Source organism: Peromyscus eremicus, chromosome X (assembly GCF_949786415.1).
Source record: "Peromyscus eremicus chromosome X, PerEre_H2_v1, whole genome shotgun sequence".
NCBI lineage: Eukaryota > Metazoa > Chordata > Mammalia > Rodentia > Cricetidae > Peromyscus > Peromyscus eremicus.
This window is the reverse complement of record NC_081439.1, coordinates 15953898-16025986: the sequence shown is the minus strand read 5'-3', so window position 1 is coordinate 16025986 and position 72089 is coordinate 15953898. Positions and strand designations below refer to the sequence as shown.

Here is a 72089-nt window from a genome sequence, read left to right as displayed (position 1 = left end):
AGTATGTTGAATGAATAGAAGATTACCAAATCTTCACCTCCAGATACTCTCACTAAATCTAGTCCATTTTGCCTATTTAAGAGCTTGCAAACTGTACCCCTTTTATTTTTCCTCATATCCTAACCACCTTGGGATTTATTCTTCATCTGTGACTTAGAGAGCCAGCCTGCATTTCATAGTAGCTGATGTGGGGTGGTTCTAACATCCTAGACATGACAGAATCCCCCCCTATGCTCAGAATTCTGTAATTCCCTGTTGCCTCTGAGACAGCTTCTATGGCTGGAATTTGAAGTCTGTTTTGACCGGTATCTGTGACCTCCTGACTCATTTCTCACATCTTGTCTACCTCTGCCTTAACCTCAAGGGCATTCAGCTACGTGCTGCTTGACTTAAAAACATTACAAAAACAATTACTCTCATCTCTCACCACATTCTTTTTTTTATAACAATTTTTTTTAAAGATTCATTTATTTATTATCTATACACAGTGTTCTGCTTGCTTGCATGTACCTGAACACCAGAAGAGGGCACCAGATCTCATTATAGATGATTGTGAGCCACCATGTGGTTGCTGGGAATTGAACTCATGACCTCTGGAAGAGCAGCCAGTGCTCTTAACCTCTAAGTCATCTCTCCAGCCCCTCTCACCACATTCTTAACTATTGCATTGGCCAAAGCCCCATCCTTTTTCGGTTGAATTTCTGTAGTAGCCTTAGGATCTTCTGTGTTTTCTACCACTCAAAGTCTGCTCTTGATCACGGAGTTCAAACTCTGTTAAAACTGGAATCAAATACTGTCTTCCTTCTCAAATACTTTTGTGACTCCCAACTCATTCAATTAAAAAGTTGCAGCCCTCCCACAGACAACAAACTTGTGCGTGGTTTGACCTCTACTGCCTCAATGACCTTTCTCCCTGCTCACCATCCCTCTGGAAACAGGCCAAGTCCATTCCCACCTCCCTCCTTTGCTGCCTCTACCTACAGGGCCCTTTCCCTATTAGGGTAGTTAATTCAGATTGCTATGCTCAAAGCGCTCATCCTTAAGATGATTTCACTGAATGTGATCTGTAATAATACTATGTTGAAGGAATTGTAATAGCTTATATGAATCTGGAGATCTCTTGGGGTAAGGTTGGCATCTTAAGAATAGTAAGTTTGAGGCTGGAGAGATGGTTCAGTGGTTAAGAGCGTGGACTGCTCTTCCAGAGGACCTGGGTTCAATTCCCAGCACCCACATGGCAGCTCAGAACTGTCTATAACTCCAATTTCAGGTGATCCAACACCTTCACACAGACATACATATAGGTGAAACACAAACGCACATAAAATAAAAATAAAAAATAAACTTAAAAAAAAGAATAACAAGTTTTCCGGGTGATGGTGGTGCATGCCTTTAATCCCAGCACTCGGGAAGCAGAGCCAGGTGGATCTCTGTGAGTTCGAGGCCAGCCTGGTCTACAGATCAAGTTCCAGGACAGCCAGGGATGCACAGAGAAACACTGTCTTGAAAAACCAAACAAAACAACAACAAGAACAAGAACAAGAATAGTAAGTTTGCTGGGTGTGGTATCAGATGCCTTCAATTCCAGCATTTGAGACGTTGGGGCAGAAGAATTGCTCTGAGTTCATAGTGAATACCATATCAGCCATGGCTTCATAGCAAGACCTTGTCTCAAAACAAAGAAACCAACACCTGGAAGAACAGTAAGTCTTCCTCAACACAGGATGTTATTTCATTTCTTTGAGTAATGCTTTGTAGTTTCTACCATACAAGTCTTTCATATCCTTGATTAAATTCATTCCTGAGTATTTAGGTCTTTTTATTTTATGAGTGTTTTGCTTGTGTGCGTAAGTGTGCACTGTATGAATGCCTGGTGCCTACAATGGCCAGAAGAGGAACAGATAGATGCCCTGGAACTGGAGTTACATACAGATGGTTGTGGGCTGCCATGTGGGTGCTGGGAATCAAACCTCGGTCCTCTGGAAGAGCAGCCAGTACTTGTTAACTGCCGAGCCATTTCTCCAGCCCCAACTATTTTATTCTTTAGATGTGGTTGTGAATGAAATTGTTTTCTTCAATTCCATGCATTATAGGCATGGAGAAACAGCACATGTGTATGCAGGCCTGTGTGTGTGTGTGTGTGTGTGTGTGTGTGTGTGTGTGTGTGTGTATTTGAACTTAGTAATTTTATTGAATTTGTTCACTCCAATAGGTTTCTTAAGAATTCTTTATAGAAAATAATGCCATTTATAAATAGAGATAATTTATTTCCTCCTTTCTGCCTTGGTTTCCCAAAAAGCCACAGGATAGGGCTCTTGAAGAGCAGACATTGATTTTCTCACAATTCAGGAGGCTGAGATCCAAGATCATGGTGCCAGAAGAGATCATTCCATCTGAAGCTTCTGTCCTTCAGCATTTTCTTCCTACATCTTCTGTAGTCTTGCCTCTCTTGTGTATCTGGATTGTCTTTACGATAAGGCTATCAGTCTATTAGATGGAAGCAACTCAAGGGGTTAAATTTGCTTCATATTTTCTGAGATTTCAGTCCATCATGGGGGAGGTATGGTGGAGTTCATGTTGCCTAGCATGTACAGCCCATGGCTCCATAGATGACGCCCAGAAGGGGGCTCTGCTGGAAGAAGTACGTCACTGGATACAGGCCTTGAAGCTGATATCGGCCTCTGGTCCAGTCTGCATTCTGTGCTTTACTGTTCTGGATACCATTCCTTTCTTGGAGCGATGGGCTGGGATTCCTGAAGTCATGAGGTAACACAAGCCCTTTCTCCCTTAAATGGCTTCTCTCAGGTCTTTTGTCATAGCAACGAGAAAAACTCCTAAATATAGAGAAATTGGTCCTGAGGTCCTTTGCTGTGATTGAGCCTGACCATGAGATTCACAGGCCTTTGACACGTTAATACGTGTCCTAATGCAGGAGGAATGTGGAAGAGTTTGGAGCTGGAGGCTAGAGAAGCCCTGGAGAGTATTAGCAGAGATTAACAGGCCATCTTGGTTAGGACAAAAGACCAGAATGCTTAAACAAATGGTGATAGCAAACGTTATGCTCCTGAGGATTCCGATGGGAATGAGAACTCTATCAGGAACTGGACCCGAGGCCATTGGGCTTACATTCTGGCAAAGAATTTGGCTACATTCTGCCCATGCTCTCAAAACTGGTGTGAAGTTGAATTAACTGCATGCATATGTCACACAGACATACATGAGTTGAAACACTTACATACATAAAATTTAAAAAAAAAAACAAATAGAATATCAAAACAGACAGTTTCAAAAAGTAATGGACTGATATATTTGGGAGAGGGCATTTGACCACATTATACCGCTCAAGCGGGGGCATTGCGCTTGCTTGCTGAACACACTCAGCTTCACAGTGAGAAAAGGCAGGGTTGATTTTGGCTCACGCTTTCAGAAGTTTCAGTCCACTTTAGCCAAAAAGGCATGGGACACAGCAGGAAACAGAAGCACAGATCAGAACCAGAGCTGTATAGAACCTTCAAGGCCTGTTCCCAGTGACCCACTTCTGGCAGGCTGCAATCCTAGCCCTAACCCCTCTAACCCTAACCCCTAACCTGGCCCCATGTCCTGAAGCCGCTCCGAAGAGACTACCAGCTGAGAACCACGTGTTCAAACACATGAGTCTGTGGGGGGCATTTCACATTCAAACCATAACATTCCATCCTTGTGTGGCTAAGGAGCACTTACAATTTAGTCAACGTCTTTAGCCATTAGGGAAATGCAGACTAAAATTCGTTTGAGATTCCATCTCACATAGTCAGAATGGCCGTTGTCAGGAATGCAAATGACAGCGAATGCTGGCAGGGATGTGGGGAAAAGGAAAGCCTTATCCATTGTTTGTGAGAGTCAAGGCTGGAGGAGCCACTTAGGACTGCCATATGACCAGCGATACCACTCTTGAACGACATATACCCAAAGGACTCGACATCCTGCTACAGAGGAACTTGCACATCCATGTTCACTGCTGTTTTATTCACAATACCTAGGAAATGGACTCAATCTTCATGTCCATCATCAACTCATGAATGAATAAGGAAAAATAAATGCAATGGAATTTTATTCATCTCTAAAGAAAACTAAAATTACTAAGTTTTTAGGGAAATGGATGAAATAAAATAGTATATTGGATGAGGTAACCCAGGCTCAGATAGACAAATGCTACATGTTCTCTCATACGTGTAAATACTAGTTTTGAGTTGTTAATTTTTTGTATTTAACTCAAAGTACACATAGAAGCCAAAAAACTAGAAAGGAAACAAACAAACAAACAAACAAAAAACTAGAAAGGGGCCTTTGGGAGGGGTGCATTAAGGTAAAATGAAAGAAGAGGGGGGGAATACTGGAGAAAGAACGCTTTAAACAGCAGAGGGGTGAAGGCACCCAGAAACAAGGAAGTGGGAAGCAGGGAGGGTTAACCAAAATGAATGGTTTATGAAAAAGCCATTGGAACCTGCTATACCACAACTCAATTAAAAAATATAGTTGGGCACATGTTCTATGAAAGAAGATGGAAAACTACTGGGGGTTTAAGATTTAAATGAGGATGGCGAAGAGAGGATGAGGGAGAGGAGAAAGCAGGGGTGATTTATCCAAAACTAAGGATGTACGAAAAAGCATTATGGAGGGTCTGGAGAGGTGGTTAAGAGCACACTGGCTGTTCTTCCAAAGGACCCAGGTTTAATTCCCAGGACATTTGATGACTAATAACCATCTGTAACTCAAGTTCTGGGAGATCAGACATCCTTTCCAGTCTCTGTGAGCACATGGTGCACAGATAGGCATTCATACAAAATACCCATACACATGAAATAATAATTAAAAAAATAAAAGAAGAAAAAGCCTTATGAAAATGCATCACTTTTCAAACTAATTTAAAAAAATTAAATATAATTAAAGGAGGTCGTGAAGGGGGCTGGAACAATGGCTCAGTGGTTAAGAGCACTGACTACTTTTCCAGAGGACCCAGGTTCAATTCCCAGCACTCACATGGCAGCTCACAACTATCTGTAGCTCCCATTCCAGGGGACCCGACACCCATGGTGAAAAACACCAATGCACATGAAATAAAAATAAAAAAGAAGGTAGTGAGATTGTTCAGTGGGTAAAAGCGCCTGCTGTCAAGTCTGATGTATGACCTGAGTTTGATGCCTGCAACTCACACAGTGGAAGGGGAGAAATGACTCCAGCCGCTTGTCCTCTGATCGCTCCACATACGCCATGGCATGTGCGTGCACACACACACACACACACACACACACACACACACACGCATGCATAAATGTGTACAAAACAAATCAAACATCATTTAAATTATTAAAAATATCATTAAAAATAGTTTGTACAGAGGTACTGTGCATGGATGGATGGTAATGCTCCCAGAACACATAGGCTATTAAATGAAAATCCCAGTGCCAGGCATTGTAGTAATGTATTGTGTCCCCCAATATACTATGTCCCCCAATAAAACTTGCCTGGAGATCAGAGGAAAAAGCCAGTCACTATATAGAAGTCAGGCAATGATAGCACATGCCTTTAATCCTATCACTTGGCAGGCAGGGATCTGTCTGGATCTCTGTGAGTTCAAAGCCACACTGGGAACAGAGCCAGGTGTGGTGGCACACACCTTAAATTTCAACACTAGTTAACCATGGAGGTCTGGAGGTCTGTACAGACAGACAGGCAGTGACAGAGCTGGGCAGGAAGAGGAAGTGATGTAGCTGGGCTGAGAGAGCAAATGAGAGAACAGAACAGAAAGGCATGTAGGCGTGGGTAGACAGGAAGTAGATCGCCTTTGGAAGCTGTGGAGTTGGTGAGGTTAGCTGTGGCTTTTTGTATTCTTCTGATCTCTCTCAGGTTGCTCAATTTCTGGCTCCAAGTTTTTTTTATTTAATAAGACCGCTTAGAAATTCGTCTACAAGGCATGTGATATCTCCCTATGAGTTCTTGTTCAGGGAGATCTCAAAGGCTACTCCCCAAACAACTTAGGCTATTGCCATTGCTCTTGGCTGCCTACCATAGCAAGATGGTAAGACCCCGTAGCTGAAGACACCACACACTTTTGTTTTAGGACATAGAGAACTCAATCTTGAACTGACCAGGTAGCTCCTTTCCTGTTGGCTAGCTTTTAGAGTGCCAGAAGGTACTGTGCAGGCAGCCAGGGGAGAAAAACATCATTGTTCTTACCCAAGGCTGGACCCTGCATGCTACAATACCCATATTCCAGGCAAGATGTGGCCACTGGTGAAATTGTAACATGACTGTTGTATTGTTGTGTGAAAGACTTGTCTCGGGGTGATGCAACGTGTGCGTGCACACACACACACACAAAAGGGAGCCCACAACAGGCCAAAATAACAATTGCATCATGTCCAATTTGGTGAACCAATGTATTTTTTTTTTTTAAAATCAGGGTTACTAACAGGGGTATGAGTGAGGGGTTTACATACAAGGATCAGGGGGTAACTCAAAAGCAGCTGCATCACCAGAATGCCAACCCCAACGTGGGTGAGTACTCCCCAAAACAGCAACTCTGGAGCTCTCTATGCAGTTTACAGGCAGCTCCATGTTTTTTTTTTAATGATTTATTTATTTTTATTTGATGTACATTGATTGATGTTTTGCCTGCATTCATGTCTATGTGAGGGTGTCGAATCCCCTGGAACAGCTGTGAGTTGTCATGTGGGTGCTGGGAATTGAACCTGGGTCCTCTAGAAGAGCAGCCAGTGCTCTTAACCACCGAGCTATCTCTCCAGCCCCAAGCACCATGGTTTTTTATTTGTTCTCCTGTGTATGTGACCTTTCGTTTACCTCCCAAAGCTCCTTAGCCTCAACTGCCCCACTGTGCCACGTGTTTCAGTTTGGAAAGAATGTTGAAGTTGGAGGAACAGGCCAGAACAGGTTGCTAGGGGGGTAACCAACCACTTTCAGGTGGGATTTGAGACCTGCTCCACAGGAGGGCATAAAGGTGTAGTACTGTAAACCTGGTCAAAAGCCCACGGCTGGGGAGAACGTAGGACCTACCATAGGACCTAGGGTGGAGCCTATTATTATTACTTTGCTAAATGGCCATGATGTCAAATTGCCTTCTAAATGCTTATATTTATATCCATAGATCTTTGCTGCTCTCGACCTTGGTCAGAGGAGCTTGTTTTTACAGTGGGCTGTGGTTAACTTAGAGACCCAGAACTGGTTAAAAGGCTGTTAATGCGTGACTGTGAGTGCTTAGCTCTGATTGGCTCTCTCTCTCTCTTTTGAGACAGATTCTCTATGTAGTCCTGGCTGTCCTGAAGCTCTCTACGTAGCCCAGGCTGGCCTTGAACTCACAGAGATCCAGCTGCCTCTGCCTCCGAGTACTGTGATAAAAGGCGTGCGCCACCACTGCCTGGCTTCTTTCTTTTGTTGTTTTTATTATTATTAATTATTATCATTCATTATTTTACATCCTGATTGTAGCTTCTCTTCTTTCCTCTCCTCCCAGTCCCCCCGCCCCCAGCTTCTTTCTTTTTTTAAAGAATTGTATTTATTTTATGTGTATGGGTGTTTTGCCTGCATGTATGACTGTGTATCATGTGCAGGCCTGGTGCCCAAGGAGGCTAGAAGAGGGTGTTGGATTCTCTGGGATTGGAGATACAGAAGGTTGTGAGCTGCATGTCGTCGGTGCTGGGCACTGCATCTGGGTCCTATGGAAGAGCTGCCAGTGCTCTTAAATGCCGAGTCCTCCCTCCAGCTCCTGGATACATGTTTCAACTTCCTCCCTGAGGCTCAGGGAACACTGTGGAAGGGGGGATGCAATGAACGTAAGAGCCAGAGGCTGGGAGGAGAGCCATGAAATGCTGTCTTCTGAATGTGACAGGGCCCTTGCACTCAGGAGCCCACAGCTGCTGTGGTAACCTGCCCATGACCTGCCCCACATCAGGCTAGTAAAATCCCAGCCGGGATGAAATGCGGCCATGAAGCTGAGGAGCTATTGGTGGTTAACGGCTGCTAGAAGATATCAAGTCATTTTTCTTCGGAAATGTGGCCACAGGTAAGTTGCCTACACTCCTTTGGATGGCCTTTCACCCATGCACAGACAGGCAGCACTAATTTGACTCAGTGGGTTATTTATACAACAATGAAATAAAAAGAAAAAGAATAGGACTTGAGGGCTGGAGAGATGGCTCAGAGGATAAGAACACTGGCTGCTCTTCCAGAGGTCCTGAGTTCAATTCCCAGCAACCACATGATGGCTCACAACCATCTGTAATGAGATCTGGTGCCCTCTTCTGGTGTGCAGGCACACATGCAGGCAGAACACTATACATAATAAATAAATCTTTAAAAAAAAGAATAGGACTTGAAGTAGGGTGGAGGATGTGTTTGGAGATCTTGGAGATGTTGGAGGGGGGAGTAAAGGATGGATATGTATACATGTATAAATTATTATTAAAATTATACCCCCCCCCAGTAAACCTGAATATACAATAGGAATTACCATAGGTTACAAAGAGCTATGGAGTGGAGTGTGGATAAAGGCAAGGTTGCATTGTAACAGGGCCCCAGACCTTAGCACAACTGACTCCATGATGGAAGTGCCATTCAGGCTGTAAAACTCAGCAGGTAGACAGCTGCCAAAACTAAAAAGACTTGTCATGATAGAACTCTCATCCAGTGACTGATGGAAGCAGATGCAGAGATCCATGGCCAAGCCCCAGGTGGAGCTCCAGGAGTCCAATCGGCGAGAGAGAGGAGGGATTGTATGAGCAAGAGATATTGAGACCATGATTGGAAAAAATACAGAGACAAATAGCCAAACTAGTGGAAACACATGAACTGTGTGAACCAATAGCTGAGGAGCCCCTAACTGGATCAGGCCCTCTGGATAAGTGAGACAGTTGATGAGCTTAAACTGTTTAGGAGGCCCCCGGGCAGTGGAACCGGGACCTGTCCTTGGTGCATGAGCTGGTTTTTTGGAGCCTGGGGCCCTATGCTGGGACACTTTGCTCAGCCTCAGTGTAGGGAGGAGGGGACTGGACCTGCCTCAACTGAATCTACCAGGCTGGCCTGACTCCCCAGGGGAGACCTTGCCTCAGAGGAGGTGGGAATGGGGTGGATTGGGGGTGGGGGGAAGGCTGGGGAGTGGGAGGAGGGAGGACAGGAGAATCAGTGGCTGATATGTAAAATTAAATTAATTATAAAATAAAAATATTTAAAAAAGAATGTATCTGGATAGTGACTTTTCCAAATTAATTTTATGAACACTCTATTCCGTATGAGTACCCACTGAAGTCTCTGTTTCTTAGTTGGCATTTTAATAGAGATTTCCTATACATACATCCAAAACACACATCCATTCCCCCCAAAACCCTCCCTCAAACAAAAAACAAATTTATAAAAAACGTCAAAAGTAAAAGAGAAAATTTATCTTCTTAGTTTTGCAAAAACTGTTGTATTTAGGAAACTGTTGGCCTAAGAATCAGTTGTGGTGATAGATTAGGATCTGCTCAGTTTTTTTTTTCTGAGCACATTTTCAGAATTCTACCATTAATGCTTTTTCTTTTTTTTTTCTTTCTTTCTTTTTTTTTTTTTTTGGTTTTTCGAGACAGGGTTTCTCTGTAGCTTTGGAGCCTGTCCTGGACTAGCTCTGTAGACCAGGCTGGCCTCAAACTCAGAGATCCACCTGCCTCTGCCTCCCAAGTGCTGGGATTAAAGGCCGTGCGCCACCACCGCCCGGCATGCTTTTTCTTTTGAATATTCTTTTTTTGTTGTTTTTTTTTTTTTTTTTTTTGAGATAGGGTTTCTCTATGTAGCCCTGACTGTCCTGGAACTCAAGCTGTAGACCAAGCTGGCCTCGAACTCACAGAGATTCGGGTGCTGGGATCAAGGAGTATGCCACCACTACCCAGCTTCTTTGGAATATTCCATTCTCCCAAAGAAACCCTCCTCAGCTTTCAGTGGTTTAGTTTACATTTTGACCCCAGAAAAACTATACATTAATTTTGGGTAATCCAATTCTTTTTTTCCCCCAGAGCTGAGGACCGAACTCAGGGCCTTGTGCTTGCTAGGCAAGCGCTCTACCACTGAGCTAAATCCCCAAGCCCCAATTCTTTTTTTAAATAAAAATTTTATTCATTATTTGAAAATTTCATATACGTATATAATGGTGATGGGCTTTTTACTGTTCTTCTTTTGCAGTACTTTATCTATCCTCATTATTAGAATATTTTACCAATTCTGATAATTTTATGAAAGCATACAATGTATTTTGATCACATTCACCCTCAACTCTTCCCCTTAATTCCTTCCAGATACACTCCTACCCCCTCGCAACGTCATGCCTTTTTTTAGTCTAATTTGTACTTTTCATACTTACAGATGTGGGCCATCTACTGGAGCAGCTCACAGTTTTTATTTTTTGTTTTGAAATAGGGTCTCTTTATATAGTCTTTGCTGTCCTGGAACTCACTATATAGACCAGGCTGGCCCCGAACTCACAGAGATCTGCCTGGCTCTGCCTCCTGAATGCTGGGGTCAAAGGCGTGCGCCACCACACCTGGCTTACACAATTTTAAAACATGTTCTTTGGTCTGTAAAGTCCTCGAGTCTGGAAGTGACGTGTTCTGTCGTTCACTCAGTTTGCTTGAAATGGCCTTTTTTTCATGTTCTGCAAATGCTTACTTGCCTTCCCGGTCTCACTTCTGCCCAAAAGCCTGCCCAGCCGCTATTTTTGAGCTTCTACAACCTTCTTTTATATTTATTTGTTTAGGTTAAGAATATGTTTGTGGGGTCTGGAGAGATGGCTCAGAGGTTAAGAGCACTGGCTACTCTTCCAGAGGTCCTGAGTTCAATTCCCAGCAACTACATGGTGGCTCACAACCATCCATAATGAGATCTGGTGTCCTCTTCTGGCCTGCAGGCATACATGCACGCAGAACACTGTATACATAATAAATAAATGAATCTTAAAAAAATATGTTTGTGTATCCAGAAAACCTTGGCCTAAGTCTTGATATGTAGATGAGGCTGGCCTCAAATTTGCAGCAATTCTCCTGCCTGTCTCTCAAGTGCTGGGATTATAGGCATGTACTATCTGGCCTCGCTTGCCTGAAATTTTGTTTGCTTCACCAAATTGGGAGTAGTTCTGATAAAAACAAAACAAAACAAAACAAAACAAAACAAAACAAAACAACAAAAAACCTACATAAACCAGTCATGGTGGTGCATGGCTGTAATCCTATGCCTCAGGAGATGAAGGCAGGAGGGAGGTAGGAGTCAGGAGGATCACAAGGTCAAAGCCAGCCTGGGCTACATAATGGCACCGACAAAATAACCAACAGAAACCCAAAATGAATGAAAGAACGAATCAATAAAATAAACGAAACAACTGAAGCGACAAACACTTACTGACAAGATCCTGGATGCCACATCCTGTTACGGACTAGAATATGGCTAGGTCTGACCCATACTCCTGAATGTTACCAGAGAGAATGCCTAGCAAAGCAAAGTGCTCTCCGCAATGCCTGACACAGTGAGGTGTTCATTATTACTGAGTATCTTTTCATATCAATTTGTAAGTGTGTAGCATATTTTAAATTCATAAACCAACGTTGTTTTACCCCCCCCCCCCAGTGATGTTTTCAGTTTCTTATTAATGAAAGTTAGCAAGGTTTATACTTGTTCGTAGATTTTTTGACACAGCATCCACACTGGCCTCAAACCCGTGATCCTCCTGCCCAGATACCGCTTTTTTTTTTAAACCACTTGATTTTTTTTAAACAAAAACCAAAAAAAAAAAAACAAAAAAAAACCAAAACACCAAAAAAACAAAAAACCGAAAAACAAACCCCCCCCCCAAAAAAAAACAAAAAAACTTCTGCATCAGAGGTTTTTATAGTGTAGTCCATGAACCAGGCCTTGGAACTATTAGAAATACAGTTTCTCAGGTCTCAATCTATGGACAAGAATCCCTGACACTTCATGACTCCCAACAGTCTTTGTTTTGACAAACCCTCTGGGTGATGCTGATGCATTCCCTTAGGTAGGCGTCTGGAGTTTGTATGCATCTATAGAAATGGGGCTACTGATGGGAGAACTACCGCAGGAACCCTTTTCCTTCCCAGCATCCCCTTCACCACATGTTGCCCACTAGCTTCCAGATTGCATCAGCCTCGCCTTAGGCCCTCCCTGGAGTGTTAGCACTTGCCAGCCGCTTGGCCAGCTAGCTGCAAGGAAGGCGGGGCCTCATCTGGATGTCGGGCGGAGGGGGGCGGTGGGCTCAGCCAAGAGTGGGCGTTCTGTGCTGCAGAGCTGCGGGTACAATGGCCAGACGAGTAGTTTTGGGGATTGTAGCTTTTCATGTATGTCACTGTCTTTTAGAACCGAGAGTTTGGAGGCATCACCTTCTTAGTACTAGCTTTTCTCCATTTTTTTTTTTTCCAATCACGGGAAAAATCAGAGGGGGACCCTTGGGGCCTGTGGCAGTGACGCTCCATCATTGGTCGATGGCGAGGGCGCATGCGAACCAGTGACAAAGACGTCATTGCAGCTGGGGGAGGCTTTGGGGAGGGGAGGTGTGAGAGCGCAACCTGGTGGGGAGTTTGGGCCAAGGCTGCAGAATGCTGAGAGTTAGGGGAGCCAGAAAGACAGAAAGGGAGGAGTCTTGGACACCAGGAAGAAGAGCAGGGGTTGGGCCCCCGAAGAGATGAACTGGTTGTCCAGGCGGCCATAGAGCCACTCGAGGGTGGCCAGGCGAGTGGCCGCCAGGGGGTGACCGTGCCTGCAAAAGACTGCAAATGGGCTCCATGGCGTCTGCAACATATGTTTTGAAAGCGTTTGTTTTTGTATCTGTTACCTTTCCTGCCTTGACACACGAGAGAAAATGGATACTGGGTGACTCGCCTTTATCAGAGCAGCACGGAGTGAAGAACTAATTGATAGAAAACTGACATATGATAAGACCCTTGACTGAAAGATGAGACATAAATCAACAGCTGGAGGATAATTCACAAGTGACACCGTTTGCATCTTTATATTTTAACTGCATAGAGAAGAAATTTTAAATGTCCTCTAGCTAATCCTAAGCCCCCACACTTTTTACATTGTTGCAATCATAGTATACACATAACCCTGTATCCTTAGTTACAGCATAATAAATTTTCCCTGTTGCTATACAATCCCCACAGCCTTCGTCCCTAGGTAATAGTTGTAGAATGTTCCATCAGACAGCTGTGCTTAACTCGTTTACTTTTGTTGGATGTCAAGACGACTTCCCAGCACTTGATCAGGAAAAAAAAGACACTGCAAGGGATAATCTTGTGTTTAGAATTTTTGCTTCTTGGGAATGTACACAGATATATGGGCATTGATTTTGAAGCAGAATCTCTGGGAAAATACCATGAACATTTTTTAAGGCTTTTGTCAAGTCGCTTTCCCAAAAGGGATCATACTGGTTGACATCAGAGGTCAAATCAGGAATCGACTCTGGTGACGCTGGGTCTGGTCTGTCTCCAAGCTGGGTTTAATTTTCCTACCCTGCAGCCGCGCTCAACTTTATTATTAGTCTTGACCTTTGGGGCGAGGCAAACACACACCAAAGGTTCAGGGACAACTTTAGCAACTGTGACAGCTGACATGGTGAGCCACTGCAGCTCGTGTTTCAGGCTTGAGCAAGTGGCTAGGATGAATTTGCCCTGTTGAGAGGGAATCTGAGATGAGGAACAGGTTTGGGAGGGAGTAGATGAGATCAGTTTTAAATATGTTTAGTTCTAAGTGCCTTTGGGACATCTAAGGGGAGGTAGCTAGGAGACAGGCATACATATGGATAAACAACAGCCTGCCCTTCTCTGAACTCCTGGGGCCCCCTGTCTGGATCTCTGTGGCTTATGTTGCCTTTTACCTTGCAGTGAGTGCCCCTGGAGTTCCTTCAGGCCTGCTGTGTGTGTGTGTGTGTGTGTGTGTGTGTGTGTGTGTGTGTGTGTACGTGTGTGTTTGTGTGTGTGTCTTTCCTTCTCAGGACTCAGCACAGTATTTTCTATCTCGAAAGCTTTGGATGACTCCTGTCTTTAGGGCTCTGACCTGAGGAGGAAAGTTTAGAAAGATTGACAGAATTCTGGGAAGGCTTCCTGTAAGAGGTGGCATGATGTTACTGTTAATAATCATGACCATATGTTGCATAGTTACCACATACCAGTCACTCTGTTACCTACATACACCAGAGATGCCACTTCTTGCCTGCCATTCTTACATCTCTTTGTGTGTGGAGTCTGGAAGTTCTACTTACAGATAGCTCTTGCTAAATGGTCCAGCAAGGAGTAACTAGGTACTACATCTTCCACTTTAGGGCACAAGCACCTGATCCAAGTCCAGTCCCACCATCTGTGAGTGAATGGCCCAGCTTTAGTAGATGAGGTGGGCCAATCCGATCTGCTCTCCTTGGGAATGTGAAATAAGAGATGCAGAGTGATGTTGCCAGTTAGTTGTGGGGAGCTAAGCTGAGAGGTCCAGTACACCAAGATGCTGGTTGAGTTGGGAGTGCTATGGACTAGGTCAAGTGCCTGTTGAACAGCTAAATGTGGTTGGCTAAGCAAGGAGCATGGGGCAGTTGTGCAGAGAGAAGCAGACATGTAACATGGATGAGTCATATTAACGACAAACCTCTAGAGCAGAGAGAGGTTCATGCAACGTCTAGACATTTCCCGAAGCTCCAGGCACAATGAGCTGTATTTGTACTTGAATTCCTACCCTTGGATTTCTGCTTCCTGATCTTGCTTCATTTGGTGTCTGTTTCTTGCATCCAAAAGAGGCCCAACCCAAGCAACCCTTTACATAGATTCCATTTAATTTGTGCTTCATCCCCTCCGAGGTGAGTGCTCTTTTCCTCGTTTTACAAATGAAGAAACTGAGGCTTAATGAGATTAACTTGACTAAGTGATTTACCCAGTCTATCTGATTCTCTGAATTTACTTTTTTAAGCATCAATGTAGCATTGTTATTTAAAATTGCTACCAGTATTTTATTTATAAAAAAAAAAACTGAAAGAAAATACAGGCTTAATCGCATCTGATCTTACCCAATCAGACTGTCAGTCAATAGCTCCTCCACTCTCCCTTCATCGTCTACTTAGGGTGCTTTTCCTCTTGATTTTCTGGTGGTTGGCTCCTTCATGTCACTTAAGTCTCAAATTGTTTGTCAACTCCTCAGAGAGGCCTTTGGTCAACCTCGAAACATGAAATCACCACCCAAATTGTTTCCCCACTGCTCTCTGTCATATTGTTGTTGTTGTTTTTTTTTTTTCTTTTCCACATAGACCTTTCACTGCCTGAAATTTTCTTTCTCTTTTGTATAATTTGCTTATGGTCTAGCTCCCCTTCAAAAATAGCAACCAAAGCATCACCTGTATCCTGAGGACCTAATAGATCCTCCATAGAACAACTTAAATTGCTATTTGGTGAACGAATAGATATATAAACTAAAAAGAAAATCCTAATCAACCCTTCTCTCCCAATGTCAATCCCCAGAGGGGATTTCTTCCATATCTTCCAAGACATTTTCTATGACTCTACAATCATGCATATATCTCTATATAAAGTTAAGTATGATCATATACTTTTTCAAACCAATGGAAATTCTGCAACTTGGTTTTTCTTTTTATACACAATATATAATAGTTTATTGGTAACAACTTTATGTATCAGAACCTTATTAAGATGATAACACCATATAGTATGGCGGTATTTGCGTATACCAGAAATTATGTAACCAGATTTTTCTTAGTGGGTGTTATTTTCTCTTGTTATTGTAAGAAGTGATGTTGCATAAATATTCTTATCAAATACATATTTTCCCAAATGCTGCCCATACCCATTTGTCTTTTGACTTTGTCATATATGTGACGGCCAACTTTATTTCAAGTTATATATGGTCATGTTTGTTGGTCATTTCTTTTATGGAATTTGGGTTTCATTTTATGCCTTACAAAGGTGTTACTAGTTTCAAATATTAATGGTAAAAATGATGTATCCAACCTTTCTGGTAGTATTTTCATGGTTTCAGTTTTACAGTTAAGACTTTGATCTGTGTGGAATTTATTTGGGATAGAGTTGGAAGAGGGGTACGGTTTCTTTGTCCTTCAGATGCTATGTCTACTGTTTTCGTGTCGTCTATTGAATAATTTCTTGGACCCAGAGAATAGAAATATTGTTCTTATCATTGAGTTTTCACATGTGCTGTGTTTATTTCTGTCCTTTGTCTTCTACTCCATCACTGAGTGTCTATGTCTGACAAGTGCCATCCTGTTTTTTAATTAATTAACTAATTAGTTAATTAATTTGGTTTTTCGAGACAGAGTTTCTCTGTGTAGCTTTGCGCCTTTCCTGGAACTCACTTGGTAGCCCAGGCTGGCCTCGAACTCACAGAGATCCGCCTGCCTCTGCCTCCCGAGTGCTGGGATTAAAGGTGTGCGCTGCTGCCGCCGCCGCCACCCCCCCCCGCCCGCCATCCTGTTTTAATCAATGTAACTTTATAATACATTTTCATATTTTGTAGGGTAACAGTCCTTTGATTCCAGATTTTTTTGTGTATTTCCACATATTTTTCATGTGAACTTTATCACTCCCAAATACTGTTTTAATCAATGTAACTTTATAATACATTTTCATATTTTGTAGGGTAACAGTCCTTTGATTCCAGATTTTTTTGTGTATTTCCACATATTTTTCATGTGAACTTTATCACTCCCAAATACTGTTTTAATCAATGTAACTTTATAATACATTTTCATATTTTGTAGGGTAACAGTCCTTTGATTCCAGATTTTTTTGTGTATTTCCACATATTTTTCATGTGAACTTTATCACTCCCAAATACTGTTTTAATCAATGTAACTTTATAATACATTTTCATATTTTGTAGGGTAACAGTCCTTTGATTCCAGATTTTTTTGTGTATTTCCACATATTTTTCATGTGAACTTTATCACTCCCAAATACCTGTTGAGATTATGATAGAGATTATATTGAGTTTGTCCATCAATTTGGAGAAGACTGTCATCTGGAGAGTGATCCATTGAGTCTTCCTGGCCCAAACGAAGGGCCGGTTTTCTAATTACTCAGGTGCTGCTTTCTGTTTTCTCAGCCCCATCTTCAAGCTTTCTAGACCTTCTGAATATTTCCGCGTTTTGGTTGCTGCTGTGTAGGAATTCTCCCTCATTATAGTCAGTACTTGTTATGGAATAATGATTACTAGCACATTACTAAACTCTGTTAGTGCTTTGAATAGGTTTTCTACAGATGCCATCATGCTTTCAAATTATACAGCCATGCCATTAACAAATAAGATTGTTGTCTATTTAGAATTTTCTGTCTCCTTCAATTCTTTTGTCTGTTGTATTATGTAGTGTTTTCAGAATAGTCTTAGTGGTGATGATGCAGATTTATCCCCTTTCCTGGCTTCATTAGAAATTCTCACATTTCATTATTTATCATGATACTGGTGTTCAGTTAGAAATACATTCTTTAAAAATCAGGTTTTTGTTTGGGAATATGTACTTTGTCCAAGGCTCTTTGATGTTTTGAGAAGCCACTTTTGAAATTATTGAATGGCATTTGTGCTCAAATCTGCTCATTAAAGGGAATTTTGATTTCTTTCAAGATGTAACACTTATGAGTAAAGCCTCTCTAAGTGTTTATGTGCAGACGACTTTTGCACAAATACACATTTCATCTCACTGGAGTAAGCACCAGGGGTCTAATTATGGGATCAGAAGGTAAACACATGCTTAGTTTTGTTAGAAATAGCTAAAGGTCTTCTGAGGGGACTGGGCCACTTTGTGTTCCTCCCGGCTGAGAGTTCTGTTGTTGTTCTGAATTCACACTGCCACTTGGTGCTTTGGGAACTTTGGATTTGGACAATTCTAACAGTGTAGTGGCGTTTCATTATTGTTTGAACTTTTGGTGCTCTAACGAAATAAGCAGACTAAGCTCGGCAAACTAGCACGGCATGTTGTCTCTCATATGTGACAGCGAATCTGAATCTAGAGTATTGTTAGGAACATAGAATAGTCAGAGACTGGGAGACAGGCAAGGGGATAAAAGGAAGATGGCTAGCATGCACCAAAGGGGACAGAAACTTGCTACTTGAATATCTTCTTTGATAATGTGTTTTTCAGGCATTCTGCCAGTTACAATTTTATGTATTTAGCTAGTTTATGTGTTTGGAGGGTGTTCATGCATGTCCAGGTGCTCATAACGGCAAAGACAGAGGAAGTCACTGGAAAGCCTCCACTATTCTCCATCTATTCCTTTTAAGCATGGTCTCCTTTTGAACCTGTGGCTCATGTGTTTTCAGCAAGGTAGAAACTAGCAAAGCACTAGCCATTCTCCTGTCTCTGCCTTGCTAGAAGCTGGGGATACAGGCATGCTTGGGACTTCCACGTTATGTGAGTGTTGGAATCCAAACTCCAGTCCTCACGATTGTCCAGCAGCTACTCAACCACTGAGCCATCTCTCAAGCTCCATTTTTTACATTTATTATTTATTAGTGTATATGAGCGTGTGTGTGTGTGTGTGTGTGTGTGTGTGTGTGTGTGTGTGTGTGTGTGTGAGTGAATGTAGGTGGGTGTACGTGTGTGGTCAAGCATGTAGAGGTCAGAGGACAATTTGCAGGAATCAGTTCTCTCCTTCCACTGTGTGGAATTTGGAGATCAGACTCAGGTTGTCAGGCTTGGAGGCAAGTACCTTTATCCAATGAGCCATTTTGCCTGCCCAACATTTTGTCAGTTTTAAAAGACTGAGTCATTATTATTGGGGATTTGGCTTGGTGTAGAGCACTTGCAAGTAATCACATTGTCCAAGAGAAAAAAAAAGTTTATTTTCTCATAATTGCGTAAAATGAGATCTTTTTCCTTATTTTCAATAGCTGTTCTTTATCATATTTTGTGAGTATTTTTTTCTCATCCTAGGACTTCTCTTTCATTCCCTGGACAATGTCTTCCACAGAACAGAGCAGAGGGTTTTTTGCTGTTGTTTGTTTGTTTATTCCTTTCTGTTTTTTTTTTTTTTTTTGAGACAGGGATCTGCCCATGTAGCCTGACTTAGATTGTAGTTTGTGATCCTCCTGCCTCAGTCTCCTGAGTGCTGGGATTACAGGCATGTGCCACGTTCCTGCATTTCTGTGTACTTACACTCATATTTGTTATTTGAAGATTTTAAAAAAGATTTATTTATTTTTATGTGCATTAACGTTTTGCCTGTGTGAGGGTGTCAGATCCTCTGGAACTGGAGTTACACACAGCTGTGAGCCACCATGTGGTTGCTGAGAATTGAACCCGGGTCCTCTGGAAGAGCAGCCAATGCTCTTAACCATTGAACCATCTCTCCAGCCCCCTATTTGAAGATTTTTTTAAAGAACACCATTTTTGATGCATCTATAGTTTAAAAACTTTGTATGGTGGCACAGGCTTCTAATGCCAACACATGGGAGGCAGAGGCAGGAAAGTTGGCACAAGTTCAATGCTAGCCTGTTCTGCATAGCCAGAACTGTATAGGGAGACCCTGTCTCAACCAAACCAAACCAAATGAAACAAGTTAAAAAAGTTTTAGTTATATAGGGGCTGGAGGGATGGCTCAGTGGTTAAGAGTACTTGCTACTTTTAACAGAGGACCTGGATTTGCTTCTCAGCTCCAACACAGTGGCTCACAAGCTTGCATAACTCCAGTTTCAGCAGATCCAATGCTTTCTTCTGGCCTCTATGGACACTGGGCACACACAGTGCACAGACAAACATGTAGGCAAATCACCCATACACATACTACATAAAAATCGAAAAATTCAATTATACATAACAGGATATAATGTGATGTTTTGCTGTTAAATCAAAGCAGTTAACATTTTCTTCCTTAACCATCATTTCTTTGTAGAAAGAGCATTAAAACTCCTTTCTTCTAGCTGTTTTGAAATATACAATTATTATTGAACAATAGACAATCAGTTGTGCAATAGAGCACTAGAATTTGTTCTCTCTCATTATTATTATTATTTTTTCTTTTTTTAAAAATATATTTTATTTTATTTTTGTGTGCATTTGTGTTTTTGCCATGGGTGTCGGGGTTCCCTGAAACTGGAGTTTCAGACAGGTATGAGCTGCCATGTGGGTGCTGGGAATTGAACTCAGGTCCTCTGGAGGAAGAGTCAGCACTCTTAACCCCTGAGCCATCTCTTCAACCCTTTTTAAAATATTTTTTTTTTATTTTATGTGCATTGGTGTTTTACCTACATGTAGGTCTGTGTGAGGGTGCCAGATCCCCTGGAACTGGAGCCACAGACAGTTGTGAGCTGCCATGAGGGTGCTGGGAATTGAACCCCAGGTCCTCTGGAAGAGCAACCAGTGCTCTTACCCTCTGAGCCATCTCCCCAGCCCCTGTTTTTGGTTTTTCGAGTCAGGGTTTCTCTGTGTAGTTTTGCACCTTTCCTGGAACTCACTTGGTAGCCCAGGCTGGCCTCGAACTCACAGAGATCCGCCTGCCTCTGCCTCCCGAGTGCTGGGATTAAAGGCGGGCGCCACCATACACGGCTCCAGAATTTATCCAGCTGTGGCATTGTACCTGCTATTGCTCTTTTGCCACCGACTTCAACCTGTTAAGCACTGTTCTAGAAAACCAATCTTTAAAGTGGTCTCTGGTGTGCATGTGGTATTTTCCCCCAGTGCCTGTTTGATTTCACTTGGCCGAATGTTCTCTTCTTATTCGCGTGATTGCAAATGGTGGGATTCCATTATTTTCATGGGCAAATGGTACTCCACTATGTATATACAGCATATTTTTGATGCATTCATCTGTTTAGAAAATTTAGACTAATTGTATATTTTGGGTATTATGAACAGTGTGACAATAGACACAAGGCTGGTAGGATTGTTGTATTATACATTAATAGTAGTTTTAATTTTTCATAAATTGCCATTCTCATTTCCACATGACTATGCTAATTTATGTTCACACCAAAAATGTGAAAAAATTCCTTTCACCATATCCTTTCTAGCAATTACTAATTTTTGTCTTTTTATTATTATTAATTTTTCCATACAATATATATTTTGATCATATTCTCTCCCCCCTCCCCAACTCCTTCCAGGTCTTCCCCGTCTTCCTACCCAGCCAGTTTCACCAAGTTTTCCTCCTCTCTGTGAATCTAAAAAAAAAAAGACTCTCTAAACAGCAGCAAAAAAACCCCAAAATGCAAACAAACAAAAAGCCGATAAGACAAAAAAAAAATACCCAAAACAAAAAGCACAGGAAAGTCACAGAGTGGAAGAGGAAGGAGGCAGAAAGACCGTAAGGGTCAGAGGTGGTGGATGACTCCAAGGAAAGTCTACAGACATAAGTCTGGTACATAGATGAGCTCACAGAGACTGTGGCAGCATGTGTGCGCAAGACCTGCACAGGGTTAAACCAAAGAAAATCCCAGCACTGGGAAGAGGTGGACATAAAGAAACTCTTTTTGCCCTTCTGATAACAGCCATTGCAGCTGAGATGTGATGGTATCGCACTATGGTTTTGATTTGTATTTCTCTGGTGGTTAGTATTGAGCATTTTCTTATATGCTTGGCCATTCGTTTCAGAAATGTTTGATCATGCCTTTCACCTATTGTAGAATTAGATATCAATCCTTATATTAGTCATTTGTCACATGTATAGTTTGAAAATATTTTTTTCATATTCTATTGACTGTGTCTTTACTGTTGATGAAGGTCCTTTACTCTCCAGGAAATTTTAGTTTGCAATACTTCATCTGTTTGTGCTTTTATCGACTGTACTTTTGGGGTTTTCTTTCAAAATCATCCTTGACCAGGTCAATAACATATAGCATTTCCTGTGTGTTTTCTTGTAGTTGTTTGAAGGGTTTAGGACTTCCATTCCAAGTTGATTTTTAGGCATGGTGAGAGACAATGCCTAATTTTACTCCTTTGTCTGTGGATATTCAGTTCCCCATTTGAAAATATACTTTTCTGATGGTGTGTTATTGACACATATTTATAAAAACCAGTTAGCTAGAAATGTGCGGGTTCGCTTCTGGGTGGTCTATACTGTTCTACACTTCTGCCTGACTGTTTTCAAAGCTGTTACCACACTAGTGTGCTTGTGTATGTATACAGTTGTAAAGAAGTTTCTTTGAGCCAGGTGTGGTGGCACACACCTTTAATCTCAGCACCCTGGAGGCAGAAGGCAGATGGATCTCTGAGTTCAAGTCCAGCCTGTTCTACAGAGTGAGTTCCAGGACAGCCAGGGCTGTTACACAGAGAAACCCTGTCTCAAAAAGTAAAAAGTAAAAACAAAAAGTTGTTGTGAAAAGAGCAACACAGACACACACATAGAGAAAGAGACAGAGAGACAGACAGACACAGACACAGACTGACTGTGGGTGTCAAAATACCTTATTCAAGATCTACTATTAAGTTTTAGTACCAAAATAGCACAATCTTGGCATGAAACAGAAACAAAGCAAAGTAACAGAATAAAGAATGCAGGAAAAAGGGAACTAGTTTACAACCAGGTGATTCTGGACAAACTTTGGTAAAAACAGACATTGCAGAAGAACATCCTCTTTCAGAAATGGGGCTGGGAAAGCTGAAAACCATCATGCATACAACAGGCACACTGAGTTTTAATTCTCTAGATAAAGTAGCCTCTAGAGGTATCCTAGGCTTTAATATAAGACCTGAAATTCTGAAACTATTAGAAGAAATCCTAAACAAAATACTTCAATATATAGATACAGGCAATGTTTTTTCTAGATAGGACTATCTAGATAGTTTTCTAGATAGGTATCCTAGGCTTTAATATAAGATCTGAAATTCTGAAACTATTAGAAGAAATCCTAAACAAAATACTTCAATATATAGATACAGGCAATGTTTTTTCTAGATAGGACTATCTAGATGTTTTCTAGATAGGACTATCTAGATGTTTTTCTAGATAGGACTATCTAGATATTGTTCTAGATAGGACTATCTAGATATTGTTCTAGATGATAGGACTATCTAGATATTGTTCTAGATAGGACTATCTAGATGTTTTCTAGATAGGACTATCTAGATGTTTTTCTAGATAGGACTATCTAGATGTTTTTCTAGATAGGACTATCTAGATGTTTTTCTAGATAGGACTATCTAGATATTGTTCTAGATAGGACTATCTAGATATTGTTCTAGATAGGACTATCTAGATGTTTTTCTAGATAGGACTATCTAGATATTGTTCTAGATAGGACTATCTAGATATTGTTCTAGATAGGACTCTCTAGATATTTTTCTAGATAGTAGAAGCAAAACTCAATAAATGAGATTGCATCAGGCCAAAACACTTCTGCACAGCAAAGGAGCAAGAGAGGGAGCAGACAATCTGCAGGACAGAATAGAATATTTATCGGGTATTTATCTGTCAGGATTTATATCCTCAAAAAAACTAAACAAAATAAACAAGCAATTTAATGCAAAGATTGGCAAATAGTCTCAATAGTAACTTCTCAAATGAAGAAATATGAATGAGCAACTGACAAATATATGAAAAATTCCTTAATATCATTAGCTATCATGGAAACACAAGTCAAATGCACAAAGCGTTCTCCTTGTAACCACAGTTAGAATGGCTGTTGTAAATAGCCCCATCACCATACAAATGCTGGTGAGAGAACTGGGAACCTGTATACTGCCTGTAGGAATGTAAATTAATACAGCCATTAAAGTAAGGGCATGAAGACACCAGGGGCATGCTTTGGCACTAGTACGTCACCCATTTAATTTATGCCCATTGGCATTTTGGGGGGCTTCTCCAGAGAATATCTGAGAGATAGAGACAGAGAAGGCCCCAAATGCCAATGGGCATAAATTAAAAAGCTGCAGTAATTTGATCTCATTGTGAATGCCTTGGCCAAAAAAAGTCAGATGAATACCTGGCAACCATTTTCAGTCCTCCATTATATTTAATGGCTGAACAGTGTTCCATTGTATGATTGCGTCATATTTTGTTTACCCACTTGTCAATTTATGGACGCTTGAGTCCATGGCTTTGCCATTATAGATATTTATGTATTTGTTTTATTACTTGTTCCTTTGTTATCTATGTAGGATTGGAATTTCTTGGTCACGCAGCTGTCTAAGTTTTTAGGCAACTGCCAACATTTTTCAAAGTGGCTGAACTATTTTACAACTGCAATTTCTGTGCCTTCTGGCCAGCATCAGTCACTGTCCATTCTTCGTATTATAGCCATCCTAGTGAATGAGAATTACTATCGCTTTGTGAGTTTTACTTCTTTTCTCTGGTGTTTTATGATGTCGAGGGGCTTTTCACATGCCTGTAGGCTTTTTTGCCTATCTTCTTGTATATTCCTTAGTATGCTTTATATATTCTTTACATACATTTCTTATATATGATTTACAAATATTTTTCTTATTGGGTGTACTGACTTTTCAATTTCTTGTTAGTATTCTTTGAACCACAAACTATTTATTTGAAATGAGTCTTGTTATGTTGTCCAGGCTAGTTCTAAATCTGCAAATCTCCTGCTTCACCCTCTCAAGTACCTGGGATTATAGGTGCATATCACCATGCCTTACTTACCATGAATTTTTTGATATGATGTGCCAATCTGGAGAACCATCTCCTCCAGATCTAGAAAAATTATATATATATATATATATATATATATATATATATATATATAATTTTTTTTTTTAGATTTTCCTTTGCTCTAGTTTCTTGGCTTTCTTTTTCTGGATGTTTGTTAGTTAACGGATGTACTCTACGTACACAATTTTATTTCCTTACATTTCCCTTATTATTTTCCATTTAAGAGTTTTATACATTTGAGCTGGAGTGATAGCTCAGAGGTTAAGGACCCTTGCTACTTTGCAGAGAACACGTGTTCAGGTTCTAGTACCCACATAGGGACTCATGACCACCCATAACACCAGTTCCAGGGATTTGGATGCCCTCTTTTTTCCTCTGTGGGCACCAGACATGCACACGATGCACAAGCATACATGCAGGGAAGCACCCCACACACATAAAGAATATAAGTAAATAAGCCTTAGAAAATAGTTTTCCTGGTTTCTTCTGTTTTCATAACACTACTTCTTTTTTTTTTTTTTTTTTTTTTTTTTTGGTTTTTCGAGACAGGGTTTCTCTGTGTAGCTTTGCGCCTTTCCTGGAGCTCACTTGGTAGCCCAGGCTGGCCTCGAACTCACAGAGATCCGCCTGGCTCTGCCTCCCGAGTGCTGGGATTAAAGGCGTGCGCCACCACCACCCCCCGGCTCATAACACTACTTCTATTCTTCTCCGGCTTGCTTATTTAGTTACGGATGCGACTGGATCTAGTTTTAGAGGCTCGGTGTTTTTCCTCTATGTAGATTCTTACCAAAGAATAGGAAAATTTTCTGTGGCCACTTTCTGAATTTATTCTGTCTCCCCCTGCCTTCATTTTGTCTGCATTTGTCTCTCATTTTAGGAGAACCTTAGCATGTCATTTCCGTAGAAAGACGTGTTTTAAAGTTGACTGAAAGTTCCGTGTGGGTGACAAGGAATTGTCAAATATCTTTTTGACCCCTGGGCAATGTGATGTTGGCATGATAGCTTTGGCAGCAAGAGAATACTCAGATCTTTGTAACTGGAAGTCTTTTGTTTGATGATTTTTGTTTGTTCATTTGTTTTCAAGACAAGGTTTCTCTGTGTAGCCCTGGCTGTTTTGGACTGCACTCTGTAGACCAGACTAGCCTCGAACTCACAGAGATCCTCCTGCCTCTGCCTCCTGAGTGCTGAGATTAAAGGTGCACACCACCAGCACACATTTGTTTGATGTCTTTAATCTTACCAACTGAAAAATCTCTGGACTCTCTTACGTTGTTTCGACTCTGTCTGATGTCTACCTGTCTAAAGTCTCCCAGCTTCACTTTGTTCAGAGACTAACTCCAGGACTGTTGTGGAGTGGGGAATAGCAGTTGTTAATTTGCTAGGTAGGTTTTGATCGTCCACTCGGCAAGCTCTAGAATCACCCTAAGGGGCAAACCTCTGAGCGTGTCTGGGGAAAATTTCTAGATTGTGTTAACTGAGGGGGAAAGACCCAACTTAAATGTGGGCAGCACCATCCCGAGGGCTGGGATCCCAGACTAAATAACTCAGTCTGGGTTAGCTTATGCGATTTTCGATACCCTCGTATCTAAAATGCGTATTTCTCAGAGGAACCTCTGGGCTTTGTGAAAACAAGTAGATTCTCTTTTATTTATTTATTTCTCGATTTATTTTATTTTGTTTTATTTATTTAATTCTTTAGTATTTATTTATTATCTAACTTGTAGGAACTGAACCACCATTCAGTGAGTAGATGTAGACTCCAGAAAGGAGACATGGATCTGCTGTCCCTTTAGCCTGCTTCATTTCTCACTTGCTTCTCACAACACTAGGGTCGTTATAATGTTTAAACATTGACATTTTCTTACACATTATGGTGCCTCACACTTACATAAAGAAATAGGCATCTTTCATGGTAATGAGCGTATGTTTTTCTCCACACTAATGTACTTCCTTCATAACTCATGGAAGATAAGTTTAACACTGTGATGGTAGTGTTTTCTTCTTCTTCTTCTTCTTCTTCTTCTTCTTCTTCTTCTTCTTCTTCTTCTTCTTCTTCTTCTCCTCCTCCTCCTCCTCCTCCTCCTCCTCCTCCTCCTCCTCCTCCTCCTTCTTCTTCTTCTGCATTATACTCGATTTAGAACCCAGCTTCTGGAAAATGGATTTCATTTTATAGGGATGGTCATAAAGTAGAAATATATACATATAAATTTTAGTCTATGTTTAGAAAGTTGTCGCATTGGAGTGATTATTTAGTTTTGTTTTTCTAGGGATAGTACTCTTGTTCACATCCTGTTTTGTTTCCTGCCCTTGCTAGTTGTAGCAATTTAGACAAAAGACAAGGAAGATAAACTGTCCTTTTAGGAAGGAGCTATTGTTTATGTCATCAAGAAGAATGACGACATTCTTGGTGTGTGAGGGAGTGATTGGGCTTGTATTCCTTATTTTTCTGCAGTAAATCCGTCTAAAAATAAAAACTAAAAAGAAAGGAAACTAGACCTTCTGCAAAGGAAGATCAGAAGGACCGGACTCTCCTCCATTTTCATCCCTTCCCGTACTCCTTGTCTTGTCTCTGGCATGTCTGTGATTTTGCTTTGCTTAATGGGCCCTATATCATCAACAGGTGCCAAAGATTTCGTTCACTTCGTCTTGAGGGTAGATCCTTTGGTAAAACACCGGGACACTTCCCACTTAACCTTACCTCTTCATTTTGACTTCCTTGGACCTGAGTTCCCAAGGGGATCTTGAAAGACCCACCAAACATTCAAATAAGTTTCCAACTCTCAGATTACTTTTCAAGTACAAATTATTTGATGTGGTACATCTTTCCTCATTACTTGGGGCTAAAATCTAGGTGTGTGTTGGGCATGAGGAGGTGAGGGGACATGATGAGGAGGAAGTTTTCATTTAGTTTTGCATGGCTGAGAGTTTTTTTTCCCATAATTAAATGTTTGATTTACTCTAATCTGTTATGCGCCAATTAATATGATGGTTATGTGGTTTGACTTATTTAGAATACTAATGTTGTGGATTGCATTGATTACTTCAAGACTGTTAAATCAGCTTTGTGTTCCGAGAATAATCTCTGCTTGTGAGATATTACTATATTGTTGTATATTACTGTACGTGATTAGCTACTGTTTGTCAGAGAAGTGTTTGTCACATGAGCATGAGGACTTGAGTTCAAATCACCAGCACCCACATAAAAAGCAGGGCACAGCACACCTGTAATCTCAGTGCTGAGGTGGAGAGACAGGGGGATCACCAGGACGTGCCTACCAGCCAGTGTAGAGGCCAGAGGCCTGTGCTGGATGTCTTTCTGATTGCTCTCCACCACAGTTTTTGGAAGAGGGTCTTTCACTGATTTGCTGGACTGGCTGGCCAGTGGGCTCCAGTGACTGTCCTGTCTCTGCCTCCCCAGCATGAGAATAACAGGTACACACCCCTAACATGGATGCTTCAGCTTGATTTCTCTACTCTCTGCATCCAAAATACACAGTGTCTCCAGTAATAGGGTCTTACCATCTGGAGTAGTCAGGGTTCTCTAGAATACCAAAACTTATAGAATGAATCTCTCTCTCTCTCTCTCTCTCTCTCTCTCTCTCTCTCTCTCTCTCTCTCTCACACACACACACACACACACACACACACACACACACACACACACACAACTCCTGGGCTCAAGTGGGCTTTTGAATATATTTAAAGGATTAAAGCAGTGGTTCTCAAACTGTGGGTCACAACCGCTTTGGATGTCATCCTGCAATCAGATATTTACATTACAATTCATAACTGTAGCAAAATTACAGTTAGGAAGTAGCAACCAAAATAATTTCATAGTTGGGGGTTACCACAGCATGAGGAACTAGATTAAAGGGTCGCAGCATTAGTAAGGTTGAGAACCACTGGACTAAAGTAAGACATATTTTTTAAAGCAAAGGAAAAAAGTTTGACAAAAATATCTTGTCAGGTGATGTGGCTCATAGCCTCCAGTTTTCTTGAGACACAGTCTCACAGTGTGGCATGGCTGGCTTGGAACTCACTCTGACTTCCTGAGTAGCTGGGATGTAAGTGCCTATCGCTCCCTTTGCCTTCTTTACAGCTGGAAGCCTTGCTTTGGAAGGTTATCCATGTAAAATACAGCTTGCGGGGAGCAATCCTTAATCAGAAGTTGTGCTTCAGCAATGTGTCTATTAAGGCTCCCGTCATTTACCATTGATTCGTGTACAGCTTTGGGAATATGTTAAAAGTTCTAAGTTGCAAGTCTTCCCTGGATTTCACTTTCTTCCTGTGCAAGGTCCTCTTTAGGTAATTTAACCAGTACACACATTCACAAAAATATTTTCATAAATAGAATGAACTGTTCTATTTGAATTCATCTGTTGTGACCTTGACTATACAACTTTGTAGTGTTTTTAGTGGTTATTTTATGAGTTACAAAAAGCATGCTTCCCTTAAACTTGACCAATGTACAAGTCTGTTTTTCCTGCTCTGTGCTATACATATTACATATTGTGATGGTTAATCTTGGTTGTCAACTTGAATAGATGTGGAATTAAATCTGAGAGAGGTTTTTTTTTTTTTGGAATCTGGGAGGATGTTTCCTAGAAGGATTAAGGAAGGCTGGAAACACCCTCCCCAGGGTAGGCCGCCCTTCCTGCAGTGGTACACATGGAAAGAAGGATGAGGAAGATGTGACTTCTTCTATTTCCCTGCCTCTACCTCCTGATGCTCAGCCCATCTACCCTGTTGCTGCTGCCATCTTTGGCTACCATGGGAACTCAGTTTATTTGGCCTTCCTCCGTAGACTGAATGAAGATCAGCAGCTCTTTCAGAATCTTCTGGTCCTTCTACAGCACCAGATTGGAACTGCTAAGGCATCCAGCCCCATGGATTGAACAGCTGCTAGGTCCTCAGTCTCTCCAGCATGCAGATAGCCATCAGTAGACCCATTCATTGAGGTTTTTATTTTGGTTATAATATTTTTCATTCTAAAATTACTATTTTCCAAGAAGAAATCAAGCTATAATTCCCCTCGGTTCTCAAATCGAGGCATGGTTGCATGCAGTTGGGAGGCCACGAAAGGCGGATAATGAATTTGAGGTCAGCCTGGGTTACATAGTGTGTTGAGTAAAGAGGAAGTCCATAGAATGGGAGAGAATCTTTGCCAGCTATACATCTGACAGAGGGTTAATAGACAGAGTATATAAAGAACTCAAAAAATAAAACAAAACAAAACCACGGAGTCAAATAAACCCATTCAAAATATCAGCTACAGATCTGAATAAAGAGGTCTCAAAAGAAGACAAAATGGCTAAGAAATTATCTAAAAATATTCCATGTCCCTAGCAATTAGGGAAATCCAAATAAAGACAACTTTGAGATTTCACCTCACCCCAGTCAGTATGGCAAAGATCAACAGAACAACTGCTCTTCATTGCCTGCTTAGAGGTTGAATGGAAGTCCCTATTGCTGAAGACGCCACACACTTCAGCAAAGACCCTGAAGAATCTGAGCTGGGTCTGACCTGAAATCGTCCTGCCTGTGGACCAGCTTTTGAGGCACCAGAAGGTGCTATATGAGCTTTGGAGGGAGGGGAACAACCAGTAGTCCAACCCAGGTAGGATACCTACAAACAAAAACAATGATCAACGTGGCACAATCCACGTCAGGGTGTACGAGTGGCACTCATATCTTAGTGGTGACAATCGGCTCTCTAATTGGCCTTAAGGCCAGTTCAACAGGAGGGAAATCATGCCTGCTATTGGAAACTTGGCTAACTACTTGAGGCTAGTGAGATCCTGAATCTTAGAGCAGAAGCTACTGCTGTCACTTTACTAACTCAGCAACGATTCCTAACTACATCCCAAATATTCATCTGCACACGCATAGATATGTGCAGCTCTTACCCCCTTGTCTTAGTCACTGTTCTAGTGCTGTGGAGAGACACCATGACCATGGCAACTCTTATAAAGGAAAACATTTAATTGGAACTGGCTTATAGTTTCAGAGGTTTAATTCATTATTGTCATGGTGGGAAGTGTGGTGGCACACAGGCAGACATGGTGTTAGAGAGGTAGCTGAGATTTCTACATCCTGATGGGCAGGCAGCAAAAAAAGAGAGACATTGAGCCTAGCTTGAGGATTTGAAATTCCAAAGCCCACCACCCCTAGAGACACACTTCCTCCAACAAAGCCACACCTACTCCAATAATACCACACCTCCTAATCCCTGTCAAGTAGCACCACTCCCTAATGACCACACATTTAAATATATGAGCCTATGAGGGCCATTCTTATTCAAACCATCATATCCCTCATCAAGGAAACTTCTCTTTGCAGCAGCAGAAGAAGGGGCAGGAAGAGTGTAAGAGCTGGAGGACCAGGGAATCTGCTGTGAGATTGTGTCTCTTAGAAATTACAGGAAAGCTTTACCCATGATACCTCAACAATGTGACTTGCTAAACAAGACCTGAACAAAACACCAGTAATAGACATGCTAACATGGAAGGAGAACTCTCATGGGACCCCATCCATAGACAAGGACCCACAGGCAACCAAGAACTGCTGACAGTGGGAGAGATGGTCTTCCCCAAGGATGAGCCCCCAGATTGGTTATCCAGCACCGAGAGATCAGCCCTGGTAGTCTATACACACAAGTAACAGTGAACAGACTGTGCAGGTTGGATTCATATATTTAGATATTTATCTACATCTGCAAACAAGATAATTAAAGAAAGAGAGCGGGCAAGGAGGGGATATGGGAGGGACTGGAGGGAGGAAAGGGAGGAGGAAAATGATGTAATATTTTAATTTTAAAAATTAAAAATTAATTTCAAGTTGCAACTTGATTTTCTTTAACATCTTCTATGTATTTGTTAAGACATTTAATCTTATCATTTGCTGCAAACTTAAGGAATATTTCAAATTATGGGAACTTTCCTCCTAAGACATTTGCAATTAAGTTGTCAACATGATATTCTATAATTCTGAATACTTTTATTTTGTAGCATAGTTTCGTTTACATGAGAGCCTAAAACAGGTAAATCAACTCTCAGGCTAAAAATGAGATTAGCAATTATCTGGTCTGGAGGTAGAGCTCAATGATGGAGCATTTGTCTAGCATTCACAAGGCCCTGGGTTCCATTCCCAGAACTAAAAAATAGGGAAGAACTAGTCATTGTCTTGGAGGGACAATGAAATGAATGCTACTCTGTGATACACAAAGTGTTCTATATCTTATTTCTTTTAATTTTTAATGAATAAATAAAAATTTGTATGTTTATGGTATATTGACATATTTTGAAATATGCACACATCATAGAATGACTAAATAGAATTATCATTTATTTATTATTTATTAGTTGTGTTGAGAACATAGAACACTATTCTCAACAATTTTAAGTATATTTTTAGTAACTATAGTCTTTATGTAAAATAAATGTCTTGAAATTATTCCTACTAAAATCATATGACATCTCTCCAATTCTGCATAAATACTTTAATATAGATTTTCTTCAATTAGGATAGTCTTCTATACAACCCAAATGCAACCACTGAAGAAAATAAATTACATTAATGTGTTATCACTATGTAATTCTCACTCATTAAGTTTCACACACTGCCACGATAATATTCTTCACATAGAAAGGATTTAGTTAAAATTATGTATTACACAATTAGTTTTTTATTTATCTTGTGTTCATCATTTAGGAATAATTCCATTGTCTTTCCTTGACTTTTATAGTCTCAACACTTTTGAACATATAGGCTAAATGTTTTGTGAATTATGCCTTAGTTTTGGTTTGCTCATTATCAAGGTAGAGTTGTAAATTCTTGGCAGGGATATCATAGGCATGCTGTACTTTTGGATTGCACTTATCAGCTGGTATACTGTTAAATACTTCCTATTACTGCTGATGTTACTTGGATCATATACATGGAATATACCAGGATTTTCTATGGTAATGTTTGCAATCATTAAGAGTTTGGGGGCACAGCCGGGTGGTGGCACATGCCTTTAATCCCAGCACTGAGGTGGAGCAGGCGGATCTCTGTGAGTTTGAGGCCAGGCTGGTCTACAGAGTGAGATCCAGGACAGCCAGAACTAGACAGAGAAACTCTGTCTCAAAAAACAAAAACAAAAGCAAAAAAAGAGTTTGGGGGTTGGTGAGATGGCTCAGTGAGGAAAGGCATTTGCCTCAAAGCCTAACCCCTTGAGTTTGATCCCCAGGCCCCATATGCTAGAAGGAGAGGACCAACTTGCACAATGTCCCCTGATTTCAACACTTGTGCCATGGCACGCGCACACCCAGTACCCTCCCCCAACACAAAATAAATAAATGGAAGCATTTTCTTGGAGGATAATTTGAAACTATGGTTTCATAAAAAACTTGTGTTTATTTATACTGATTTGTGGTTTATTGTTTTGTTAAATGTGATATAATTGGATTCTATCACCATATATTTTGATGCTTTGATTTTCCAGACCTGGTAAATGGGAGACCCTTCAAATTAGTTCCTGTGGTCCTTTCACATGCTTCCATTATTCTCTGAGTACTTCCTGCAACTCCCATTTTGTCTAGCATAAAATGGTATTTATAAGCACTAGTACTCCAGGTATGGTGGCACTTTCTTATTAGCCCAGCAGTTGGGAGATGGAGGCAGGAAGATCAGGAGTTCAAGGCTAGTCATGACCACATAACAAATTCCAGGCCAGCCTGGACTAAATGAGACCCTGTCTCAGAAACAAAGCAAAATACAAAAACCCATAAATACTAGTACCAGTACTAGGTATGTTGTGGGGTGCCATTGCTTCAAGCTCTCTTCAGGGAATAAAGAGAATCCACGTGCACGTGTCTCTGTGTACACATCTTCATCTCTGTTTCTGTCATTTTCTCTCCTGGGTTACACCAGTAACTCCAATTCTGAATCAATCTTCTATTGCAATACATACACAGTGAATCCCTCCTTTGATTATGAGAAACTTGCTTCTATTAGAACAATTATGCTGCTTACTGAAATGTAATTCGCTTATAAATAACTACACATCTTTCAAGTGTACCATTTGTGGTTTTAACATTTGTATATATTCATAAAAATCTATCATCACAATCAAGATCATGAAAACATCCTTCACTTCCAAAAGCATCTTTCTAGAGTAAGATCTAATCAGATGTCTGGGCATCCTTTGTTCCCATCAAAGCTGGTATGCACAACTGACTGTCAAAACTTATTAGTTATAAATGTCTTAAATTTCTGGTTTAACAATACCAACATCCTTGCCATATCCGAGTCTGTTTCTTAAATTTCCTGTCTCTTCAATGTGCGTTTCTCTTTTTGTTTCAGCGTGCCTTGTAAAACTGGGTATAACTTCTGTAAACAGTCCTTCAGGGTTGTGGTGGTCAAGTGAGGAGTGGGGAGGACACACGTAGTCAATTCCTATGATTAGATTTCAGTCTTTTTGTGAGCCTGTCTTTAAACTTTGAAGTTTGACATTTCCTTCCTCACAAAGGGAACAGGAGTTTGGCATTTTCCTTCCTTCAGGTTGCTGGACCCTCGTGAAACATCAATAGCTTGGGCTCTGGTAAAACAGTTTGACTTTCTGGAAATCCCTGTTAAAGAACAGAATGCTCTGGCACATTCCAAAATGTCTTCTCTTCTGTTCTCCTTGCCAGAAACACAGGGGGATTTACCCCTGATAATCACTGTGAGAATCATCCTTCGCTCCTATGGGTAAAACACAAGTATGGAAGCCCTGCTGCATAACTCGGTTTACGTTGGCAAATTTGTACTTGAAATTCTTATTGTCCCACTGGCAGACAAATCGTATGATTTTATAGAAGAATGACATATTCTATGGAAGATTCATATTCCAAATAACTAACCTAGAAACTAGAGGAAAGTCAAGCTGGTGTTCAGGGTCAAAGACACACTTTCACCAAGTGCAATTAGCATACAGAAAAACTACACATCTGTTAGAAAAGTCTATGGATGAGTGAGTAAAATAATATGATAATATTGCACTGACACTCTGAGGAACAGAAAATACAGTTCCTTCAAGACAACTTAGGAGATTGCAAGCACGAAGAATCCCTGTTGAACAACCGGAAGTTGAATCCATGTGTACTTGTATCTTCTTCCTTGTGTCTAGAATATTATTATGCAGCGAGCCATCTTTAGTCTATCATGTAAATGACATAACCACATGTAGATATTTCATGCTGCTTCCCATCTCAAGCTAAACGTAACAAGGCCTGAGCTAGGCAAAACAATAGCAACATCCCCACCTGGAGAAACCACTAGCAACAATGCCAGGAGCTTTAGACATCTTTCTTGGTCTTTTTCAGACAGGGTCTCATGTAGTTCAGGTTGGCCTCCAACTTCCTATGTAGCTCTGCTTGGCCTGGAACTCCTGACATTGTTACCTTCATCTCTCTAGTCATCTTCATTCAAAACTTGACTGAACCTAACACTCTTCTCATTTCCTTGAGAAACAAGCTATGAAAAAAAATAAGGGCAGCTGTTACAATTATTTAATTTAAGACAAAACAATTTTATTTTATGTAAATATGTTTTTAAAAAAGATACCATTAACAAAATATTGTCAAATAAGCTCAAACAAAATTAATTTTCAGAATTGTTTCCTAAAAAGATACTTTTTAGGTACTTTTTTGATAATTGTGAGTCATAGATGATCATGAGAATTCGATCACATCTGGTTACTGGAAATTTTAGGTCAGCTTTGTCTCTGAAGCTGGATTTTGCTCAGATAATAGCTTTTAAACAAGGAAATAGTGGATGTCTCATGATGGAATAAAAACTCAAATAATTTAGGGCCATGCATGAAACATTTCAAATATTCAAAAATTACATATGGTGTAACCTTAGGACAGAAACTATCTTATCCTGGTCTAAATATTGAATTGTTTCTTGTGTGGGTTGCTTTTTTGAGAGAAGATGTAGTTGAGGATGACTTTGAAATCCTAACCCCCCTGCCTCCCAAGTGGGGGGAGTGTAGCTATGCACCACCACACCCAACACAGCTGTTTGGGAAGTTCACCAGCCTTCTCATACTGAAGGGGAAGAACCGTTCACTGAGATGACCACGCAGGAAACTGCCAACACCACGATCAATTACACATCAGTGGTGTGCTGCAGCCAACTCCGTCTAGTTCTCCAATCACAAGGTACTCAAGAACAACAGCTCCCCAAACAATGTGTGTGCCCAGGTGGCCCTGCAGGTGGTGAACTTGGTACATTTGGGAAACTTGGCCTTCATGACCTCTACTAGGCCATGGACACCAAGATGGTGATGGCTGACCAGAGCCTCATACTCAGAATCATCATGGGAAAATCTCTGCTACCCAGTGACCCTGGGTGGTCCTGTGTTCTATAAGAAAGCAGGCTGAGAAAGCCGTGAAGAAGGCCAGTAAGCAGCATTTCCCCATAGCCTTCGCTTCAGTTTCTGGATCCGTGTTCCTGCCCTGACTGCCCTACATGACGGAGATGTGTAAGCCTTTTCTCTCCGCATTGCTTTTGGTCATGCTGTTTTATCACAACATCAGAATCGCAACTAAGACACCATCTGCAACATTAAGTCCAAGAGTCATGACTATACTCTCCAAGGCCTGCCTTGGGGAGCGGGGGGTGGGTGGTGGGTGGGGTGGGGGTGGGAACGACAGACAACGCTTGTGGACCAGGCCATGGCTGCAGCCTTGTCCTTTTTTACCCTAATGTCTGCTTATTGTCTCCCCTTCAAGCCCCACCAGGTATGTCGTTGGCAGTAGTTGTAGTGTGTAGCAGGCTGCATTGCGATTTCAAGCCTGACCGGTGCCAGGGATTCAATCTTGCTGGTCAACAACGGGAACACCGAGCGTCACATACCCAAACCCCTTTATTCGCTTCGGTATCTATGGTTACGTGAAGCAGATGAAGATCTTGTTCAACAAGGCGGAGAATATACTGGTGCAGAGGGAAGACAGCAGCCAGGCCCAGCTGGCCATGAGCCATCTTGAAGAAGCACAAGCTGAATGGGAAGCCAGCGTGCATTGCGACATCAGAGCGCCCAAGTATGTTGCTGCCTCATGAAGGCCAGGAAGACCGGGGCTTCATCAAGGATTCCGACGCTCACCACTGCACTGCTTGAAGAAGCTGGCCTCCAAATACTAAAAGCACTTCTCTTTGTTCTCTTCTGTACCTCTCCAATATACCTCCCTGAGTGTCAGAAGGAAGTCCTCAAGAACCTCTTCTCAAGCAACAGGGACATGACCAAGGGCTTAAACATCTTCCAGTGATTGCAGTCCCTGATCCTTGCTCTCTGCCTCATCCACTACATCCTGAACTCTCTGACCATCACCTCCACCAGAAGGACCACTGGATGGCTCTGATCCAGATGAGTTTGTTGGAGGAGGCCGTGAAGGCACCAGCCAAGCTGTACACCCACAACCTGGGCAAGAACCACTGCCCACGAGTATCCTTCAAGTCCACCATCTGGTTGCTGGTGGGTATACAACAGCTTCTGTCATTCCAAGTCACTTTAAAAAGCATCTGAATTTTCAGATGATGACATTGTACATAAGGGTTCTCCAAATTCCACCAGAAAACTTCTAGAAACCACCAACAATTTTAGCAAATTGGCAGGGTATGATATCAACTTACAAAAAACAATAACAACCTTTCTATATATCAAAAACAAGTACACCGAGAATAAAATCATGGACACACTCTCATTTACAACAGCATCAAAGAAATGAAATATCTTGGAATAAACCTAGCCAAGGATGTGAAAGATCTCTATACTAAAACTTCAAATGTCTGAAGAACAAGATTGAGAAAGACACTAGGAAGTGGAAAGATACACTGTGTTTATGGATTGGTAGAATTAATAGTGCAAAAACGACAATCCTACCAAAAGCAATTTACAGATTCAGTGAAATCCCAGTCAAAATCCCCACAACATTCTTCACAGAAATAGAAAAAAATATTCTAATATTCATATGGAACCAGGAAAGACTCTGGATAACTAAAGCAATCCTGAACAAAAAGAACGACTGCTCTTCCAGAAGTCAAGATATATTAGAGATATACAGTAACAAAACCAATATGGTACTGCCGTCAAGACAGACGTGTTTGCTAATGGAACCAAATAGAAGAGCCAAACATGAGTACTGATAACTACAGCCATCTGATATTTGATAAAGAGGGAAAAACCACCCTGGAGAAAGGACAGCATCTTCAACAAGTGGTGCTTGAAAGAAGACAGTCTGCCCACATGAAGATGAATGGAATTAGACTCATATCTATCACCCTGCACAAAAATTAGATCCAAGTGCACCAAGAACTTCAATTTGAAACCTAAAACATGGAAATTGTTAGAAGTAAACATATGGAGTGCTCTACAAAGGACTTTCTGAACAGGACTACATTTGCTTGGGGATCAAGGTCAGCAGCTGACAACAGGGACCTTATAAAACTAAAAGGCTTCTGTTCAGCTAAGGAAACAATAAAGTGAACAGGAAGCCCACAGAATGGGAGAGAATCTCTGTCAGATACACATCTGACAGAGGATCAATATCTAGAATATAGGAGGAACTCAAAGAACAAAGAGTTAAGGAAACAAACAACCCAATTAAAAAGTGGGCTGGGGATGAAGATAGAGAATTTCAACAGAAGAAGTAAAAAATAGCTAAATACCTCAAAACATGTGCACTGTCCTTAGCAATTAGGGAAATACAAATGAGAACAACTTGGACATTTCATCTCACACCAGTCAGGATGGGTAAGGTTAACCAAACCATCCACAACGAATGCTGGTGGAGAAAGAGGAACCCTCATTTACTGTCGGTAGGAGTGCAAACTGGTATAAGCACTCTGGAAGTCAGTGTGGAGAATCCCCAAAAAGCTAAAACTAAATCTACCAAATAACCCAGCTATACCACCCCTTAGGCATATGCCCAAGGGGCATCCTACTCCACAGATCCTTGCTCAGCCATGGTCACTGTTTCTCTATAGCTAAGAAATAGAAACAAACTCAATGTCCTTTAACTGACAAATGAATAGTGAAGATGTGGTCCAAAAAGGTCCAAGAATCCAGTAGTTGCTCAGTCCACAAGGCTGGATGTCTCATTTGGTCGTCAGTATATTCTGGAATCCTGAAGAAGTGGGCTCTAGTGCTGGTGATGAAATGGACTTGCCAGTGAGAGTGAGAGCGAACAGGCAGAGAGAGGAAGCTTCTTTCTCCCATGCCTTTCGTATAGGCTGCCAGCAGAAGGTGTGGCCCAGATTCAAGGTGGATCTTCCCATCTCAAAAGATCTAGATTAGAACTCAGCCTTCTCACTTCAAATGATTTAATTAAGAAAAAAAAAAGTCCTGCCTGGCAGTGGTGGCACACACTTTTAATCCCAGCACTTGGGAGGCAGAGGCTGGCAGATTTCTGAGTTCAAGGCCAGCCTGGTCTACAGAGTGAGTTCCAGGACAGCCAAAGATACACAGAAACCCTGTCTCGAAAAACCAAACCAACCAACCAACCAACCAACCAAACAAACAAACAAACAAACAAACAGAAAAAATTCCTCACAGATATGCCCAGTCACTTGGGTTTTAGTTAATTCCAGATGCAGTCAAATTGACAAGAGTAGACATCACAGACACCATAGGTGGAGTGGGTAGGTGAGGTGCGTGCTTGTGACCCCAACACTGTGAAGGTGTAGATAGGTGGATCCCTGGGCTTACTGGCCAGCTAGTCTAGTGGTGAGCCCAAGGTTCTAGGGAAAGAGCTTTTCCAAGGAAAAGAAGGTGGGAAGCTCCTGAGGAATGACACCCAAGGTTGACCTCTGACTCCCACATGCACCCTCACATCCACATCCACATCCACATCCACATCCACATCCACATCCATACTCATTCTCTCTCACAAACTGTGTCCACTTCCACCCACATGTAAACACACAGACAAACAAGGAAAAGAATTCTACATACAGAGATTGTTGGTCTATGCTGTCACATCTCTAAGGGACTCAGTAAATCTTTTAAATTGGATTATTATTGATGACGCCTTTCATATTCAGACAAAAGCCATAAAAGCAGCACTATTTTTAGTGTGAAAGTTCAAATCTTCACTCACTGCCGTAAATCCATACCAGAATATGGACCAGTACTCTTCAGGTTAAGATTGACCCAATCAGCTGCCATTTGTATTAAAACCTCCTACTCTGGCCCCTCCTAATATTCCATAAAACCTTCAGTTCCCACATTATAGCCTTTAAACTCTCAAAACTCTCAAGCAACCCCTAGACTATAAAAAGACTGGAAGACCACAGTCAGGGACAGCTACCTTTACAAACACAGCAATTTAACCCATTTGAGTTGTGAACAACGCAAAAACACATTGTCCCACAACTACAAGGCTGATGGGTTTTTATGACAGTACCTTCTTTTTCCAACCAGACAATACAGCCTACTAATGGTAAGAAATAGTGTAGAAGAGAAGCTAACTCATGCTTGGGACTAGATGTCACCAGAGGGTTTTTTCCTCCCTCTTTCTACCCAGACTCTTAAATCTAACATAGCACCTCCAATGTCCCTCCACTGGAGCTACAGCCATAGGAGGACTTGATTTCCTATTCCAAAGCCTTTCCCATCACCCTCTGCCCACGCAGGGTACTGCTAATCTCTACTTGGCTTGATTTACCCCCTTGAGTCTACTTTCTTTGTGGAACTGAAGCATTTTGTGTCTCTCTACCACTTGTCAGGGATTCTGCACACTGCTTTATCTGATATCTGCCCCACCCAACTGCCCCTTCACAAACCCTTGAAGAAAAACCGATGCCTGATGGTCTCTGGAAGCAAACGAGCTAGGTCTCAGTACTCTTCTCAGAGGCGCTGTCTGGCTTGGGTCTCGGCACTCAGTCCAAACAAAACTTTCCCTGTCTACAAGCCAACACGTAAGAAAGCTCACTTTGTCAGCACAAGGAATACAAAGACAGCGGAACACAAAGTCTGCTAGGGATGGTACCTAAAACAAACTGGCCCTAGATTTGCTAACAGCCAACAAAGGTGGGATCCGTGCAGTGCTACAAGGAGATGTTTTTGTGTCAGTGAAACTGGGCAGGAACTGCAGAGCCTTGAGGCCGTCATTTAAAAGGCCAATAATCTAGAAAACTACAAAAATTGAGGTTCATACTGGTTCAAGTGGAAGTCAAATATTTGGTCTTGGTTTTCTTGGTTAACTCCCTTCCCAGGCTCCATTCCTGTCTTGTTCTTTATCCTGCCTTTTACCCTTTTGGCTTTCATAAGGAAAAATTCAAAGTCTTTCAGGGGTCTATAGCATTGAGGGTTAAACTCCAGCACCACAGTCCAGTATTAACCCTTCTCTCCAAAATTTCCCCTATGTGCATGGGGAGGATAGCCCTACATCCCTGGTCACCAGAAAGCAGCCAGAGAAGGTTAATCTTCGGCCTCACACCCCAATTAAGGTGAATTTCCAAATCCAAGAGGAGGATTGAGAGGACCCAACAATATCTTTGTTAACTAAAAATGCCTCCCTCTTGCCTTGACGCTGTCTTTGAGTCTTGGCTAAGTGGAAAAGTACTGTGTCCCAAAGAACATTTGCAAGTGAAGTTGTTTGCATAAAAGGGTCTACTGCATGACACACCACAGCTCCCAGGGCCACTAAGACGAATGAAAAGGCGATGGAGAGGTGGGAAAGACGGAGGAGCGAAGTGGGTTTATTTTTTGTTTATTTTTGTTTTTTTAATTAATATTCTTATTTTTATTTCTTCTTTGTATTTTATTTTTACCATTTCTTTTTACATTTTCCTTTGTGCGGGGACACTACAAGGGTGAAGGGCGGATACAGATGGACTGGGAAGTGATTGGGTTGAGATGCATGATATGAAATTCCTAAAGAATCACTAAAAATTATATTAAAATAAAAAAGTGCTGTGTCTATCCTGTGACATGTGTCTGCTGAGCCAGCTAAGGGACAAATAAGGGAAATTCAACTGTTTTGTGCACTCCTCCTTGGGTAGTCTGTAACTGCTCTACAGATAACTCCTTGGAGCCAGCCCATAATTACCTTACAAGTTCTTGCAATCAGCCTCCTAACTGCCCTATAGGTAAGTTCTTGTAAGTAGCCCTCAACTACCCTATGGCTCACCCCGTAGAAGCAGCCCTGTAACTGTCCTGTGGGCAACTTCTAGAAAGCAGTTCCTCGCTTCGCCCCACCCGCTATGGCCTACAGTCCTGGTAAGACGCCTGCCCGCCTTACTGTTTGGTCTCAGCCTATGGAGAGTGAGTAAATTTCTTTGCTTGTGTGATCATGGTGTAAACCTTCGCTCCCTCAAACTCCAGGCTCAGTTTCCACCTAGCAATGTGCATACAATAAAAATGAGATGGGAATAATCCCCAAAGACTTCTGTATCACTTAGCAGTACAGTCTCATTTCTTGTGTACACAGATGGCTTTGTTGGTTTGTTTGTTTGTTTATTTTTTTTCCAAGGTAGGGTTTCTCTGTGTAACTACCCTGACTATCCTGGAACTCACTCTGTAGACCAGGCTGGCCTTAAACTCACAGAGATTTGCCTGGCTCTGCATCCTGAGTGCTGGGATCCAAGGCATGTGCCACCACTGTCTAGCGACAATAGTTCTTTTAACAATGGCTGCCAGCTGAAGTTGTCACTGCTTTGGCAGATGGAGTGGGAGCCCAGAGTGGTTGCAAGGATGACCATTTCCTGTGAGAACAAACGTGCAAGCTTCCCAGTCAAATGTACTTTGTCAAAATCAACAGGGAGTCCAGAAGCTGAGACAGTAATGCCTGCCACCCACTGATTGCATGTCTGTGCAGTGTGGAGTAGATAAAAGGGTGTTTTAAAAAAGCTAGTTGTGGTGACATATGCCTGCAATACATGTATGGGTAATGTATATGTACACATGCTGCTGTAATGAATGGGAAAATGGCTGATTCATGAATGAGGAAGGCCTAAGTATGTAGTCTCCAATTGGAGATTCAGAGTTAGGCTGTGATTAAAATGGTCTCCTGTGGCTCACCCTCAACTCTATGACTTGCTTACAGGAAGGAACATGTCTGAATCATCTGTGCCCCTTATACTTCCCAAATGCTGCCTAAAACTAAACTGACGTTAGTGAGTGTGTATGAAGGAATGGTGAGCCATCTTAGCCCTTCATCTGGAAACCAAGGACTTGACTTGGTGATACTTTGCAACTTTGACATCCTATATCTCTATGGCAACCCAGACATACTGATTTCTGAAAAATTTTCCAATACAACATCTTCCTTAAGCTGTGCAGGGTGGCACATGTCTGTAATCCAGCACATGGGAAACGGAGGCAGGAGTCACCACAAATTCAATACCTGTTGGACTACATAGTGCTGTGGGATGTTCTGTATGGCAAATGTGTTGCTCTGATTGGTTGGTAAATAAAACACTGATTGGCCAGTAGTCAGGCAGGAGGAAGTATGGGCGGGACAAGGAGGAGAATAAAGCTGGGAAGTGGAAGGCTGAGTCAGAGACACTGCCAGCCGCCACGATGACAAACAGCATGTGAAGATGCCGGTAAGCCACAAGCCACGTGGCAAGGTATGGATTTATAGAAATGGATTAATTTAAGATATAAAGAACAGTTAGCAAGAAGCCTGGTACGGCCATACAGTTTGTAAGCAATATAAGTCTCTGTGTTTACTTGGTTGGGTCTGAGGGGCTGTGGGAATGGCAGGTGAGAGAGATTTGTCCTGACTGTGGGCAAGGCAGGAAAACTCTAGCTACAACATAGAGAAGCACATCTCAGAAAACAAATCTTCCTCCTTGAAACTTGATCCCTGAGCAAGCCCACACGAACTGAAATCTCACCCTGAAGTGCTGCCCGCATGTAGCAAGCAGGCCACCACATACTCACCTCAAGAGCCCTTTACTTCTGTTCTGCTCCTTTTGGGGACTGTTCAAGTCACACCCAGAGACACACACTTTTTGTTGTGGCCTGGCCCATTACAAGTCCATTACTCTACCCAGTACATACGAGGATATCTCTCAATCTGATTCTGCTTGGTCCAACCAGGCCTTGACAACTCAGCTTGCTACTCTGCACCTATCTGATCAGGAACTCCAGTCCACAGCCTAGGTTTTCCTTTGTTCATTTCAAACTTGTGGTCATCCTTACTTTGGCTCAAGTCCTTCACTGCTCCACAGGCAGAACTAGAAACAAATCTAGTTATCTTGGTCCACACTAGGATCCTTGAAAGCCAGCCAGGCTTGGACAAGGACCTTCCTCTAATGCACACAGTTACACAGTAACAGTCGGAGCGTCAGAGATGGGGTTCTGCGGTCAGTGAGGCAGTTACGTATTTGGTATTGCCTATACCACTGATCACTACAATACCTTTACCAGCAGTTCTTCATAACAGATGGACCTCTCTTCTCTAGTTCCAGATCTACATACCCAATAGCCTTCTGTATCTCTCTCTCTGAGTGCCCCTGCATGCATTTTTAATTTGATAGAAAAAAGAAGTCTTCCTCATTCAAAACCAGCTTCTCTTGTGTTTTGTTCCTTATCCCTCCCTGCTCTGCATGGAGCCAGTGACTTTCTCAGCCCTCCCCAAACTAGCAGAGTTTTCCCATCATTTCATTCAAGCATGGTTCCACAGAGGTGTTTCTTTTCAATTAAAGCAAACTCTTCAATTCCTTAAAGTCAAGCCCACTACATTCGCGCAGTATGTTCATTGTGACCCTAAATCGTTTTCATAATTCCAAGAGGGCAAAGAAAGGAATTTCTCAGAGCTACATTTATACCAAAGTTCTTTGAGTGTGTGCTCTCTGTTGTGACTACTAGACTGGGACATATTCTCATTATGAATGGGATTGTTGAATTTATTGAATAAAAATACAAGTGATCCTGTTAAATTTGGCTTCTTATTGCTTATGCATATTTGTATTGATATAAAAGAAAAATGCTTGCATGGGATGCATTTACATGAAAAATTATTTGTTGATTATCTAAGTTAACTACATACATGTAAAGTGCATAATTCTTTAACTATTTTTCTGCAATGGCTTGTTTTTAATAGTTTTAGTTTTGAAGAATGTGCTTGTAAAATGCCTTGCAGTTATAGCCTGTGTTCCATTCACCTTGTGAAATAACTGCTACCTTGGTCATATCTAATTAATTTTGTCATTTTATTCAATTGATATTTCTAAGTGAGAAAACATGCTAGATTTTAGTAGCATCATGAATTATTATACTGGACACAAATTTCCATAAAGCTAACAACTCTAACAATTCTTCATAAAATTTCCTTTAGTAAAGTGCACAGTCATATCCTTGGTTTTCCATTTCTCAGGATTGCATCATTTCCCCCTCCCTCCCTCTTTCCCTCCATCCCTTCCTTCCTTCCTTCCTTCCTTCCTTCCTTCCTTCCTTCCTTCCTTCCTTCTTTCTTTCCTTCTCCCCCTCCTTCTCTTTGAGACAGGCTTTCGTGTAGCCCATTGGCTTGGAACTTGCTGTGTAGCCAAGGATGACTTTGACTTTCTTACCCTCCTGTCTCCAACCCTAGGATTACAGGCACGTGCATCACTCTAGTTTTATGCAGTGTTGGGGATCAACTGCAGGGCTTTATATGCTGGTCAAGTGCTCTATAAACTGAGCTGTATTTCCAGCCTCTGTTTGCTTGAGACAGAATCTCATGTAGCCCAGGCTTGCTTTAAATTCCCAGTTCTCCTGCTTTCATCTGCTGAGCTTGGAGATGATAGGCATATACCACCATGCCTGACTTTTACATTGCATTTATCTATCTATCTATCTATCTATCTATCTATCTATCTATCTATCTATCTATCTATTTGTTTTTTCAAGACAGGGTTTCTCTGTGTAGTTTTGGTGCCTGTCCTAGATCTCGCTCTGTAGATCAGGCTGGCCTCAAACTCACAGAAATCTGCCTGGCTCTGCCTCCCGAGTGCTGGGATTAAAGGTGTGCGCCACCACTGCTCAACTTACATTGCATTTCTTTATCAATGTTGTTTATTTTTTATATGTTGCCCATTCGTGAAACAGCAGCATGATCTAATTATGCCTTTCCTCATCACTGCGCAAGATGATGCCACTTGCTCAGGAATATTTAGTAATATCAATGTGGAAGTATCAAATTCTTCAAGACATGAAATCTCCCTTAAAAGATAGTCATGTCAAGTGCTAAAACACTTACCCACTTCAAGTCACATTTTTTTCCTGTTTGTAAGAAATGCTTCTTTCAAGAATAGCTTTGACACATAAATGAATAAATTTTTCATTGTTTTTAAAAATGTGATCAAGTCCTTCTGGCAAGAATTACTTAAATGACATGTCTTCTTCCATTTGCAATTCTATTGTTAAAGAGATATTGACAAGAACATGACATAAGTAGGCAATGCTTAATGGATTTTTAAAAATAGTCCGGAATTTTGGAGTCCTCAGTTTCAGAATTGAAGTATTAAGCTGTTTCAGATAAACTAAGGATTTTCTCAACTCCATTTGTTAAAAAAAAGCCAGCAGATTTTTGAATGTATGAGAAATGAATAATACCAGATGCCAACAAAAATTTTAAAATCCTTTAATTGCTCAATTTAACTTGCATAGATGCCAAAGGAAGAGAACAATTGCGTGACAATTATTTCAACGTTAACAGAAGGAACGTCGGATGCTATCTGAGGGTTATTATGAAGAATACAGACAGGACCTCTGCCTGAGACGTCTGTGTGCTTTGCTCCACCTCTGGTTATTGTCTGCATCTTCAAACAAGCATCCACAAAGTTTGTAGTTAAACAATTTATGCTAAAAGGAGAGTATTTCCCCCATTAATCCTAGCTGAACAAGAAAGTCTCTGCAACAATTTGTTCTTGTTTCTGAAGTCTGAGCTGGAAGAGATTTCCCTTATAGGCTTTTATCCCAAGAAAAGGCTTGCACAAGTGAAGATAAAACTTTATCTGCGTCATGGGAGTGCTTCAGGGGTTTTGCTGTTAAGGACCTGTGATGTTTAGAGGTTTGGCAGTCTTTATAGTATCAAATGGAGCGGTTACATTGTAGACCAATGGTTCTCAACGGGGATTGCATATCAGATGTCCTGCATATCAGATATTTATGTTATGGTTCATAACAGTGGCAAAATTATAGTTATGAAGTAACAATGAAAACTAATTTTGTGGTCGAGGTCACCACAACATGAGGAACTGTATTGAAGGGTTTCAGGCATTAGGAAAGTTGAGAACCACTGCTGTAGATGATTGAGGTAGATTTCATTTTGCCACTTGGGAAACTGCTTTCAATTTTGGAATCAGAAAAGAATTCTGCTAGTGATATTTTCAAATTGTCATTTGAGACTGAAGGCTGATGTGACAAACAGGGTCAAAGGTCACTATAGTGCCTGCTGGGATGAATTATTTTCATTGGAATGTATATCAATCAAATATTTGGTATTTTATCATTTTGTTTGGTTCTAGTTTGGGAAATTGTATCTCCCACTGAGCTGTTAGACATTGGTTTATGTCTATTTCACTATCATTTTGATATTAAATGAACAATTGCCCATTGTACTAAGATCCTTAAAAGAATGTTTCCATATGTAAGAAATATGGACTGTTGAGAACATTTATCATGACATTTAAACTTGTATTTTGACATTTTAAGTTTCAAATATATGAAAATAAAAAACAACAACCATCATATAAAATGAAAAGCAAACTGCTAAGACAGTAGACTCCGTCTTCTCCTTACCAACCCAATGGGGTGCCATAGGTGAGAGTTAGCCCCTCTTAACCATTCATGATGTGCACATATTTCTTCATTGAATTTTTCATTGTGAAGTCTATATAGGACATGCGTAGACAACAAGAGCCATATTGTGAAGTAAATTAGTATATCTATTCCCTAACACAATTAATATCTTTGTGTGTGTGTGTGTGTGTGTGTGTGTGTGTGTGTGTGTGTGTGTGTGTAGACTGCAGGAGACTTCTCATTTATCATGAAAAAAAATCCTAAGTCTTACTTAACTGTAGATAAAGACTCTTGAAAGGGCTGTGAACTGGTAAATTGATCTTGATACCTGATACAAACAAGTTGAACATGCTGTTTGTCTGCAAGGAAAGCTGTTCTTATAATGCACAGCCTTCTAGAACAACACAGGAGCTCTAGGAAGATTTGAGAAGGGACTGATAGACATTGACGAGTGAAAGCACTGAGGGACTGACTTTTTTGTTGTTGTTTGTGTTTGTTGAGACAAGGTCTCACTATGTAGCTTTGGTTGTCCTAGAATTTACTATGTAGACCAGGGTGGCTTCGAACTCAGAGATGCGCCTGACTCTGCCTCTCTAGTGCTGGGATTAAAGGCATGCACCACTACACTTGGGTTGAGGACTAACTCTTAACATGTTCTGATGCTGGCCAAAAGGCAAATTAGAGTGGCCCTACAATCTCTGACCCTGAAAACAGGGAACTGGATTATTGGCTGAAATGTTTTCAACCAACCACCCTTTTCTGTTTGGTCACAGGGTTTTAGCTACCACTGACCATCAGTCTTACTACTCAGGAATACTTCTCTTAATAGTGGCAAGAAATGCAGGAGAGAACATTCTGGAAGATCAAGTGTACTTTTGATGTCAGTTTATTGGCCATCTGGGAATTACACTAAGTGTATTGTGAACATAGCTATATATATATGTGATATAAAATGTCTGACAGTGTTTACAAGATGTGGCAGTTGTTTTGAAATGTTTATGTACATATATATATATATATATATATCCATATAGTTCATGGGAATATGGGATTCATTTTAAGGAAATCAATTTCTGTGTTTTCAAACTTCTGTGTTTATTATTTCCTAAACCTGTTCTCCTTCATCACCATACATTTCACAACCTGTTTTCTTTTTATAAAATAAAAGCAAACCTTACAGCAATCCCAAATTTGATAAGAGTTCACTGCCCTGTTGTGTCAAAAACCTCCAGCTGGACAGTTGACAGTGAGGAAATGCAGAGACTGGGTTCAATGTTGAGAAAGTGAGTGATTGTATTCCTAGGAAAGAAATCCTTTTGTGAGACACATACTTCCAAATCTTTGTTTTTGACAAAATGGAAGAAAGGAGTCCAGTGTATTTGGCAGCTGCTAAGTCATGAGAAATTCTGATGATGGACAAGCACGTGGATTTTAGGATGTTTTGAAGGCGATCATATAACCGAGCGACACTGTGATAACAAAATGCTCTTCACTCTCATATACTTATTTATTTCCCAGTGCTGAAATCTATATGAACGAAAACAAAATCAGTGCTGCTTAATTGCTGTCTTACTATAGTAGAAGATCACAGTGCTCCATGGATACATTAACTATTCTTTCAAAACAGCTGTTTATCTCATTAAGGATTACATTTCCAATAACAGTTTTATACTACATTCTGTAAATTATTAATCTATGTTGTTTTGATCAATTTCACACAATAATTATCACAGTAATTATTTTATCGAAGAAAACCTTGTTACTTGGAGCCTTTTAGTATATGTATATTTCTGTTGCAGAGACTATGATAGGGAGGCAAGAAATGATATCACACATAAAGAAATCCATGAAGATAAAATTCTTTGGGGAAAGTGTAATGTAAATCAAGTTCAAGAAGAAATCGGATAAAATGTCTGATGGTGTTTATAAGATGTGGCAGTTGTTTTGAAATGTTTACCATGGGCTGCAACTAATTAAACGTCAAGAAACATTTGAGATGTCAGTTAAAACACACACAAGATTACATACAGTTTTCCAAAATCCTTTTAGATGATATGTAAGTGAAAAGTTCCAGAACATCATGTCTGCTTGGGGCTTATGGGTCTCTTAAATGTCCGAGTCAGGCGCATAGTAAGCTCTCCTCAGGAGACTGGATTTCTTAACTCTTGGAGACTGTCCCACGCCTCTTCAAACAGAAAAATGCCTCCACGGCCCCCATTAAATGTAAGCTTCCCACAACACATTTTGAAAAGATTGCTGGCTCTACTTTCCTTCTGAAATAACATGTTTACGATTTCCTGGCTCTTGTGAGTACAGCAGCAGGGGACACGGCCCAGCAAGTATCTGTGGATTAGGATGTCAAGCCCTTCCCATATGTCAAGGAGTTCTATAGCTTGGTCATCCTTAGTTTCTGCAGTTTGAGGATTCTCCACACTGATTCCCACAGTGGCTCCACCAGTTTGCCATCCCACCAACAGCTGAATGAGGCTTCCCTTTTCCTGACATCCCCTCCAGCAGTTGTTAGTTGTTTTCTTAACCTTAGCCACTGGCTGGGGTAGATTTACACTTCTCTAATTGCTAAGGATGTTAAACACTTTTAAAGATATTTCTTAACCATTTTTATTTCTTCTTTTGAGAACTCTTTGCTCAGATCTGTAGCCCATTCTTTTAAAACATTTCACTTTAATGAAGTTGACATAGCCATATATGATGAGTAGATGCTGAACTGGACAGTAAAGCTTTGAATAAAAAAGAAAAGTGAGTTGTCTAGTGCCGGGGAAAGGTTTAGCCTCATGAACAACTAAGTTGCAGTGAGCAAGTACTCCAACTGCAAAGTACCTGGTTTGTGGGAGGATTGTGTCCCTCATTTCAATTTCCAGGCCTTCTGCAGAGTGTTGGGATTAGAGGGCTCCCTGAAGACAGAGGTCTGGCTTACTTCTTCCCACACCAGCACAGTGCTCATGGGGCACTGAGGTCAGCAGTGCTGAGTGTGTAGAGAGGAGCAGGGTCCCAGGGCTGCCCTTTCCCAGCTGTGGCAGCAAAGACTGGGAAGCCTCAGCCTCACAGCTGGTGACGGGGTGATGGGATACGAGGAGCTGATGGTGCAGAGGACCGTGCAGGGTTCTCGATGTTGTGCTTAGGTGTGTGTGGAGTCCATGGTGAGGATTCCAGCCATTGTGCATGTACTGCAGTACCTAGGCATGGCTTCTATGAGTGCCTCCAGCGGGAATTTCCCAAATCAAAGGAAGTTCCTCTGATTCCGCTCATTGCAAGCAACCTCCTTGTAGTCTGTGGGTCTCACTTTGGCCACGTGTGATTCAGAACGGGACTGAATCAGTCCTGGTGCAGCAGACCCATGTAGGTTCTCTGACTGCCGCTTCTGTCTCTGTGAGCCCCTCCCAGCCCTGCTTAGTTGATTGTGGGGGCCATGATCTCCTGGTGTCCTCCTGGAGCCCATTTTTAAAGTTGATCATTTTTAATTTTTTGTTGTTTGAGTTCTTTGTGTATTCTGGATATTAATCCCCTACCAGATGCCTAGCTGGCAAAGATTCTTTCCCATTTGGTGGGCTTACTCTTCACCCGGTTGATTGTTCCTTTGCTGTACTGAAGCCTTTAGTTTTACGAGTTTCCATTTGTCAATTGCTGGCCTTAATTCCCAAGTACATGGTGTCCTAGTTGGAAAATCCTTTCCTGCACCTATATCTTATAGGGTATTGCCTAGACTTTTTTTTTGTAGCATTTTCAGCATTTCGGGCTTTAAATTGAGGTCTCCCTCCATCTGGACCTGATTTTTGTGCATGGTTACAGATATGGGTCTAATTTCATCCTTTTACATGTGGACACTCATTTTCCCCAGCACCATTGGTTGAAGATGCAGTCTTTCCTCCAGTGTGTAATTTTGGAATCTTTGTCAAATATCAGATGGCTACAATTTTGTCCACTCATGTTTGAGTTTTTTTCCCCATTGATCTACACGTGTATTTTTTGTGTCCATACCACATTGTTTTTAGTATTACAGTTATATAATACATCTTGAAATCTGGCATGATGATCCCTCCAGAGCTGTTTTCTTATTTTCCTTTTTTTTTCCCCTCAGGATTGCTTCGGCTATCCAGAGTCTTTTGTGCTTCAGTTTGAATTTTAGGATTCTCTTCTATTTACGTAAAGAGTGTCATGGGATTCTGATAGGCATTACATGGAATCTGTTAATTGCTTTTGGTAGGGTAGCCATTTTCACAATGTTAATTCAACATGGGATGGTGTTCCATTTTCTACGTGCCTTTCTCAATCTCTTTCTTTAGCAATTTAAAGGTTTCCTTGTAGATGTCTTTGACCTCTTTGGTTATACTTATTCCTACGTTTTTGACGGTATTGTGATTGGGAGTGTTTTCATGATGTCTTTCTCAGCATAGTTGGTGACTGACTTCTGTAAATTGATTTTTATGTCCTTCCACTTGGCCAAAAGTGTTGGACATTTCTGAGGTTTTATGATGGAATTTTTTGGATCTCTTATGTTTAATACCCCATCATCTACAAACAGAGATAATTTGACTTCTTTTCCTATTTGTATCCCTTTAAAATCCTTCTCTTGTATAATGGTACTGTCTAGTTCTTCAAACAACATATTGAAAGGGAGTGGGGTCAGTAGCCAGCCCTGCCTTGTTCCTGTGTTTAATGGGATTGCCTCAAGTTATATGTGTTGGCTCATATATAGCCTTTATCATGTTGAGATATGTTCCCTCCAGTCTTACCACCTCTAGGATTTTTTTTATCAAGAAGGCATGTTAGATTTTGTTAAATCCTTTTCTCAATTTATTGAGATGATTATATAATTTCCATCTTTAAGTCTATATGATTTATTGGCTTACATAGGTTGAATCATGCCTGCATCACTGTGATAAAGTCAATTTTTTTTTTTTTTTTTTTTTTGGTTTTTCGAGACAGGGTTTCTCTGTGTAGCTTTGCGCCTTTCCTGGAACTCACTTGGTAGTCCAGGCTGGCCTCGAACTCACAGAGATCCGCCTGGCTCTGCCTCCCGAGTGCTGGGATTAAAGGCGTGCGCCACCACCGCCCGGCAAGTCAATTGCTTAATGGATGATATTTTTATTATGCCTGTATTTGAAATGACTTATTGATACAACTCAAGAATTCAGAAAAACAAGAACAAACCAAATCCAAATTTGGCAGACAGGATGAAATAATAAAAGTTAGAGCAGAAATTAGTGAAATATAAACTAAGAACCAATAGATCTAATAGCTGGTTCTTTGTAAAGACAAACAAGATTGACTTCCTTTAGCATAGTTAGCCAAAAAATGCAGGAGAAAAGACCCAAATTAATTAAATGAATTAACAGAATCAGAGATGAACAGGAAAGCATTATAACAGATGCTAGAAATTCAGAATATTCTAAGAGAATACTTGAAAAACCTATACTCTATTAAATTAGAAAATCTTAAAGAAATGGATGAATTTCTAGATCCATCTAAACCTCCAAAGTCACAAGAAGAGATCAACAACTTAAATAGACCCGTGATAAATAAGGAGATTGAAACAGCAATAACAGCCTTTAGGCTAAAACAAAACTAGGCTCAGATAGATTTACAGAAGGATTATATTAGACTTTCAAAGAACTACAACCAATACTTCATAAATTATTAAAAAAAATAAGAAACAGAAGGAACATTTCCAAACTCCTTCAATAAAGTAAGTATAAATCTAATACCAAAACGAAGTAAAGACATGAGTAACAAAAATTACTGGCCAATATCCCTAATTATAATAGATAAAAAATTGTCAATAGATATAGTTTCTTAAGCTAGCCAATTTAGGCCATTTGTGGCTATGAGGAAATCAAGAGCATCTGAGAGAACTGAGCCAGTAGGGACAGGGACAGGGACAGGGACAGGTAGTCTGCCAGAGTGTGTGAATTTGAGCCTCCACATTTCTAATTCAGGGTCTCTAAGTGCCTCCTGTTCATGTAGGTTGTGTAGGTAATTTGGGAAACAATAGCAAGAAGACTGAGCTGAATAGGACTGGGCTATTTGGACAACTTTGAAGTGTGTGAGTTACTTGAAACCCTCCTGACTTTGCATTTGTTTAATTTGAGGATCTCTCTCCTAAACTCAGCAGATGCTGTCTGAGAGCAAGATGGAAAACACTGTGGCTGCAGCCCAGGAGTAGAACTGTCCAGCAATGAAGAAAGAAGCTGCAATCATGGCCCACTTCCTTCCGGGGGTCGTTGCTCTAGAGATGATTATTGTAGCTAGAGTCCTCCACCTCAGGTGCAAAACTCCAAGAAGGGAGAACTTGTAGCCAGAGATAGGAGAAGATCGTGAACACTGCCTCCATGTCCTTCTTTGGGTCTGGTAGCCCATCTAAGTCAAATGAAAGGAAATAGAATGCCAGTTTTCAAGAGAAGTGGTGTACAGGGAAAAATTTTATTTGACAGGACTATGTACTGTATTTTTTTCTGAGACTTTATAAGCTTGGTGCATTTTAAATATGTTTTAGCTGGAGACTTCTGGATAAGAATGGTTGATCAAAAGCCCCATTGATTTGACTTGGTGAAAGAAAACAAGTTAGAATAATACACATTATTACTTATTCCTTCATGAAATAATAGGTGCAAATACATTTATTAAGTCAGGTGATGTCTCCATGGAGAAGTGCATAGGAGCAGACATGAAATAGTGCCCATGTACCAAGCAGTGGGTTGAGATAGATGGAAACTACAGGGGAGGTGATGCCCAACACACATTGCCATTGAAGAAACAATTCACTGATGGCCAAGGATTGGACACACTGATGATTATCCTTCAGAACTGAAGGTGTTGAAGCAGCAGTTCAGCCTCAGCATGTAGGGTTCCCCCTGAAGTCAATGGCAAGAGAAAGACAATGGCTTGTATCCTCCCCTCTGCGGTCTTAGTTGAGTTTCTATTGCTGTGACAAAACACCATGACCAAAAAACAAGTTGGGGATGAAAGGGTTTATTCAGTTTACACTTCCACATTACTGTTCATCACTGAGGGAAGTCAGCACAGGTACTCAAACAGGGCAGGATCCTGGAGGCAGGAACTGATGCAGAGGCTGTGGAGAGGTTTGCTTACAGACTTGCTTGCTCTGACTTGCTCAGTCTGCTTTCTTATAGAAGCCAGGACCAGCAGCCCAGGGATGGCACCACCCACCATGGTTTAGGCCCTTCCCCATCAATCACTAATTAAGAAAATGCCTTACAGCTGGACCTCATGGAGGCATTTCTTCAACCGAGGCTCCTTCCTCTCTGATGATTCTAGCTTGTGTCAAGTTGACACACAAAACCAGCCAGTACATCCTCCAACACTTCTATGACAGCCAGAGGGGAGTGTTTCTGCAGAATCTGGGAGAAACCAACAGCCCAATACATCTCAGAGCCTCAACAAGGTTCTCCTTCCTTCCTAATACCAGTGCTGCTGCCAACCCATGGAGAACATTAATGATGGAATGAAGAACTCCATTACTCAGCTCAGCACAGTTGTACTAGAAACCAGCTGGAGAGTTTTCTCTCCGGTCCCGCCAAACCCCAGCCATCCGACAGCCCACTTATAAAATAAACACACAGATGCTTATATTATTTAAACCGTTTGGCCTAATGGCACAGGCTTCTATCTATCTAGTTCTTACATCTTAAATTAATCCATTTCTATAAATCTATACCTTGCCACATGGCTCCTGGCTTACCGGCATCTTCACATGCTGCTTGTCATGGCGGCAGTGTCTCCCCTATTCAGCCTTCCACTTCCCAGAGTTCTCCTCTCTCCTTGTCCCGCCTACTTCCTGCCTGGCCACTGGCCAATCAGTGTTTTATTTATTGACCAATCAGAGCAATTTGACATACAGACCATCCCACAGCACCAGATCTAAAGAGCAATGTGTGTAAACATCACAGCAGCAACACACTGTCCAAAACTGGTTTTATAGGCTTGAACTGGGATCGCAAATTCCACCCTCCTCATCTGCACACTCTGCTTTATCAGCTGTCACAGATGTAGACTGCTGTGATGTTCAAATCCACTGTTCTTTTAGTAAACTTGGTCTTTTGGATATTGTTAAATTTTTTTTTGTTATTTTCTTAAATTTTTTTTAAATTTTATTTTATTTTACAATACAATTCAGTTCCTTACTTAAAATTTTTAATCTTCACTTTCGTATAAGTATCTCATAATAATCTTGTTTTAGTCCATATATTGTTCAGCTGGTTTGGACTGTTCTGTACCCATTCGGGTGTGTACTTGCTACTGTTCTCCCTACGTGGAACCCATATGCTTTCCCTCTCATTTGTACTCCTTCAACTCTCTCCATCTTCCCTGTCTTCTCTTTTCACTTATTAATTGTGATACTTCATAGCTTTAATGATCTTGAAACTCTGTAGACCCTAATCATATCCCAACGTCTCCCCCCTAGCTGTTTCTTTGCTTAGTTTTTTGTCAATCAATTTAATGCTAACCCGTCTTACTCAACCTACTTGAAACATGTACGAAAAACCTTCCACTACTTAGCACTATTTGAAAACCACTTTCAACTGAAAAAAGGCAGATGGTAAAAAATTCTAGTCAGTGAAATGACCCAAAGGCCAAAATATAAGAAATGCAAAAAAGTCAAGGCAGTATGGCTACCCCTAAAAATACCTATTTCACAGTAATGGATACTAATGGGAATGAATTAGACAAAGAATTCAAAACAATGATTATAAGAATATTTGATAAAGTCAATTAGGATACAATTAAACTTCTAAATGAATTAAAATAGAGTATAAACACATAGAAAAGTAAATAAATACAGGAGATGAGACAGGAATTCAACTAAAATATCAAACTGACATTTTAAAAATGAAAAACTTAGTACTTCAAGTAAAAAACTCAGTAGGAAACCTCACTTATGGAATGGATCAAGTGGAAGATATAATATCATCAAGGTCAGACAAGGTTGAACACTCAAACATCAACAAAGATAAATGATAAGAAAATATGAACACAATAGAAGAGCTTATGGGGCACCATTAAAAACCAGAAATACAAGAATCATAGGAATAAAAGAAGGTGAAGAACTTCAGGCTAAAGGCTTAAACAGTATATTAAGCAAAACAATAGCTGAAAAATTCCTAAATTTAGAGGAAGAGATGACAATCCAGATTGAGGAGGAATTTAGAACAACAAACACACAAGACCAGAAAAGAACCTCCCCATATCATATTGTGACTAAAACACCAAGCATAGAGAACAAAGAAAAACATTGAAGGTTACAAGAAAGAAGCACCAAGTCGCATATAAAGACAAGCCTATTCAAATCACAGTAGATTTCTCAACAGAACCCCCAAAGCCAATAGAACATGGAAAGATGAATGCCAAGTATTGAAAGAGAATAATTGCCAACTCAGGCTACTATATTGGGCAAAACTATCTATAATAATTGAAGGAGAAAGATTATTTTTTGTCAGTAACACAAACTAAAGCAATTCATGATCACAAAACCAGCAGTAGAGTAGATACTTAGAGGAATACTTTAGATTGAAGACAAAGATAAACACATCCAGAAGACACCAGTATAGAATAAACCACATTACAAGAACTGAACAGATGAAGAATAGGAAGACACCAAACACTACAAAATCAACACAGTGACAGGAATTAATATACACTTATTAATGATAACTTTCAATATTGATTAACTAAATTCTCCCATTTAAAAGACACAGACTAGCAGATTGATTAAAACACAGAATCCATCTACTGGTTTCTCCAAGGAAAATATTCTATTAACAAAGACAAATGTAACCAAAGGGGGAAAGATGGAAAAAGGCATTCCAAGCAAGTGGAAATAGAAAGCAAGCAAGGATTCCTGCTCTAATATTTGACAAGGTAAACTTTGAACCAAATTACCTGGAAGAAGTAATGAGGGTTATTTCATACTGATGAAAGGAATAACATATGTTATAATTCAAAAATATATGCATTGGTGTACCAAATTTCATAAGGCAAACAGCACTGTGTGTTTAAAAAAAAAAGATTATCCCCAACACAATAATAGCAAGCAACTTTAGTACCTTTATTTCATCAATGGAAAGGTCTTCATGACAAAAAAAATAGAGAAAAACCCCAGTTAAATGCCATAATAGATCAAATGGACCTAATACACATCTACAGACCATTCTATCCATCTCAGCAGCCATGGAAACTTCTCTAAAATAGATCACGTAATAAGACACAAAATAAGTCTTAACACATACAGGAAAATGAAATGACATACAACATTCTATTAAATAGGGGGAAAGTCGAAGCATTTCAATTGAAATCAGAAATAAGACAGGAAGGCATACTTTCTGTACACTTTTTCCCCTTGAGATAGGGTTTCTCTGTGTAACAGGCCTGGCTGTCCTGGAACTCACTCTGTAGACCAGGCTGGTCTCGAAATCAGAGAGATCTGCCTGCTTCTACCTCCTGAGTGCTGGGATTAAAGGCATGTGCCACCACCTCCCGGCCACTTTCTGTACTCTTATTCAACAGTGCTTGAAGTCTTATCTAAAGTAATAAGATAGGAGAGAGAAATAAAAGGGATATAAATAAGAAAGGAAGTTGTCAAAGTATCTCCATTTGCAGATGAGAGGAGTCTACACATAAGAGAGCTTAAGGATTCCATCAGAAAACTCTTAGATCTAATGAACACTCTCTGCACAGTGATAAATACACAATTAACACACAGAAGTCAGTAGCCTTCTTATATACTGTGGTGGTTTCAGTAGGAATGGACCTATAGACTCATAGATTTGAATGCTTGGTCATTAGGGAGTTGCACTATTAGGAGGTGTGGCCTTGTTGGAGGAAGTATGTCACTAGGGGAATGCTTTGAGGTTTCAGAAGTTTAAGCCAGGCCCAGCAGCTCACTCTTTCTTCCTGCTGCACGTAGATCCAGATGTAGAACTCTCAGCTACTTCTCCAAAACCATGTCTGCCTTTGTGTCTGCATGCTTCCCACCACGACGATAATGGACTAGACCTCTGAACTGTAAGCCAGCCCCAATTAAATGTTTTCCTTTATAAGAGTTGCCATGGTCACGGTTTCTTTTCACATCAATAGAACATTGACTCAGACATATACCAATAAGAAATATACTGAGAAATAAATTAGAAAAAACAGTTTCAGAATTGCCTCAAAAATTACCTTGGAATAAGCCTCATCATGGAAGTGAAAGACCTCTACAATTAAAAATTTAAAATACTGCAGAAATAATGGAAGAAGACACTAGAAGATGAAAAGACTTCCTATACGTATGAATTGGAAGATATAATACTGTGGAAATGGATATTTTGTCATAAACATTCTACAGTTATAGTGCAATTCCTTTAAAATTTCAGTCTCATTCTTCAGAGCAATGGGGGGGCATGTATTAAAATTCATATGCAAGCATAAAAGACCCTGGATAGCCAAAGCAATCTTGAGCAAAAAGTACAAAGTCATAAAAACAGCATGGCACTGGCACAAAACCAGCTCGATGGAATAGAAAGAATAGATGATCTAGATATAAACCCTTGCAGATACAGCCACCTGATTTTTATAAAGTTGCAAAATATACATAAAAAGAAAAGACAGTCTTTTCAACAAATAATGGTGAGAAAACAATGTCCCTATGTGGAAGAATGAAACCAGATTCCTTTTTCTTACCTTACACAAAACTCAATTCCAAATGAATCGAAGACCTTAATGAATACCTGAAACTCTGAAGCTGTTATAGGCAAAAGTAAGACAAAAATTTCAAGATATAGGCATAGAGGGTCAGAGAGATGGCTCAGTGAGTAAAAATGCTTGCCATGCAAGCTTGAGTTGAATTCTCTCCCTGGAGCCCATGGTGGAAGGAGAGATTGATTCCTGAAGGTTGTTTTCTGAACACACAAATATTCTGTGGCACTTATATACCCATACATATACAATATACCATAATAGTAAATGATTTCAATATATATGGGCTGGTGAAATTGTTCAGTGGTAAGGGCACTTGCTACCAAGCCTGGAAAACCTGAGTTTGAGCCCTAAGACCCATGTAGTGGAAGGAGAGAACTGACTCTCAAAAATTGTTCTGACCTTCACATACATGCTGTAGCACAGGTATGTGCATCTTCACATACAGTAAATAAACAATGTAATTTAATTAAAAAAAGATATAGGTACTGGGCAGTGGTGGCACACACCTTTAATCCTAGCACTTGGGAGAAAGAGGCAGGCAGATCTCTGTGAGTTCGAGGCCAGCCTGGTCTACAGAGTGAGTTCCAGGACAGCCAGGACTATTACACAGAGAAACCCTGTCTAAATAAGAAAAGCAAAGCAAAACAACCAAAAGATATAAGCGGTTTGGAGAGATGGCTCAGTGGTTAAGAGCATTTGTTGTTCTTGCAGAGGACCTGGGATCAATTCCCAGCACCTACATGGTGGCTCATAACTGTCCATAATTCCAGTTACAGAGAATCCAATACCCTCTTCTGACCTCCATGGGCGCCTGGCATTCATGTGGTGCATATATATACATGCAAGCAAAACACTCACATAAATAAATTAAATTAAAATAAAATAAAATTTAGAAAGATACAGGCATAGAAAAAGACTCTTTGAATAAGACTCCAGTTGCTTAAGAAATAACATGAATGGGATTTCCTGAAATTAAAAAGCTTTAACACAGCAATGAAATGGTTAATCAAGAGAAGAGACAGCCGAGAGAACAAGAGAAAACCTTTGCTAACTATACATCTGAAAGAGGATTAATATCTAGAACATGTATAGAATCCATAAACTATGAAACAAGAAACCAAACAATCCAATCAATAAATGGGGTCATGAATAGATAGTTCTCCAAAGATGAAGGTGCAAACAGCTAATAAACATGTGAAAACATGCTCAATCTCAGGAGCCACTAGAAAAATTAAAATTAAAATTACATTGAGAGCTGGGCATGGTGGCACACAACTTTAATTCCAGAACTTGTAAGGGAGGCAGAGGCAGAGACAATAGAGATGGAGGCAGATAGATCTTTGTGGTTTTTTTAAAATAAATATATATGTATATATTTAAAAATGTATATATAATACTTTTATTGTATATAATAAAAATAAAAAATAAGAGATTTTTAAAAAGGAAGAGCCTTATGTTGTTGTTTTTACTCTTTTGGGGTGCCAGCCAACCAGCTTCCAATTAAATCACCCACGGAGGCTTATTCTTAATTATGAATGCCTGGTCTTAGATTAGCCTGGTGGTCTAATAAAGAACTAAATGGCCAATAGCAAGGCAGGAGAAAGGATAGGTGGAGCTGTCAGGCAGAGAGGATATATAGAAGGAGAAATCTGGGAGGAGGAGGAAAAAAGAAGGAGTGAGAGAAGGAGGAGACATCAGGGGCCAGCTACCCAGCTACCCAGCAAACCACGGAGTAAGAGTAAAATTTACCTAAGTAAGAGAATGGAGAAAAGCCCCAAGGTCAAAGACAGGTGGGATAATTTAAAGTTAAGGAAAGCTGATAAGAAACAAGCTAATCTAAGATCTCTGTGGTTTTGAGGCTAGCCTGGTCTACATATAGAGTTCCAGGCCAGCCAGGTTCACATGATAAGACTTTATTTCAAAATAAAACCAACAACAAAGTCCATTGAAATTCTATCTCACCCCACCCCATTCAAAATGGCAGTCATTAAGAAAACAACAAACGATGATAAGGATGCAGCGAAGGGAACCCCTGTGGGGATGTAAATCAGTGCATCCACTACGGAAATCAGTGTGGAATTTCCACACAAAACGAAACATAGAGGCTGAAGAGATGGCTCAGCAGCTATGAGTACTAACTGCTTTTGCAGAAGACTGGGATTCAATCCTCAGCACCTGAATGGCAGCTCACAATTATCTGTAGCTCCAGTTCTGGGCAAACTGATGCCCTCTTATGACCTCCATGGGCTCTTACGTGAATGTGATGTGCACACACATAGGCAGACACAAGTGTGCACATGTGCCCACTTGTACACACAAACAAAATAAAATAAGTTAAAAATATGTTTTATAAAGAAAATAACGTAAAAAATTATTCTAAAAGTAGACCATCGCATGACCCAGCTAGACCACTCCTGGGTATTTAGGAAAAGGACTCCAAGTCAACACATCACAGAGATACTTGCACATCAGTGCTTATCTCAGCAGTACTTACAATAGCTAAATCATGGAACCAACACAGGTGTCTGTTAACAGAGACATGGATAAAGAAAATGTAAGACTGCACTGTAATTTTTCAGTCATGAAGACTGTGATTATACTATTTGCAGGAAGATGGGTACAACTGGAACCAATCTTGTTAAGCAAATTGTGTCAGTTTCAGAAAGACAAGTATTGAATGTTTTCCTGTCATTTGTGACTTGGAATTTATATAGATAGACAAAAACTTCAAATGTGCATAAAACATGAAATCAGAAGAGAAACCATCTTGGGAACAAAGGGAACAGCCAGAGTGATGAGCGAGCGTCGAGAAAGTTGAGGGTAGTGCAGTAGAGGGGGTGATATGCTCAAAATACATTACACATCTGCACAGAAGTGACCTTATTTCACCCAGTACCATTAACAATGAATACTACAGCAGAACAATAGAAATAAGAAAGGAACAAAAGAAAAGGGTAGAAGGGAAGAAAGAAAGAAAGAAGGGAAGGAAGAAAGGAGGGAGGGAAGAAAGGAAGAAAGGAAGAAAGGAAGAAAGAAAGAAAGAAAGGAAGGAAGGAAGGAAGGAAGAAAGAAAGGAAGATGTTTAATTGCTCAGTTTGTCTCTTGGGACATGCCTAATGGTATAATTTTTCCTTGTGAAGGTGTGATGTGCTAATATTTTGTTATAGACACAAACTGGCAGATGCTGAACCAAGACTTTGTTCTTCCTTAGCTGGGTTCCAGTGCACAGCTGTGGAGGAGTAAGCACTCTGTGGTAGCTGCTGTGGATGCAAGCCGAACAGTAAATAGAAAAGGACTAACTAGTCTCCCCCTAGGCAGGCGGAGGTTGCCTGCTTTGTGTACAGTCTGACACATTTCAAGACATTTTACCTTTGCTTAGGTCCTAAGTTCCTTACATGATTGCAATAGATGAATACCTGTTTACAATAGTCTTTATCTGAAAATTGGAGACTTCAAGAGACCAATGTATTAGTTACTTTGCTGTAATAAAACACCATGACTAAGAATTTATAGAAGAGAGATTTATTATGGCTTACAGTTGTGGTGGTTTGAAAGAGAATGCCCCCCCCCCCCCCGTAGGCTCATAGATTTGCATTCTTAGTCACCAGGAACTGGCATTATTTGAAAGGTTTAGGAGGTGTGGCCTTGTTGGAGGAAGTGTGTCACTGGGTGTCTCAGCTAGGGTTTCTATTGCTGTGAGGAAACACCATGACCAAAAAGCAAGTTGGGGAGGAAAGAGTTTATTTGGTTTACACTTCCACATTGTTGTCCATCACTGAAGGAAGTCAGCACAGGAACTCAAATAGAGCAGGATCCTGGAGGCAGGACACAGAGGCCATAGAGGGGTGTGGCCTCTGCTTACTGGCTTGCTTCCCCTGGCTTGCACAGCTTGCTTTCTTATAGAACCCAGGACCAGCAGCCCAGGGATGGCACCACCCACCATGGGCTGGGCCCTCCCCCCATGGATCACTAATTGAGAAAATGCCTGCAGCTGGATCTCATGGAGGCATTTCCTCAACTGAGGCTCCTTCCTCTCTGATGATTCTAGCTTGTGTCAAATTGACACACAAAACCAGCCAGTACACTGGAGGTAGGGTTTGAGGTTTCCAAAGCCCATGCCAAGACCAGAGTCTCTCTCTTTGCCTATGGATCAGGATGTAGCTCAGTACTGCTCCAGCGCCTGTCTGCATGCCTCTGTGCTCCTTGCCTTGACAGTAAGGGACTAACCTTCTGAAACTATAAGCAAGCCCCAATTAGTGCTTTCTTTTCATAAGAGTTGCTGTGATCAAGATGTCTCTTCATAGCAAAGGAACACTTACTAAGACCCGGTTCCAGAAGGCTAATAGTCCATCGTGGTGGAGATGCAGCAGCCAGCAAGCAGGACTGCTGGAGCAGGAAGCTAAGAGCTCACATCTTGAAGGGCAAGCAGAAGCAGAGAGAGGAAACTGAAGTGGCAGGGGGATTTTTGTTCTGAGAGTCGGCCCAAGCTACCCACTTCACCCAGCAAGGCCATGCTTTCTAAACATCCCCCCAAAGCACCGCCAACCTCCCAAAGCACCACCAACCCCCCAAAGCACTACCAACTTGGGTCCAGGTATTCAAATACAGGAGCCTATGGGAGACAGTCTCATTGAAATGCCAATTTGAGGGTCATTGTGGAGCTGATTTTGTTAGGTAGTATACAAGTTTACCCCGGCCCCTCCATGCTGTCATTTGTAATGTTTGAATCGTTGGGATTAAAGTTCTGGTTACAAATGATTTAACTTGAAAGTCTGGTGTTCTTTGCAAACTCAAATCTGCCAGCTTGGTACCAAGACCAGGAATCACATTCCTATTGGAAGCCATACTTACATTTTCTCACAAAGTGCTTTTGAATTAATGAAGTACTAGCACAATTGCATAATTATCAGCCGAACGTGTTGTTGTCTCGGTTCTTATCCTACAGAAATGCAAACTGAGGGGTACAGGGATTGCTCTTTTTGAGGGAAGCACAATTTGGTTGTCACCTAAGTGATTGTTAGTTGTAACTCTTTTTTTTTAGTCTTTTTTTTAAATTTTTATTTTGCAATACAATTCAGTTCTACATATCAGCCACAGATTCCCTTGTTCTCCCCCCTCCCGCCCCCCTCACCTTCCCCCCAGCCCGCCTCCCATTCCCATCTCCTCCAGGGCAAAGCCTTCCCCACAGACTGAGATCAACCTGGTAGACTCAGTCCAGGTAGGTCCAGTCCCCTCCTCCCAGGCCGAGCCAAGTGACCCTGCATAGGCCCCAGGTTTCAAACAGCCGACTCATGCAATGAGCACAGGACCCGGTGCCACTGCCTGGATGCCTCCCAAACAGATCAGGCCAATCACCTGTCTCACCCACTCAGAGGGCCTGATCCAGTTGGTGACCCCTCAGCCATTGGTTCATATTTCATGTGTTTCCATTCACTTGGCTATTTGTCCCTGTGCTTTATCCGACCTTGGTCTCAACAATTCTCTCTCATATAAACCCTCCTCATTCTCGCTAATTGGACTCCCAGAGATCCACCCGGGGCCTAGTCATGGATCTCTGCATCCAGATCCCTCAGTAGTTGGATGAGGTTTCTAGCACGACAATTAGGGTGTTTGGCCATCCCATCACCAGAGTAGGTCAGTTCGGACTGTCTCTCGACCATTGCCAGCAGTCTGTTGTGGGGGTATCTTTGTGGATTTCTGTGGGCCTCTCTAGCACTTTGTTTCTTCCTATTCTCATGTGGTCTTCATTTACCATGGTCTCCTATTCCTTGTTCTCCCTCTCTGTTGTTGATCCAGCTGGGATCTCCCGCTCACCCAAGCTCTCTTTCCCTCAACCCTCCCCCCCCCCTTTTTTTTTTTAAGGAGATGAAGCTACTTCACGGTCTGCGATACCCAGTGACTTAACAATTTAAAATAAGCAGAAACCTGACACAACTCGAAGTAAGTTGCCTATAGGCTTTTTTATCTTTAGCATAAAAAATTTTGGAAAGTTTTAAATGTCGCTTCCATTTCTGTATGGCATAGGGGATACCTAGATTTTCATCATGAAGTAAAGCCCACAGTGTGGTTCCAATGTAATGGCGCACAATTGGTTATCAAGGCACACATAGCCTGCCCCTGAGAAATCTGGAGGAGTTATGACTTCAGGTGGTTTTGTTGTGTTGTTGTTGAATTAGATTAAGTCATAACTTGGCCCTTTGCCCTGCAGATCCCCATTCAGCATTAAAAAAAAATCACACCAAACCTTTCTTTATTAATTAGTGAGCAGATGACAGAAAAGGGGAGAAAAAGCATCAGTGGCAGCATTTCAGGCTTGACCCCTCAGTCCCAGGAGAACCTCCCATCCACCTAAGCATTCCCATGCCCAGTGGCCGTATCCTAATGATGTTCTGTATAAGATCAATCAATTGGCCCAAGTAGGAGAGAATACATAAGATAAGGGAGTTGAATGTTACAAATGTGGAACATCAAAGACACAGAAGTACAAATTCAAGATGGAAACTTAGAGTTAAAGCAATCAAAGGTCCAGAGATAACAATGTTCAAACGTGTCCTTGATAATAGTATATACACTGCTCTACCAAGAATACAATTGTATGATAGAAGCTTCCAAGACCATAGAGCTTTGGAGACAATCTGAGCTCTAGTCTCTATAATGATGTTGACATGCTGTTTGAGTTATGTGAAACTATATAGAATGTTAGTCTAAAAATACATTTAGACTTTATTATTTGATTCATGTTCATTTTACAAATTAATGGCCTCTACTATGTCATCTTCATATATGTGTGTATCACACATCGAATGTCCACCCTTCATTCTATGCTATCGTTGAGGCCCCCGCCACCCCGCCACCTCCCCACCCCCCACCCCGGTCCCTACTAGTCTCTCCTCTTGTTTCAGGTCATTTTTGACCTGGGCTGGAGTTACATATAACTGTGAACCATCCTATAGGTGCTGGGAATTGAACATGGGTTCTCTGCACGAGCAGCAAATGCTCAACCACTGAACTAGCTCATCATCTTCCAGCCATTTATTATTTATTTATTTATTTTTATTTATTCTTTGTGTCTTTCACATCGTGTCCCCCTGTCCCACTCATCTCTCTCCCCACCCCAAAATAAAACAAAATAAAATTTAAGAGGAAAAGGGGGGGGAAAAAGAAAGAAAAAAGGAAGAACGGAAAATCTGGTCATGGAAGCTGCGGTGTGACACAGTGAGTCACACAGTAAACCATATATTTTTACATGAAGGCATTTATCAAAAAGAATCACTGGTCTGGTTCGAGGCCCCTGGTCTCTGCTGCTCCATCGATGCTGGGCCCTCACTGAGACTCTTCCTGGACATCCCATTGCTGCCCTGTGTCTCGGAGATCCTGCAGCCCTGGGTCCACAGGACTGATCCCCAGCCTCACCGTGCTCCAGCAGGTCACAGATGGGGTAGATGTTTCCTCCAATAATTTTTAAGAACAAATATAAGTTGCTTGTTCGATGAAAAGCATGTAAACATATGTGGGAGATAAAGATGTTTGACTAGGGGCATGTGGTGTGCCACTGTGGAAGAAGCACAGAGTTTCCAATATACAGCTTTGTGACACTATAAGACAATTACCAAAAGAAAGTAGTGTTGAACAGGCCTGTGACTAGAGGACTGTGAATTAGAGAGGAGTACAATCAAAACATTTGTGCGTTGCCTTCTGGATGAGCATGAAACACGAGTGTGAATATGAATTAATAGTGATGCAAGAGTGATCTGGGAAGGAGCATCCTCTGGAGTCTCTTTCATGTAGCCATTATTAAGTGTCCTGGCTGATGCTAGCCCACAGGGGGCCAATAGGAAGCAAAAGGGCTCATTATGAGCCCCGCCAGGGGTTCAGCTCAAAGCCACATGAATCAAGTGTTTGTGGGAGCAGGTGCCAGCCTAGGAATGAAGAGTGACCAACCAACTGGCTTGAGAAAATGAAAATTTCCTGGGAAATAGAGTGGAAGAAGAAGTGCTGAATTTTTGAGGAGATGAAACATCAAAGATTAGCAGAATGTCTTCTTTTCTTCTCATTCATGTTTTTGTCTTGTTCAATTAAATGTTCACAAAACAGGGGATAGTACTGCACCCGCTCCTGCCCTCAGACTCACCAAGTTGACTTCTTTTTGGTTTTTCCAGACAGGGTTTCTCTGTGTAGCCCTGGCTGTCCTGGAACTCACTCTGTAGCTCAGGCTGGCCTTGAACTCACAGAGATCCGCCTGCCTCTGCCTCCCGAGTGCTGGGACTAAAGGTGTGCACCACCACCGCCAGAATGTTCCTAATTCTTTTCTTTCACACGTGTGAAATTCAGTACCCTGAACTTGTTTTTTTCTTATAAGTTTTATATTTTCATTGCACATTAATGTATCCATAAGTAATACTGTCTATTGTTCTCCAATTAAGTATAAATAGTATCGTGTAATTTGATCATTCTATAACTTGATTGTTTTTCACTCAAGATTATACTTTCATCTGTAATAGTGTCTGTCCTTTTCATTCATTACTACCACAGAACAGATAATAAATACTTTATTAATAGTCATCGCTCTGGTTTCTTATTTTTCCCAGTGAGCATTCCTTTGCATTTTTCCCTATACACACACGAGCAAGAATTTCTTTCAGAAATGTATTTCAGAGTGTGATTACAAGAAGGAACATTTTGATGAGCATGGTTGACATAAGAATGTGTCACTAATTTATTTAAAAGCCATTTATTGAGCACCTGATAGGCACTTGAAATATGATGGTTAATGAGAGTTAGTCTTGATGTTAGTGCTTTCTACTGCTAATGTGCATATGAATCACCTAGGAGTCTTGTTGAAATGCAGATTTTAGTTCATCATAGCTGAGTGGGACATGAGATTCTGTATTTTTTTTCAGTCTCCCAAGTAATTTTAATGCTGCTGGTATAGAGACCACACTTTGAAAAGCCAGATATCTGAGGATACCTCCATGCAAAATGTACCAAGGAGTATGGGTAGTACGTACAGTACATGCAACAGCATTGTCTGAGGACTGTGTGGCCTTTGAGTAAGTATGAATGTGTGACATTTAGGTGATCAGAGCTGACAGCTGGATAAGGGAGACATGAAACTTGATGACTAAATCTGAATGAATGTGTGTGACATTTCAATAAGTGTGGGTAGCATGTAAGTGTGTGTGTGTGTGTGTGTGTGAGAGAGAGAGAGAGAGAGAGAGAGAGAGAGAGAGAGAGAGAGAGAGAGGAGAGAGGAGAGAGGGAGAGGGAGAGGGAGAGGGAGAGGGAGAGGGAGAGGGAGAGGGAGAGAGCGTTAGTGAGCTGAAGGAATGTGTATGACACCTTGAGTGTATGAGACCTGAGGGAATGTATGACAGTGGACTAACTGAAGATTCTGTGAATATTATAAGTAGGTTATTGTGGTGAGTAGTAATGTAGATAGGTCTAGTAAATTATGCATCTCCTATACGAATTCTCATTTATAGCTGAGAATCACCTCCAATATTTAGCATACGGACGTAGTATGTAACTTTATCTAATCTTTAAGTGACCCTAGACATAAGTAGCCGACCATTTCTTAGGCTGAAGTTGATTCCATGTCTTGGCTGGAGAAGATGACAAATATTTAGCTGCCTTTTGGGGGTGTTTTCAGGTGGCAGTTCAAGCAGGCTCCAAGCAGATGAGTTCTCCAGCCCTAAGCCACCCTTCCCAGTTCTGGTGCTGCAGTGGTGCATCACAGGCGCCTTTCTGTGCAGCCAATCGTCATATAGTTACAGTCCTCACTTTCTCCAGTCTCTGCTCAAGGCAGATGAGCAGCGTCAGAAGCTAGAATGGTAGCAGATGGTGCTGTAAGATGATCAGGGGCCTAGGTAGGGTATTGACCAGGGGGAATAACAAGCCTGAGTCAGCTGCTTCCGGTTCCTAGATGCCATCAAGATAAAGAATAGAAATTCCAATGAGTTTTGGAGGTAGCCAGGAGGGAAGACTCATTAGTATCATCTTTAATCTAGTATGTCAGGACTGGAAAAGACACTGGAATTCATCTGAAATCAACTGTTCATTCCAAGAAACATCACTTCCCACTCTCTGTCAAAATGCTTGTCAAGGAAGAATCCATCTTTGTACAGCTCTGTGTTTGGAAAACTCATTCTAATTTAGTGGGTTGACAACCAAACCCCCAACCTGAAATAAAACTTTCTCTTAGCGTCCTTTTTCCTGGTGTCTAAAACACCACCATTGGTGAGAGGCATTTCTCGGGTTAAGAGACTAATCTCTCACAGACACAGCACTCATCAGTCTCCTAGTGAGCTGAGTTTCTCAAATGATTCTTTTCCAGGAGGTCAAGTTTTGGAAAGAAGGTAAAGGCACCTATTGAACTTCAGCTTGGTAGGTTTCCTCTGTCTGGAGAGTGTCTTCTCAAGTTCCGTCATTCTAGGGCACAAAGCCCCAGATGACAAGGACTCAGTTTCAGAATCCAAACTGGATTGAGAGCTCCTTCCCATAGACCTTCAGAGGTGATTCCTGCTCTCCAAGCCTTAACTTCCGCCTTCTTGTCCTCTATAGTACTACCTGATTTCCTGAAACCTCACTCTGACACCATAGCCTGCCTCTTCTCAGAACTGTTCAGCAATGATTCGTCGCCAACAGTGCAAGCCTGGCAATCAGGAAAGAGTTAGCAAAGAGAGGGTGAAGATCTATGGACACAAATTCACGGTCGATATCCCCAGCGACACTCTATTGGAGAAAATTTGAGATTTCCTTTCCCAGCAGGTATCAATTGCAAATCCCTTCTTGGTTAGGGGTGGCAGTTTTTTGAGGGGGCCTATTGCTTCCAACACGTAGGATGGTACCTGACCCATATAAAGCAATCAATACTTATTTTTTGCGTGACATTCATATGCGTTGCTTCTAGAATGCTTGAAGTTATTTTATTTCATCCTTGAACTCCAAGGTCACTTGCAATCACTTACTCTTCCAGGTAGCCTATGAACAGTCTTCGATCTGTTCCTTAGTTACAACTGGTGTAGAGCCTATTGCGCTGTTTTGAAGCTGTTGTTTATCCTTAAAATTCTTTGGATTCTCGCTCATACGAACCCTCCTCTTTCTCGCTAATTGGACTCCTGGAGCTCCACCTGGGGCCTGGCCGTGGATCTCTGCATCCAGATCCCTCAGTCGTTGGATGGGGTTTCTAGCACGACAATTAGGGTGTTTGGCCATCCCATCACCAGAGTTGGTCAGTTCGGACTGTCTCTCGACCATTGCCAGCAGTCTGTTGTGGGGGTATCTTTGTGGATTTCTGTGGACCTCTCTAGCACTTTGTTTCTTCCTATTCTCATGCCGTCTTCATTTACCATGGGTCTCCTATTCCTTGTTCTCCCTCTCTGTTGTTGATCCAGCTGGGATCTCCCACTCACCCAAGCTCTCTTTCCCTCGACCCTCGCCCAGAATTGTTGAGACCAAGGTTCGATAAAGCACAGGGACAAATAGCCAAACAAATGGAAACACATGAACTATGAACCAATGGCTGAGGGGTCCCCAACTAGATCAGGCCCTCTGAGTAGGTGAGACAGTTGATTGGCTTGATCTGTTTGGGAGGCATCCAGGCAGCTGGACCAGGTCCTGTGCTCATTGCATGAGCTGGCTGTTTGAAACCTGGGGCCTATGCAGGGTCGCTTGGCTTGGCCTGGGAGGAGGGGACTGGACCTGCCTGGACTGAGTCTACCAGGTTGATCTCAGTCCTCGGGGGAGGCTTTGCCCTGGAGGAGGTGAGAATGGGGGGGGGGGCTGGGAGGAAGGGGAGGGGGGGGCGGGAGGGGGGAGAACAAGGGAATCCATGGCTGATATGTAGAACTGAATTGTATTGTAAAATAAAATTAAAAAAAAAATCTTTGGATTCATTTCCTCCTCAACACCCATCGCCCTCGCCCTAGATCAGGCTTCATCACGTTGCAGCTTTCTTTCTTTCTCTCTCTCTTTCTTTCTTTCTTTCTCCCTTCCTTCCTTCCTTCCTTCCTTTCTTTCTTTCTTTCTTTCTTTCTCTCTCCCTTCCTTCCTTCTTTTCTTTCTTTCTTTCCTTTTCTCTTTCCTTTCCTTTCCTTTCATTTTCTTGCCCCTTCCTTCCTTCCTTCCTTCCTTCCTTCCTTCCTTCCTTCCTTCCTTCCTTCCTCCCTTTCTCTCTCTCTCTTTCTTTCCTTCTCTCTCTTTCCTTTCCTTTCCTTTCCTTTCCTTTCCTTTCATTTCCTTGCCCCTTCCTTCCTTCCTTCCTTCCTTCCTCCCTCCCTCCCTCCCTCCCTTCCTTCTTTCTTTTCTTTTGTTTGTTTTCCGAGACGTAGACCCGTTGGCCCTGACAATGCTGATGGAGCACTGACTCTCGTAACGTCAAACTTGTCCTACTCCAATACGCTTCCAGCTTAGAGCTATGCTTTAGTCTTCTCTCTTGCCGAGAACATTCTTACTCCAGATATGCCTTTTTTGTTGAAAATATTTTTTCATACAATACATCCTCTGATCATGATTTCCTTTCCCTCATCTCCCCCCAGTACTCCCTACTTCCCCACCCATTCAGCTCAATGTCTTTTATCTCTCTCTCTCTTTAGAAAACAGACAAATAAAAAAAATAATAGAATGAAATAAAAATAACAAAGAAAATATAGACACAGACACAGACAGACAGACAGGCACACACACACACACACACACACACACACACACACACACACACGGAGAGAGAGAGAGCACAGCATACCCATGCATGCATCCATATGTACACACATACACAAAAACCCAAAACCCATAAAAAACAAAATCAAAAACCATAATATATAAGCAAAAGATCAGTAATGTAAAAAATGCCCAATCAAAGCAATATGAGACAAAAAAGAAATCTATGAAAATACCATTTCATTTGTTTTGTGTTGACCATCTACTGCTGGACGTGGGGCCTGCCCTTAAGTGTGATTTATATACCCAGTGAGACTCCATTGGAGAAAACTTAA

At 41.2% G+C, this 72089-nt stretch overlaps 1 pseudogene; it reads left to right on the top strand.

Moving 5' to 3' along the window:
- Positions 1 to 36125: 36125 nt before the first annotated feature.
- On the top strand, positions 36126 to 69846 carry LOC131899704 (polypyrimidine tract-binding protein 1-like; annotated as a pseudogene).
- Positions 69847 to 72089: the final 2243 nt, after the last annotated feature.